Source organism: Lytechinus variegatus, chromosome 8 (assembly GCF_018143015.1).
Source record: "Lytechinus variegatus isolate NC3 chromosome 8, Lvar_3.0, whole genome shotgun sequence".
NCBI classification, from domain to species: Eukaryota; Metazoa; Echinodermata; class Echinoidea; order Temnopleuroida; family Toxopneustidae; genus Lytechinus; species Lytechinus variegatus.
In genome coordinates this window covers 26972178-27044266 of record NC_054747.1, presented here as the reverse complement: position 1 = coordinate 27044266, position 72089 = coordinate 26972178, and the positions used below count along the sequence as shown (strand labels likewise).

The 72089-nt window shown below is 36.2% G+C and overlaps 2 protein-coding genes, 1 long non-coding RNA gene and 1 other non-coding gene across 4 annotated transcripts; 1 reads left to right on the top strand and 3 right to left on the bottom strand.

The window, feature by feature from the left end:
* Window positions 1-13970: 13970 nt before the first annotated feature.
* Window positions 13971-17924, bottom strand: LOC121419602. The gene is made up of 3 exons (XM_041614059.1): window positions 17754-17924; window positions 14453-14849; window positions 13971-14387 (listed from the first exon to the last, which is right to left on the bottom strand). The coding sequence occupies exons 1-3, from the start codon at window positions 17922-17924 to the stop codon at window positions 14209-14211; spliced, it is 747 nt and encodes a 248-aa protein (XP_041469993.1). The 3' UTR covers window positions 13971-14208.
* Window positions 17925-32901: 14977 nt separating this feature from the next.
* On the bottom strand, window positions 32902-34119 carry LOC121420705. The gene is made up of 3 exons (XR_005970801.1): window positions 33909-34119; window positions 33359-33379; window positions 32902-32950 (listed from the first exon to the last, which is right to left on the bottom strand). It is a non-coding gene; the product is annotated as an uncharacterized LOC121420705 (long non-coding RNA).
* A 15604-nt stretch (window positions 34120-49723) lies between these two features.
* Window positions 49724-58528, top strand: LOC121420264 (glutenin, high molecular weight subunit DX5-like). Its single transcript, XM_041614838.1, has 5 exons — window positions 49724-49822; window positions 52306-52459; window positions 53931-54068; window positions 55484-55553; window positions 57457-58528. Exons 3-5 carry the CDS (start codon window positions 54016-54018, stop codon window positions 58411-58413), a joined length of 1080 nt encoding a protein of 359 aa, XP_041470772.1. The 5' UTR covers window positions 49724-49822; window positions 52306-52459; window positions 53931-54015; the 3' UTR covers window positions 58414-58528.
* On the bottom strand, window positions 51532-51607 carry TRNAA-AGC. Its single transcript has one exon. It is a non-coding gene; the product is annotated as a tRNA-Ala (tRNA).
* Window positions 58529-72089: the final 13561 nt, after the last annotated feature.

Genomic DNA, 72089 nt, shown 5'->3' with positions numbered 1-72089 from the left:
ATGGTCAGAGTGCTTTCAGCATCATATCGATCAGCGCTATTGATGGATGTCTTCACAGATGAATTGCCTGTGACGTTCCTTGACCCGATATACCAGTGGATGTGAGGAGCGGGGTATCCATTAAGAGCTGTACATGTTATGTTGGTCTCAGAGCCTTCGAGCATATCACCACGGACAATCATTACGACATTATCTGGTAGACCTTCAGACAAACATAAAAAGCTATTGGTCATAGTCAAACTTCAGCTGTAGAATTAAGCTTCTTTTATATTATACATAGCCCGGACAGTATATTGGGAATCAAACGAAATAATTTTAAACCATCACTAACAGCAAAAATGATTTTATTTATTGAAAAAAAAACACATGAGTAGCTATCTTTTAGTTCTTTTCAGGTTTGGTTAGGCTATTCGAGATGAATTTTCATTGATGATCTTTTATCAGTTAACAATATTGACTCTAGGTTTTAAAGATATTGAAGGAAACAACTCACCGTAAACAAATAGTCTAACTGTCAGTACTTTAACAAAGAAAACATCGTCCATATTCGAGAAACATACAATGTGCATTCCATTGTTCGTGGCATCTGGTCTAATGGTAATGGTACTTTCAGTGTCAAACAAAGTGTCGTCTAAAACGCTCCTATTACTTGATACATTTGCGTGGATCGGAGTCCTGCCAAAGTCACCAACTAACCATAATGATAGTTCAGTTGCTGGGAATGACCCAATACTTTTACAAGTGATTGAAGTCGGTGAATCTTCTTGAACGTGTAGGACTGTTGAGAGTGACTGGTTACCTCCAGTTAGAAAGAGCAGCACACTAGAAGGAAGAACTGTATGCATGGCAAACAAGAGAAGAATCGTAAAAAAATAGATAAAGAAAAATCGTGTGGACTGCGGAATGATGCTTGGAAACAGCTCGTTCGTCCTTTTGTAGATATGCATGTAAATAGATTGAAATGGAGCTTAAATCGACGTAAAGTGTTAGCATATTTTGTCCAATGCTTAAGCTATGGTGGATGAATTGAGTGTTTTGCAAGAACTGAAAATCTAGGATTCCCTGAATGACACATACCATGAACATTCAGAAGAAATGAGGATCTAAGACTCCTTTGTATTTCCGGTGTGATGCGATGCAGCTGAGAATCTTTCCGTGGTCATCTCTCGTGGGTGTGATCGTCAAGGCTTTCCGGGAGATGTAAGATCCGTATTGAATGACATCAGATTGATCCTGATGAACAACGGTCACGTCCTCTGGTACTAGCCATTGCAGTACTGCGGGAGGCCTTGCCCTATTTGCTCCACAGGTGATGCTAAACGACTCTCCGGCAGTTATACTTATATTGGCTTTGTTCAAGTATTGCCGTCCCGATTGGGCGTCAGAAATGAAAACCCGTGAGGGTGGAACTGGAGAAAAACACAGTACATTAGAAATAAACACCCTCATCCCAAATAGCTCTTTACCATTTCAGTTTTTAAATGATTAATCACTGAATGATTTTTTTGGCGAGTATGAACTCATGCAAATTTTTCAAAGGGCTAAATAAACAAATAAATAATAAAAAACAATAAAACAGTCATAATATTATTTATATTATGTATAACCTGTATTCATATTTATTAACTTCTTACAAATAACACGTCGGAAAGAGCCCGTTATATGAAATGATACAGAAAGCAGGAGGTGACGGGGGTTATGTAAAACTAAAAAATATCTACAATTAAATCACCTTTCACATGTTTGGTGAAAAAAAGCATCGTCGATAGAATTTTTGCAGTTTGATCGTAGGCCTTTTCACACGTTAATCCTGAATTCATCTTTAAAATCACTTGAACTTTCACACAGAAGATTCGTACCGTAATTTGGGTAAAATTTTACTGGAACTTCCCTCCGGAGTCGAATTGGACTTCGTGATTGTGATTACCGTTCATGATTCAAGTTTGGTTTCACACGTGCTAAAAAAAGGCATTGCCCTTAATTTTTACACCGGAATCCTTATTCAAGTTTATTTTTTTACTGCTTAAACAGCGAATAGTCTCGGGCTCTAGGTAAAATTATTTAGATATTTCATTAAGATGTATTTTCAGTGGGTAAGAATGATGGCACAATACTGGATGAGTATTAGGCATACGCATTCGTAGATATTTAATTTTATATCATCACGCTCATTGCGGTTAACTACTCCGTAGGATGTTTTTTTTTAATATCAGTAAGAACATGGTCATGATTTAGAAATTACTAACATTAAAATGATGTTATGCGTCGCAAAATAGCGTGCGTGGTTAAACAAAAATCTTAGCTACGTGGAATGAAATGTCACCAATGCTGTCAAACCTCCCTTTTGTTCTTACCTCGATTTAGTACTTTCAGTAGTTCAGTCGTTGAACGTTCTCCATGTAGGTCAAATACATTGCATGTGTATCTCCCATTGTCACCAGTGTCAAATTGATTATTGTAAGGGATGTGCTGCGGTCATCTCCCAATAACTTGTACTTTGTAGGATTTGAAATATTGGGTGTACATTCACTTGCAGTTGTGCACCACTCAGACGCAATTGGTGTTTCTTCGTGTTTCCACTTGACAGTGCGAACATCCGAAGGAGGGGAATAGGTGCACTCCATCGTAAAATCTTGTCCTATGACGGGTAGCGACTGTCTTGGTTGAAAAGATATCGTGGCTGTAGACATGGTAGAGGGGAGCCTGTAAATGGATTGTGTAGCAATATTGTCCATTATTAGTGATAGCAGAAGTATTGCTTCTTCATAGTACTATACAGGGTGGGCATCTATTATAGACTCTCAAGGGTTTAAAAGTTGCATCCTTTTAGATTTGCGTTGATTTTTTTTACTTTTACTCAAACATGTCAAAAAGGGTTCAAAATTGCACTTGTTCAAGTTTTGCTGCAGGTTGTACCATTTTGCGAAGGATAACACCCTTCGTGCACCTTAAATGCGTAACACAGTCCATGGTCTTTAGATGGATATATGCACAGGAAGCGATTTCCGAGACAGACGGGAACAACGCAATTAAGTGAAAGAAAAAAAATCTGATCCTGCTGATGGCAAGCATGAATGGGAAGACATTTTTTTTTGGTCAGCAGTCTGCTTTGACCTTAAACTCACTGAAAATAATAATACGGTAACGGAAGAAGTCATACTTTCTATATTCTTTGTTTTATTAACAGCCTACCTTTACAAAGAGAAGAAAAAACGGCTACAATCCAAATATGTATAGATTCAATTTTATTCAAATTTAATCAAATTCGACGTACCTTTGCCAAAAACAAGAAGAGCAAACAAGCACCAATTTTGATAAGCCATTTGAGATCAGAGTGATAGTATCCAATCCAATAATCCTGATAACAAAGAAACATTCAATATCAAAATTCAAGATAGTTGCAGTAGGTGAGACAAATTGTGTTTTAAGACATTCCCGATGTGTCTAAAACACATTGATGTAATAATGATGACGGTGAGATTTATTCGCTTACTTTCGCTAGCCTATGCCGTTAAGCACATTTCAAAAGGGCATGTTCGGCTTTATGTCTTACTTTGTCAGCGGTCGAAAATGAAAGTACGATATTTCATATATCAAATATATAGCTGCATTTGTTCGGACGACAGAGTGTGCTCTTTCCCATAGCCGGTTAGATGTCGAGGTTGCTTAACCGAGCATACAATGGATTGGGAAGGCGTTCAGAGAACTGCCACGACACATACCCTTCGGGATGACCTTATGCAATGACATCATCGCACCGCCATCTTACCTGACATGCCTTGTCGATCTTCAACTGGCGCAAACCATAAACCAACCCTTCTTTGAATGTTTGACACATATGCGCTTCTTATGAGATGACTTTGATAACCTGAAGAAAGGATTTCATTCATTTTACTTCAAATTTTCTATCGAAACACTTTTTTGCATTTTGGTGACCTCTGAAAGTTGGATCAGGAAAGTCACATCTACCCTTATGTTGCCTAAGCGCAACTGCATACCAGTCATTCTGTCTAATATAAAAAAATTATTTGTTTTATTCCTACGAATTAATTTCTACAACTCGCTGGCTGTGATGGCTTCCGGTACCAGCAGAGAAAAAAGAAAAGAACTGTTGAACATTATGAAGAGATCTGGATATACGAATCTGATTCATGATATTGCCTTCTTGTCTTTGGCTCTCTCAAAATAATTTAGTCTGAATTTGTGTTTTTGTGTGTCCCGTCTCCTTCATTGCAGATTTTCATTGATGGTTATAAACATATACAGTCATTCATTATTTTAGCCCACTGTATCTTTTAGCATTACTATCAAAGGCATTGGTTTGTATTTTGTTGATATTCTGTTATCCATGTGTGAAATATGACAATAAAATTTTAAAAATACAAGCTGATCGACCTAGCGACATTATATCTGTATGTCCAGCTCTGACGTACATAGGTTCTCAGGCAGCGAGGATAGTCGAAGATGTCGCCTGGTGTTGATTGACGATGAACCAAGAAGGTGTATCGGGTCTAACTACAGTGTAAAGTTAATTTATTTAAAAATAATAATAGTTAGCTAAGTAGTTTATCTACATGTAAGTAAGTCTATAGACACAACAGGTGGATTATACTTATGTCATTAAGAAAATTCAGTTAAAAATCAATTCAAAAGACGATAACTGAGCTGGCCCAGAAACATTTCTGTTGTCCATAAATAATCTACAGATATTAACAAAATCTACCAATCAGATATTACACAAAAGTTATAAACATATACTAAAATTGTTCAAAACTCTATGGACTTCCTATAATGTACAAGCATCGAAAATCATATTGAATAACAAGGCACCTGTTATGTATAAAACCATGCTATCATTCACAGACCAAGTGGTGGATAATGTAGGTAGAACTGCAAGGCACAGGAGATGTTTCCCATGGTCCAACATCTTTGGTACGAAAGTTAAAGTGCTTTCAGCATCATATCGACCTGCATCATTTTCAATAATATTCAGGGATGAATGACCTGCCATATTTCTTGATCCTATGTACCAGTAAATGCGAGAACTGGGTACCCATTGGCAGCCTTGCAGATCACGGTACCTTCTATCCCTTCTTTTAATTCAGCAGGTAAAGCCATAACGACCTCATCCGGTGGTGCTGTAGCATGTTAAGAGAAATGCAAAAAGTGACATGTTCTATTAAAGCATCAAAATCATTAGCGGCATGGGTGATCTGCTTGATGAAGCTTCATGTAGCAAAAATAAACATGTCGGCCTAATTAATTACAATATATTGCTTTCCCCAAACGCCCATTCTAGAAGATCATAAATATATCGGCCACAACGAAAATACATCAAATTGTATATCAGCGACTACTACACACACACACACACCTCCCTTGTTATATAGCTTACTAGCGTTTTAGTCACTAACTGTCCCAGAGACATCTGTAAAACACGTATACATGTAGGCTTATATATAATTGAGATGAAATATACACTTACCATACGTTGATATTGTAACAAAGTGTCGTTCGATAAAATCTTCACTCAGATATACAAAGCACCAGATAATCAACCTTTGATACTTCCTATACAGATGCAACTTGTAAGTACTAAAGGTATCAAACAGACTGCCGTCTGCAAGATTTTTAGTCTTCGACAGACTAATACTTCCAGGAGTAATATCAGGGTCATCAATTCTCCATGTCAGTTCAACTGCCGGTCGTGATCCAATACTGTGACAGCTGATCGAAGCCGAGGAACCTTCTTGAACGTAAATAACTGTTGGGATATCTGGTGGTCCTTTTCATTTCCAGATTGAAAGATTGTCGTGCTAGAGGGAAGAACTTTATAAGGAAAAATTTTAAAAGATGGAAGAGGGTATAGTGTATTTCAATTTTAATTTGCTTGTGTTTATAACATGCAACAAATTTAATATGCATTGTGTAATGATGAGAATCAAACTTGAACTTGGACATCGATCAATTCAATCAATAGAAATTGAACTACGTGGGATAGATTTTATGGAAGAACCCTTAGTAGATTGCGAAAAACACAGGCTTATCTAATAACAGTAAATCTCCCTCCAAACTGTGGATTAAAAGGTCAGGGAAATTATTTTGTTGCCCTTTGATTTAAGGCCCTACTAGATACCGGAAGAGACATATTGGACTTCTGTTTTCTTTTCCTTCAGTGGCGTTGACATACCGTTAATATTTAGGTAAACACTACACTGACGATAACTCGGGAGTGTTTGATGAGAAGTCAAGCAGCTAATATGCTTTCCTTGATCACTCGCTGAGGGCGTGATAGTAACAACCTTCCGAGACGTGTAGCTGTTGTCTTCTACCACATCAGTTTGAAGTTGTTGATTTGAAATAAGATCATCTATTACAACCCAGTTTAGAATTGCAGGAGGCCTTGCTCGCAATGCTTTACATGTTAAGATATTTGACTCTCCGGCCATTACCGTTACAGTGGAGTTATTGGAACAGTGACGGCTCGATCTATCGGCAACTATGACGATTGTAGGTAAAGCTGTGAAAGAAGAGAGAAAATTAATGAGGAGTTTACAATTACAGTTACGTCACTATTTTTTTCAACATTGTATGTTCATTTTCAATAGATAATTATAAATTATCTATTTGGATTATTTTACGTTAAATAAAAGAACTTGTGGATGCCGATTAAGCTTCCATTATACATTATTTGAATATATTGTAGGTTAAAAAGTATTTATCTCATATGCACAATAATAACACACAAGTGTAATTGGCTTCCAGTAAAGTAATGACATCGACAAATCGTATAAAAAAGAATCATGGGTTTTATTTTTTTCTTATATTAAGTCTGGTTATGGTTTTCCGCTGATGAAAGTTTTCTGCAATTGAACTTTCCTTTCTCAGTTTCCATTTTATCCTAGAGTGATCGCGCTTCACGTAGTTCTAAAATCTGCATAATTTATTATTTTCTGAATATAGCCATGATAAATTCGTACTGCGTTTTGCATTTTGAGTCTAACGATTTCATTGTCCAAATCGAGTTGATTTTCATTTGAATATTATTTTTAAACAATTACTACACCTGGCAGAATGGCGTTACGTTTATGCTCCTTGATACTGTATTGTAGGGAGAGGCAGATTGGCGAACAGAACAACTGTAATGGCCACCGTCGTCACCAAACAGTTGTTTTATCGTTAGATTAACACTGGAGTAATCTGCCACCAAGTTAAACTTCCGTTGGTCTAGAACAGTAAACCTACAAGACCGATTTTCCTGACAATCGCGTGTTGCGAGCGATTTACCATCCTTCTGCCACGTGATCTCCATATTTCTGACTTGTAGTGTGAATGTGCAGACCAGTGTAAAATCTTCGCCTATGACTGGAAGATACTTGCCTCTGTTGATGGTCACACTAAATCCTCTGGCTTCTGCGGGATGGACAATTTTGCCAATGAAGATGAATCAGTTGGCGTCATTTCTCCCGAATTAATGCAATGAAAATAATTTCAGTCAGTGTGTAAGGGGTATCATTATGAATGTACAATTTACTGCCCATTCTATCATTTTACTTTTTTTTCAATTTTTAATCCACTTATCAATTTATTTCCCTAGTAATTCATTTCATAACTGCTATAATACCTCATTCACTGATTAATTGGTATCATCGATTGAATTTCTTTCCGAAGTCAGTAAGAGAACTTTTATATATCACCAGACGCTCACCGTTTAATAATGACGGCTAATATAAATTCTCCCTAAATAAGGCTTGCTCATTTTCTTATTGTATTGAAATGTTCTCCAAAATACATGTTTGTCAATAACTCACTATGTAGAACCTATTTGAGCGCGTGTAGATGCGTTGTAATGTGGTATTGTTGAATAAATGAATTTATCACATACTGAACTTACGGTAAACTTGATGTAGATTGCAGAAATCAGTTCATCGTTAACGGAAAATGGACCAGATTTAGAAATGAATCGAAACGTAAACCTACCACAACTGAAGAGCGTTAGAACAAAAACAACTAAAGCGTGTCCACAAGCGCTTGTCATCATGCCGAATTTGGCTGTACGAAAACTTGCTTTCAGAATGACATGAAATCCAACAAAGGCAAATAGACTCTTATAAAGTCAAACCTGCAGGAGACTCCCACTTGCTATACACTTTAGGGGAAAAAATCGCTGGTACTGTGTAAGACGAGTGCTACTGGTTTTCCTTCTCAACTCCTGATCCGGTTTCGTGTGCTATTTAACACTAAATAGGTAATATCTACAGCATTTATTGTCCAAGAGGTCGCCATTCCCTTTCGCGTCACGATCGTATAGATTACAGCTATTTAAAAATCTTCGAGCTACACGTTGACAGCTGGTGCTAATGATATTTTTTTTTCAACATTACCATCTGAAATGAAGCACACACTAGAAATAACATCAGCATCAGCGGCCGCGGAAACGGAGGGGGGCTTCGGGTAATTCAGCCCCCGCGCTTTTTCTTAGACCTTGAACAAAAATGTAAAAATGATCATCTGATTATGATTCTTTGTATGGATGCTGAGTCCCCCCCCCCCCCCTCCCATCAAACCGGTCCGTGGCCCATGATCATGGTGATCATGATCATTAGCAGTTTAAACTTCAATGGATCAGATTGGTGTCAATGTTTGGATTCCAATATTGAATAGGAGATGGTTAGAATTTCAATGATCAATGTCAATCATGTTTTTAGACATAAATAAGATTATTACAAATATAAAATGATCTAAGATTATTTTACATTTGTAATAATCATATTGTCAATTAATGTTACAGGGCAGTTCACATTCGGAGTGTATACAGTCACATGCATGTGGCCACACGCGTGCGGTTATATCCGATACTAGGCGCCGCTGTGGATACCGCTACACTCATAATTTTACTCTTCAGCGGTAGTAATCGCAAATGCGTAACACAAGCAATGTGTATTGTGGTATTTCTTGCGACGTTACATGTTGCAAAACTTCAGCACAAAGGTTTTATCTCTCGATTTCTTTGACTTACAATTCTCATTTAAGTTCCCTGTCACCTGCTTGCCGATCAGGTGAGAATGAAATGAGAATATAATATGTAGGCCTAGAATCTATGTCAACATCAGTGAAATCGGGAGATAAAACCTTCATGATGAATCTTTGAGAAAGTTATATTTTCTTAATAATTAGGTCAATCCAATGACCTAGCAACCTGCCCAGTTTCACTAACACATCGTTTAAATTTAATCCTATATTCTAACAGATTCCGTTACCTGAAGCACACGGCTAAGCTGTGTCATTGCTCTCTTGCACACAGTTCGGTGGTTAGAAATTTTGACGTAAAACGTAACATTTATTTTGAATGGTTGATGCCACAGTAAGGGATTAAATCTTAATTCCAACCTGATGAAGTTGTTTGGTTGAGTCAGACAATGAACTCAGTGCTAAGATCCAAAACTCCAAAATTATTATCATTTGTTAATTGCTATTAACCCTTTTATTGAAGGGTAAATTTGATCAGATTTTCTCAGTTCTGTACATTGGTAACAATGTCATTTTCTTTCTTTGCTACACACATTGAACAAAATTTGAATGTCTCTAAAATTCATTTTCAGATAAATTAAGTATATTTAGTATTATGTTGGCTAATTCATGTGTTAAACTTTATTTCTGTGTGATTAACAAAATACACATGTAGTAATGACTGCTCACTGAATACACCGTGTTCTAATCCTTTTTTTTCAATTTTATAGGTAGATGGATCTGTAATGATTATTAAAGTTCTTCCTCCAGTTCAACCTAAGATGCTAAACTTAATTGAACCTCCTATCTATATTAATTGAAAGAAAATTCTGCTATGAATCAGTTGTTCAAAAAACATTTCATCAAAAGACTGCTTGGCTTTCAGTGTAAAAGGCAGTCTAGCTGTACATACATGTCACCCCCACACACACACACACACCCTGGCACACACCTTGATAAAGAAGATGACTCCTACCCCCTGTGCTGCCACGGGCAATTGCTGCTAGTAAACTAAATACGTCTTTAAAAAGCGTCTATGTTTACGTCGTTCATATGTTAACATATCAATTAACAATGAGTTCATCACGTTCCCGAAGGCGCCAGATTCAAGTTACTTGCCTTCCATACACAACTACGCCACGTACGACTGTACGCTTTCCTTTACGTAATGCATGCATGTACACGTATATGGCGTTTTCATTTGAACTACTTCACTCGGCCTACATAATTCTGACACATTCATTTCATTACTTAAGAACCATATTTCAGCATGACACTCAGCTTATCTGATAACATAAGTAATAGACTTCAAGATAAACAAATAATACTCACGTCATTGGGCTCGTATCACCAAATTAAAGAATTAAGCAACAACTAATAGGCAAGCGACACGCTTCCCATGATCAGTCATGATAACAGTACGCCCTCAATCGGTACATTCAAATCGGCAAATTCAAATCTAATAAAAATCGATTTACAAGATAAAACATAAGCAGTATCACAACAAATTGAGAAACTACAACAACTTCCTCCGGTACACGACATCCATTTTGTGACGAATATAAACTGAAATGAAAACAGAATAATATTTCACTTGCCCCTTTCACTTATTTTCATTTATTTTTACTTGTTTTTGTTCTTGGTCGCAAAGTTGTTGTTTTGTGTGTGTGTGTGTTTTTCTTTTTGTTTGTACGTCAGTGGACAATTGAGTAGAACCAATCATGTACATAACTTTATGAGTTGAAGCAAGAGTATGTACTTATCCATTTCGAACTGAAGGGAAGGGGGAAAAAATGAAAATATTTTATTAGATATCTTGCGATTATGAAGCTTATGTATTTTTGATGCAGTTTCATTTATTACACATCTCTGACAATACTATAAATAAAATGCTATACACCAGAAAAGATAATGACAAGCACAAAGTATAGATAATCGTAAAAATGCTTAAGGAACACTGGTCACCACGGTATGGCAGATGTAAGGATAGTACAGAAATTCAAGGCCTAACGAGAAATAAGAACAAACACAAAGCACATAATAGGCATATCAGACAAATAAATTCGTAATTAGCCGTGAGGGGGGGGGGGGGGGGTGGGGGTAAAGGGGGGACACATAAAAGGTTTTTTCCGCGGAAGAGAGGAAACTCGCTGAACTTCGAGCCATTATTCATAGCCGAAGTTTTCAGTATGGCCTAAACAAGGATCTGTAATTTTTTATAAATAATTTCAGGAATTTCTCATTGGTTTATTGTTATTATTATTGCTCTACTCTCCCCCATACATATTAACAGTTGATTTCAAGATTGAGTGATTTAGGAGGTTATTGTCATCTCCCTTTTGTCATAATTTATTTTCTTGATATATAAGACTTTATCCATTTTATTTTTTGCACTTTGATGATTGTGGTGGCATCTTAATATGTGATTGTGACAATGAAGTCCCAACGCGATTATTTTTTTTCTAATTATTTTTCTTATTATTATGATAATCGTGTTGTTTTGTGTGCGGTCCCATGACTACCACAATCATGAATGTTATATTTTTTAGTTCTTGTCACTGCGAGCTTTATTGTATCCCTGAATTTCCCTGAAGAAGACGTGTGTTTAAAATTTGGACTTCAAAATAAACTCAGTTGGAAGTATACCACGTTGCCTCATTAATATATATATATAAATATAGTATATGTATAAATATATACATATATATATATATGAATATATATATATACAGTGTATATATATATATATATATATAAATATATATATATATAATAATTAAACTAAATTAAGAATAGTCAAAGAATGCTCAAATATTTTAGCATTCCTTGACTATTCTTCATTTAGATTGATTATTATATTATTTCCGTGACGGGGGACAAAGGTTATTGTGACTTATATACTATATATATATATAATATATAAATATATATATATATAATATATATATATAAATATATATATCTATATATATGTATATATAATATATATATATATAAATATATAATATAATAATAATTTACTGACACTTTCTACTTCCCCGCCAAAAGGTCTATATTTTTTATCGGGTGTCCCAAAAGCATATTTCGTACAGTCATATTCAAAAATTTCCCTCGTCCCGACTCGGCAATATAGTTAATTTTGAGAACTTATCTCCTCTTTAATTTACGATTTTATTTTACTTAACCAAGTATGATTATATATGTCCAAATTTTTTTCACACACCTACCACACATCTAAATCGAATGAGTTGCCAAACATGTTATGCACGTATGATTTATTCACATTCATGTTTGATTTGTTTGATTTGATTTTTTCTTCGACATAACAATATAATATAACATACATATAACAAGCATATATTGATAATAAATCAGGTATAAATCATTTAGCAAAATTAATAGTAATAATAAATTAATAGTAATGATAAATTAAGAGCAAAATAAATTTATTCATGATTTTTTTAATCAAAATCACGAATCGCCAATGAATGTATCTCTTATTCCGTGACCGATTGACATGGTGGATTTGTACTTTCAAGCCTCTGCAAATATGGGTTTCACAGGCCTAGTTCATTCCACATAGACTCATGTGTTAAATTGGCACTTTATCTCAACCCAGGACAAAATACACGAGAGGCGAGTAAATGCAGTTTCCGTGGAGTTTTAATAAATTGTTTCGAAAAGCATCTTCCAAATGATGTATACCGAAATGATAAATGATGTGGCATCAAATAAAGCAAAATAATATAATGCGAGAATTAAAACATAATAATACATGTATAAACGTAAAGCCTCCTGAATGTGTCATATGCCAAAAAAATAAGGTTATTAAACCAATCTCCTCATTTTGAAAATTCAAACTAAAGTCATCCACATTCATTGACAAAGACACCTAGTTTGACATGTTGTGCCAAATGTTGGGCAAACGGTGGAAAACGTAAAAATCCATCTGCAAAGCTACGAACAAAGATTCCCGTTTGCAACACGAGCTTATGCAGGAAAACTTTTAAAACAGAAACTAGTGCTCAGAAGCCCCACCAACGGCCCCGAACTAGAATGTGAACGAGGCAACGTTAATGTTCGGTCCTAAATGGAATTCGCTGGTGGCCTCATCCAAATCGGGTGACGAACCACGCCCCGTTCACATTATAACCTGAGGAGTGGAATATACGAATTGGTCTAAATAACTGAAAATTAATTATCTCAGGAAGCCCATAATAAGTGAAGAATCATAATGTGTTGTGGCAAAAATGGAATGCCGCAAACGGGATGACTCATCGTCAGCCCGCCGCCACACACAATATGATGCAATAGTTCCAACCATGCTGTATATACAAGGTCCACGCTAAGAAGCTGGGAAAGAGGGGTGCATTAAACAACGGGGACGCATTTACCATATACCATCTAGCAGGAATATTGCTCATTCAGTTCACTGGCGAAGAGTCTAATGTTCTATGAAAGTGGGGGGGGGGGGGGGGTGGTGCTTATCAACTAAACAGTGAAGTTTGCGGTAACTTAAATCTCATGAGTCCACGTATGAGTTCTGATAATGTATTCAGGTTACAACATCTGATCATAAAAAAGGTCCAATCGTTCGCGACGTCCGACCAGCGATTGCTTGACGAGGTAAAACAGCTGTTTGTCCAGTGATATCACTCCGCGACAAAGAAATCAAGGGTCGATCCTCATGTTCGCGGATGTATTGAGCTTTAGGACTCGGGCACGCGCCGAGTTGTGAGGCCCGCCCCCTTTTAGAGCGGGTCTGACCACGTCAGCGAAAAGTGATTCGCCCCCTTCCACTCGTACGATTCCGTGGAAGGCTGACACGGCCCACGTTGAAACTCCAAATAACTGCACATGGAAGAGAGAAAAGGAAAGAAACAGCGGCACCAATTTGTGCATTCTAAAGGGGGGGTTACATAATTACCATAAACATGATAAGCGTAGCAAAGCCCCAGTCTAATAAGAGAGGGCGAGCAAGTCTGTCTGCGCCCATGGAGCTATTATTGGGTAAAGTAACCATCGCCGTCACCATGGCAACCAGCGAGAGAGAGAGAGAGAGAGAGAGTAAAGATAATATATACTGCTTGTTAGAGGGTGTCAAAACAAATTTATAAAACATTAGGTCGATATTAAATTTTGCGCGAACTGGTATTTAAAACAGAAAGGCGATAAACATACTGGCAAAAATTGCTTAAATTAAGGGGGGACAGGTTGTCGAATATACAATCTGTGTGTGTTGGAAGCCCAGCGCCCCATATTTTGAATGCAAACATCGGAAACACCCGCCATGGCTGCAGAAGTTGCAGCCCCAATACGGAAAGAATGGAAAGAAGTGAGCAACGGTAAACCGCAAAAAGTAATGGCACGTCTTAAAACTTTGCCAAAAATGTGCCTCGTTAGGGGTGACGAGTCAAATGACGGAAAAAGGGCAGAGCCGCACGAGTCCGCAGAGCGAGGTAATCATTTACAGCGCGAAGTGGGCATAAATACGAAAAAACATTCTGTGGAAGTAAAATCGAGCATCCACGTCTAGTTTGATCTGTTTTAGACTTCGCAATCATAATGCGCAATTTTGCTTGATTACCCATTCCTTGAATAATAACATCTTTTTCTGATAAAGGAACGGGTTCATGTCTAGATCGAGACGTGAACTCCCCTACTCGAAGAAAACCAAAGAAAGCGATTAAAAAGGCAGCCCGAAACAATGCCAAATCATACGTATTGACACATACGTGAGTCAATGAATTTAGGATGGATTTGAGAATAGTATAGTAATGGGACACCGGGTATCGCGGCGAGCGTTTTTTCCGTCGCAGTCGACAGCCGATTATAATCACCTAAAGTATCGAAGATCGAGATATAGCTCCAGATGGGAGCAAAAGTCCAATGAATATAGGGTATCGTGGGATCACTTATATAGCGTTCAGTGTGCACAGGTACCACCGCTTTCCGTCTGAGCGTAATATCCTAAATTAAGTCAACGTACGTCAGGCCATTACCGCCGTCTTAGACATCAGTCATCAGTCAACCCAATGTTTGCATCGTAAAAGCCAGGCCTGAAATATAAGTACTTTTTGTTGCCCCCGCATACCCATTCCAAGAGAGATAAGCAATAAATTGAGCAACCTGCTCAAACACAGGAGCTATACTTATATCATAATGATATTGCAGCCGAAACTGCTTAAACACAGACCAAGCGTTCCTATAAGTATGAGTGCTGTGCGCCCGCGAAAAAGCAACAGATGCTCTCTCTCTATACGAAGCTGCTCCAAAGATGGGCGGGAAGCTTGCTGCCAGCCAGATCTCGCCTGAGCTAACCTGCGAAACCTGTCCATCTAAAACGAGAGAGGGCATCAGCCTTTTCATTGCGAGAGCCTGGCACGTCACGTGCTTTTAACATAATATTATGCTCCAAACAGAGAACTACAAGCAAACGAACCAGTTTCATTACACTAGGACATTTCGAAGTTAATGAATTAACAACGTGAACAACTGTTTGATTATCTGACCAAAATAAGACCTTAGAATTAGCTAGCAGAGCCCCCCCACATACGTATACCGACTACTATTGGGAAAAGCTCTAGAAAAGCAATGGAATAATTTTTCTCCAGTATTTCAGCTGGCCATCTCCCTTGAGCCCACTTATCCTGGAAGGATATACCAAAGCCAATGCTACCCGCAGCATCAGTAAAGAACTGAAAATGAGCATTAGTTACCCAAGTTGAGTGTGAAAACATAACCGTGCCATTGAAATCGAACAGAAACGTAAGCCAGGCCTGCATGTCCTCTTTCGCGCCGCGTGAAAGCCTTATCCGGAGGTTGGGGGTGCGGACCCCTTTAGTAAGATCGATAAGTCTCCTGAGGAAAGCTCTTCCGGGAGCCACGGCTTTACACACGAAATTAAGGCTGCCAATTAGCGACTGCAACTGCCGCAACGAGAGCTTATCTTTCTTAACAAAGTCAATGAGCATTGCCTGTAACACGTCTACTTCTCCTTGGGTACCCGAACTTTCTGCTCAGCCGCGTCAATTTCAAGCCCTAAAAATGTGATAGTGGGAACGGGCCCTTCAGTCTTCCCCTCCGCTATCGGGACGCCAAAAACCTCGCACATTGCCTTAAAATAAAACATCAAGGAACGACATTCCTGCTGTGTTGCGCCAACGAAAAAGAAATCATCCAAATAATGCAAAATTTGCTCTGAATTTGCAATTTCACGGCAACATGACTCAAGAAAAGTGCTAAAACGCTCAAAATGGGCACATGAAATTGAGCAGCCCATTGCAAGCATTTATCGAAGTAATACGCGCCATCAATGCAAAACCCTAGAAGGTCAAAATCGAGGATTTACTGGTAGTAAACGAAAAGCGGATTTGATATCGGTTTTTCCCATGAGAGCATTAGTTCCCAAGCGAGCAACGAGATCAACCGCTTTGTCGAATGAAGTATAATTCACGGAACATAACTCGGAATCAATGTGGTCATTAACCGAAGCCCCGCGAGGAGAGGATAGATGCTGAATTAGCCGGAATTCTCCCGGATTTCGCTTGGGGACGAGCCCTACCGGGGAGCAGCGAAAGTTATCGAAAGGCGGGTCTTGGAAAGGACCTGACATTCTCCCTAAACTAACTTCCTTACCAACTTTCTCCAGCAGCATGCCCATATGCTCCCTAGCCGATTTCAAATTACGCGAGAACACAGAGCGACGCTCGCCTGTGAAACCCAAGGAAAAGCCAGACCTAAACCCAGAAATCAGAAACGCTGCGTTCTGTTTATTATGGTGCCTTTGAAGAAATGGGAGCATGCTGCAAAGTTTAATTGGAGTTGGAGCTAGGTTTCTGTTTGGCAACTGCAGCGGCAGAATTGCAGCGTGTGAACCATGTGCTGCTGAGGAGCATTTTCCGCACCGGTGAGCATAACGGCAGGCAATGCGTTGACATGACCCAGCGTTGAAGGCGAAACAGACTGGTGAGGAGCGGGAGGGGGCAGGCGCGGCGCCAGGGGCCCGATTTGCCCCTTGTCTATTGGCATATCCAGAGAATGGAAATTACCCCGCCGGAACGACCGGTCGTATGGCCGAAAGGGCTGGTTACCCCCAAAAGAAGAAAACATTGCTCGACCGGGAGTCGAAGCTACTGTCAGCCATAGCTCGGTGTCTATGACAGCCCAGGAACGATGTGGATGACGGGCCTGACGTAACCGAAATTGAATGTCATAGGCCCGCCAATTGAAACCCCCAAAACGCACAATAGAACGAACGATATCTATATACTTGAGGAGCTCGCGCGCACGCATACAGTGTCGCTCCAAGTATATAGACGCGTAAATAAGGAACGCAGATGTCCACTGCTCTATGCTCGCGATCACCGGAGCCTTACTTTGGGGGCGAAGCATTAAAGCTGAGCCGGAGGCACAAAGGCTGAAGGCCTGCAACTGGGAACCTTCCTCACTTAAGCTTTCCCTTTTTAGCAATCCACCTAACTCTACAAACTCACCCTTCCAAATCTTCTCCTTAACACTAGAAGGCACCTCCCCGCCCAATTCATCACACACGCAGCTAAGCATATCTGGCTGCGTAGGAAAAGGAGGGTTGAGGGCTGGTGTAAAATTATCATGACTATTAAGCCCCTCAGCTACAGGGGCAGGAGGGATAGAAGGGGGAGCTTGAGATTGAATTTGGGGAATGACCGGATCTTGTGGAGAAGTCACAAGAGGCCAGGAGCCCCCCATTGTCCCGAACTCACACCGTTGCTTGTCGACGCCGAACTTCCAGCAGCTGGGCTCTGCGTCGAACTAAAAACTTGGTCGACGTCTGTCGCGAGGTCGACAGGAGAAGGCTGGCTGCCGGCATCTCGGACCGAACGACGAGTAGACTTCCTCTGACTTAACTTTTTGCCGGGCTTAGCCTTAGGCATGATTAGAATATGCGGGATGGCGATGAAATTGAAAAATCCTAAGAGCAAACTGTGATGTGGCACAAAACAGGTGAATTGAGATAAAAGATGCTTTCCACTCGACTCCACGAAGAAGAATGCTAACTTGTTAGAAATTGGATTTGGCCCCTCCCGAAATTACCACGTCAGCTAACGCGACGTAGCATCTTTAGCCACGCCTCCTTGTGATGTCCGAACTACCAAAATTCGCAATGCAACATTTTTTGGGCCACGCCTCCTCGTGAAGTCCGAACAATACCATATTTGGCATCGCAACATATCTCCACCAGGCCAAAGGAATTCGCCTGACCAGGCCCCTTCCTTGTAAACACCTGTTACGTACCGCTGGCGAGATATGTTGTTGTCCAGCTAGTCTGACCTGAGATAACCTCTCATTAAACTCGCTTTGCGCGTTAAGAGGTATTAAAAAATTCATGAAAAATAAGGATGAAATTCGGGGGTCGAATGTTTACTACCAGTGGAAAGGATATATATTTGGCAATCCATATCTGACCAGAAAAGGTCCCTCGACCAGCTCATTTTAAAAATAGATTGGCGTGTTTGAAGACACCTTCGGGCGGAGCAGATTCATCACCTCAAATAGCAAAATAGCCCTAATCCTTCCGCCAGTCAAAATATAGTCCAAAATTGGTGATATTTCTTCCCAATTTGGAAAAGGAAGTTCAGTAATTACCAAAAATAGAATCAGTGTTAGATGGACAATCATGTGCATACACTTTGTCAATCAGCCCATATCAAAATAAAAAAAATAGCAATGGGTTGGCTCGAATGAATATCTATGGCCTGCCACTTGTGATTAGGCCCGTGTAACCTATGGTAAATACATAGTTTACATAGCTTCTTTACAAATAAAATAAATATTATTTGTTGTTCAGGGTTTTTCCGGCGTTGGCACACTATGGTATTGTAAGATTTAGAAAGTGTATTTTTTCTTTGAAATGATTAACATGACGTCAGAGACGTTGAGATTCAGAATTATTTATCTGGGTCGATAGAGGGCGTTGGAAATTTGCCTTGCCAAGATCGACAAAGATTTAAAGTTCAGCCCGTCGTGACTTTACAGTAGAATTCAAGATAATCGGTACAAGTCCAATGTTGTAAGTAAAAGGACCTTTATATTTCCGTAATGTAATGTTTAACTGAATATATGAACCAAAATTAACTCGAGACGATAATTAATTCGTTGTTAATTTAGCTCATAACTTTGGAGAAAGTGTTTGGAGTTTACGTATAGAATACACGTGTGATAAACGTGTATTGGCATTGTACATTGATACTTACTTGGACATGTACATGAAGAGTGTTGCGTAATAGCATGTCGGCACGGTACTGTGTGGTAATCTCGCACACGGTGCATAGTAGGTTATTCATGTTCCGAGTTGTAAACGGAATGGAATGTCGGATAAACAATTGTTTTTTTTTTTTTTTAGCTGCATTTGGTTCTAAGTTGTTAAAATAGATACAGTATGGGTATGAGATTGAAAATAAGGCATTAAAGCCAGTTTTTCGGTGCATTTGAAAGCCCTGATAATTACTAACAACACATAGGTGAAATGAAGTTATTGGTTTGAATAAAGTTATTGCTAGTAATTAATGCTTCAGAGTATAAAAATGGATTAGAGCCAAGGATATATTGATTTAAGTTTCGTAGTTGATATAAAGAACAAATGAGACAAAGTCAAGATTTTGTTTAACCACACATATAGCAAAGCTTATTCAAGGTTCTTTGAACACATTGACAACACATAAAAGGTTAATTTGTTATAGAAAACCAAATGTTTATTCATGCAAGATTAAACCGTCACAATTAATTGTGCAATACTTAGACTATTTATTTGTCTCATGCAAGTCCAAAATTGTAAAATGTAATTGCATATATACAGATGCTTATTATTGTTTGTTTATATTTTTATGCTACAGATTGAACATGCTCGATGGAATGTTTTTGCATTGTGATAGTGTGTGAGCTTACATGTGTGTGTTATATTTTTTTTTTACCGGTTATGATATTTGTGTATTTGTAGGGACCCGTCTATAAGGGACGAGAGCAAAAATATCACAGCATTCCCCCTGCAGGCTTCCCCTAAAGCACGCTCGAATTAAGAAGCCCATGCCCCCTGCAGGCGGTCATCACTTGCTCTTAAAAATAATCCGCCATGCCCCCTGCGTGCTGCCGCGTCTAATCTCTATAAATTAATCCACCATTCCCCCTGCAACCTAACACCGGATGTTCTAAATATAATCCGCCATGCCCCCTGCGTGCTGCCCTGCAAAATCTTTCCAATTTAATCCACCATTCCACCTGCAGCCTACCACCAGTTGCTCTTGAAAATAATCCACCATGCCCCCTGCGTGCTGCCGTGATAAATGTTAATCATTTGGGTGCGACGGGCTACGACGGGCTTCTACAGAAGCCGAGATTTGTTTGGTTTGATTCGATGGAGTTTTTTTTTTTACTTTTTTGAAATCTTTATGTACTAAAAGCTGTGCCACGTACTATTTCCTTTATAAACTTTTTTCAGTAACAAAAATCCCGAAAATAGGAAATCATTTCGACTTTACCCGATTTTTTATGTTGGAGTCAGACGGGGAAAATAAGTTTTATGACGAGTACGTACGGGCGCGCACTAGGCCAGGGGCCCGTTTCAGAAACGTTTAAACGCAAGCCAAAAAATCAATCACAAGTCCCAAATGCATGCTATTGATTGGTTGAAAATCGAGTTGCGCATGCTTTTTACAGTTGCGACTCTTAGCTTTCTGCAATAGGCACCCGATCACGTAATTTGATCCATATCGTTTTCTGAGAGTATATAGGCTAACATCTTTTCTGCAAGATCGTCACGTAATAAGCTATGCGGTTATTCACCACTTTCGTCTTATTATTTGTTTCATCAAGGAGATATATCTCTAGAATGATATCTATTTGTAATTGTATTTTCATAAAAACAAAAATCTTGTAGTGACGAGAGTAATGTCTTAGTACTTTGAGCTGATCTCGGTGCACTTTTGACCCCATCATCCCTCTTCTTCTCATTATTTTGAAGAAAAAAAAGAGAGAAAAGAAAGCAGTTTAGCACACCATTCATATGCTCTTTTCAAAAGGGAAACGTCCATGTAGTGCATGATATATCGGCATTACCCGAACAAAAGAATGTCTGGGCGGCCACTCAAACAAATTCCTTCCGAAAAGAGCAGGATACAGATGGTCAACGCCCCGAACAAAAGGAAGATTAGTGTTTATCGGCAGGACGACCTGTTGAATGCTTTTCGAACTTAGCAATACAAAAAGCTTTTATGAATACTCTTTTTTATTTCGACCAACAACCAGTATCTCGAAAAAACAAACAAATCTTGTTTCATTTAGCGACAACACAGGTGCTTATGACAGTGAGTCATATTGCGTAAACGCTTCCCCTGGGTGATAACAAGTATAAGGATGAAAAAAGAATCATTTAGGGCAATTCTAGAATTAAAAAAATGCTCAGATGTCACGGAGAACGAGAGAGAATGAGAGACAGAGATATAAAGGGGGAATAGACCAGTGCGCTTTTGCTAAAATTCCATGAATATCTACTTAAACGAATAAAAACATGACTTTATTTGTTTGGTTATATCACTTTAAAAAAACAAACACGTTTTGTTTGTCACAACTCTGTCCTCAGACCCTTGTCGGACTGATGACTTTTTATTATTACTCTTGTTTAACTCAGCCCCCCCCCCCCCGATGGAAATGTTTTGACCTACACTCTAATGTTGCTTGTTTGTCTCCTCTCTCCGATGTTTTGTTTGTAAAGCGGTAGAAAAAATAAGAAAAATAACAATCATCCTGGCCAGTTTTTTCCCCGTTACGACCCCCCCAAAAAAACAAAAAAAATCGCAATTGGGCGCTTACCATGGTTAGTGTCCAAACGAAAATATTTTGGAAAATAATTGTGTTATACAGGGACAGCCATGTTTTGTTTTTTTGTGCAGGGGTTGAGCTGTGGGACGGGGTGAATCGTAAAAATCCCAATATTTCTAATTCATGTCATTTTACAGAATAAATTCATAACATGTTAGGTTTTAGAAGCTTGTCATCTCATTCTCCTTTTCTTTCCCAGATGAAAACTTGTGCATTGAAAAGTTGACAAAAACATAATCACTTCAAATAAAACCAATAGTGAACTAAACGTTTCCTCTCCCGAAATGGAAGAAATAAAATAACATAGGAGGAGAAATTACGTTAAGGCATCCCCTGAAAAAAAACATGTTTGTCTGGCGTGTCCCCGACAGAACCCTCTCAATCCTACAATCTTTTACTCATTTGTGACCTACCACCCCCCCCCCCAAAAAAAAATATGTTGATACCGATCTAAATTTTATTGATGTTCCTACCTTTTAGCCAATTTCTTTCCTTTTTTAACCGACGAATAGCGTGGTAGAAAAGAATCATATGAAGAGCTCACTCGCAACTGCGAAGGGTTAGGTCCATTTTACATCAAATTTGATTTTTGGGCCTCAATGTATAGATTTTTAGTAGTTCTATATTAAGATGATACCAAAGAAAAGTTGAAATTCCTATTCAAAAGTGATCCAAAATGGCAAAGAAAAATCACTTTTTTCAAAAGGAGCTAGGTCCATTGTTCATAAATTTATTGTTCTGTCTCAAAACCTCTAAATTTTTAGTCGCTCTGATGAAAACAAAGAAAATTTGAAACTGACATGCAAACATGAATAAAAGTGGCAAGGAAAAATCACTTCTTTAAAACCTAAATCGATTGGATTCATATAATTTAGTTGCAAATGGGGTTAGGTCCACGATAATGATTTAAAAAAAATATATAGAAAAAATGAAGACTGGTAGATTTCTTTTATACCAAATTTATGTTCGCATGATAGGGTAGTACATCATGACATTTAGTTTCTCATAAGAATATTGCAGTAAGTGAGAATAAAAAAACATGTTTTTTTCTCGAATGGTCAAAAGTGGACCTAACCCCTTTTGCAACTAAACTAGTTATATAGAAAAAAAAAACGCCCCGCATTTTTTGTTTCCATTACTGCAAACAAACATTGGGGCGCTTACCCTGGTTAGCATCAAAACCAAATATCTGATTTTTTAAATAAACAAAAAACAGGGACCGCTGAGCTTTTTTTTATAATAGAGGGGTTGGGTTGAATGTGAGATCGAGGGAGTAGACCGGCTAACAAAAATCACAAATTTATACAGACTTCGACTTTTTCTTGTACGTGTTTGCTGAAGGGGTGAGGACTGAAACTTCCTACCAACTCCGCCGTCTCTGTACTTTTAGATTGAACGATTAAAACGATAGAGACAAAAATGCATTCTAACTATTTTGATTGTTTTTAATGATTTATTTATTATTTTAATTTGTCGAATGAAGATGCCGCTCACAAGAGTTCATATGGTGCCAAGCATACGGGAATGGTATAGCCTGAGTGGTAATTTATTCCAGAACCAATTAGAGCTTGGAGTGGACGAGAATATTATTACCTGTCTGTAGTATGTTCATGATATTATTTATTGATTATTATACAGTGTAGAAATGGAGAAATATACTCTTTTTATTAATTCAGTGTTTTCTGACACTCTCGATCTTGAAAAAAGACATCCCTTATGCGCATGGCATCCAGTCGTCAATTAAAGTCCCCCACTCCCCCCCCCCCCCCCGAACAATGAGCTGACTTGTACACAACATTAACATATAACAAAACAAAATAAAGCGAAAATACCTTAGCACTTATGAGCAATTATATACAACATCACATGATTGCCAGATGCGAGAATATAATGGGAAAAATTGAGTCACTTCATCTCCCCCCCCCCCCCCCCTCTCTGTCTCCTTTAAGGAGGCCCGAAATACCATGCGTCTTTTTGTGGAAGAAATGCGTCCGGATTGGGGATTAGCTTTGAATGCATTTTACTTTGACACCATGCCGACTGCGCACTGAACGGGTAATTACCTATTAGTGGGCGTCCAAGCTGGCTGCGTCCGGCATAGGGGATTATCTTGAAAATGCGCCATGATCTGACCCCATGCCGCCTGCATGCTGAATGGGGTTGTAGAGAGGCCCATGCTGGCTGCATCCGGCATAGGGGATTAAATTGAATTTCGCATGGCTTTGACCCCATGCTGCCTGCGTGCTGAACGGGGCAATTAATTAGTAACAACCGTTCATGCTGGCTGCATCCGGCATGGGGATTAATTCTGATTACCCCATGCCTCTAGCGTTCACCCCATGCCCCCTGCAGGCTTCACGCTATAATATTTTTGCTCTGTTCCCTAAGCATTTTTCTTCTTAGGGGTCCTGACCATTAAGTAACATGTAACCAGATAAGTTTTTGTATTATTTTGTTGGTATCAAGTTATTTCTGTAAATATTTTTTTTGAATGGCCAATAAATTGAATTGAATTAAAAATACTTCATAGTATATTTCTTTCAGAACTTAATGATATGTCTCTCTCATTAGTTAATCAAATGTATTTGTAATTAAAAGAAGATCTGTTGTATAATTGTATAAAAAAGTATATCTATATTTAATGATTTAAGATTCAAGTTCGTTAGAAATCACGTAGGCAACACGTGGCCATAATCAATAAGTTTTCATTATTCCTTGGTCGTTTTCATGACATTCTCTTCAGTGACAATTTACATTATTCTGAGCCACAACACTCCACTACAATCTTAACAATCGACATCAAAACAGTGCAGTAGGAGGGCTGAAAGACGCTCGAGGAAGTCTCGACAGTCAATCGATCGGCAAAGTTTCATCAGAGCGTAATTCTTTAGAAAAATGATGTCTTGTGCCAAGAAAGATTACATCAAGGAAAACGTTGATGATTGCAATGGTGATCAGAGGCAACTTTTTCGACTTGTAGATAATCTTCTTGGCAGATCGAAATCCATTCCATTGCCCTCGGATGTAACAGATATCGAAAAGCGTTTCAATGTCTTTTTCCAAGAAAACGTTCGCAATATAAGAGAACCGATGATTGGATTGGCTTCCTCTACTAGGATGTTTGAAACACCTCCTGAGCATCAGTGGACAGGATTTCAGCTATCTTCAAGTGCTGAAATAGTAATAATCATTAAATCATCACAAAACAAATCTTGTGCTCTCGATCCAGTACCTACATGGATGTGAAGAAAGCGCCAAATGTGTTTACAGAGATGATATTGACTTTAATCAATGCTCCTTGTCATCTGCTACAGTGCCAGAATGCTTCAGGGTTGCTCTTTTTTCTCCAATTCTGAAGAAGAGCACCCTTGATCCTGACTGTCTGATTAACTATAGACCCATCTCTCAGCTATCATCTGTCTCAAAGTTACTGGAGAAAGTTGTAGCCTCCGCCTATGTACCTACTTAAAAGACAGGTGTCTATATGAAGACTTGCAGTCAGCCTGCAAGCCTGGCCACAGTGTTGAAACTGCCTTAATAAAGTGACAAATGATATCTTAACAGCTGTAGACAAAAAGCAGATGGTGCTTCTTGTCCTGCTTGATCTTTCAGCAGCGTTTGACACTGTCGATCACGAGTTACTTCTGAGAAGGATGTCTGACCGCTTTGGAATAACTGGTGATGTTATTAAATGGTTTCAGTCACATCTGCAGGCGAGATCACAGCAGGTAGCAGTTGGGGATACCACATCCGAGAAATACATCATAGATTGTGGTGTGCCGCAGGGATCTGTGCTAGGACCGGTGCTGTTTACTATGTACACAGCCCCTCTTGGAGACATTGCGCGGCATCACGACATGAAGTACCATCTCTACGCAGACGACACTCAACTTTATGTGGCTTTCAATCAAGGTATTGACCAAAATAATACATACCTTCGCATTCAGAACTGTGTAAAGGATATGCAGACATGGATGGAGAGAAATTTCCTGAAACTGAACAATGAGAAAACAAATCTTCTTCTCATTGGTTCACGTCACCAGCACTCCATTTTCGACCTGCAAGAACTTACAATAAACGGAGATGTTCTGCCTGTTTCTAATACTGTTCGAGATTTTGGGCGTATTTTTTTACAAGTCTTTGAACATGATGCACATATTCCGTCTACCTGCAAAGGTGCTTTCTATCACTTGCGAAACATAGCTAAGATTCGCAGAATCCTCTCTGAACCAGATGCTGTTATATATAAGAAGAATTGTAAGAGCAAGTACATTCATTTAAAATGATAAGGAACATTCCAGAATGTCTTTGTAAAAACTTTTGTTATGCAGGCCTCGCCTATTTAAAGGCCAAGGAGTTTTATTGTTGAATAGGGAAAAGCAGACAATAGATTGCCACACATTAGCCAGCCTGCAGTGAAAAGAACAGTATGATTAACTATGTTATTGGCATGTTCATCGCACTGAGGTCATTTAAGAATGTTTTAGAAATGTAGAATGCTCCAAAAAGTAGAATGTTCCATAATGTAGAGAATACTAGAAATCTATAGAATAGTTGTAATTTGTATATAAAGCTGGCAGATTCTTCAAGGACATCATCATATCATACCAGATCACTCCATCAGATCAGATCATATCAGAGCTGAGAGTTTCACGCCAGACTTTATGTCAGAGCAGAGTTTATTTCCACCTGGAATAATCATCTGTGGAATTATTTGCACGCCATCAATGAACTGTTTGCAGTTATTAGAGAGAGAAATTCTCAGTTCTCATCGAGATAACCGGTTTTAATGAACACTCTTCAACCCACGGATTGCTGAAATTAACTGTTAATCATCATCAACATCGTCTTCACAGACATTTCAACTCGTTACAGTGACTCTTGTTATTCGTCGTTCTTCAACATCAGTTTCATCATCGCCATCATTAATAAGGAATCTTCCCAGCCAACTTGGATTATTACTTGGATACAGTATCATCACTTCAGTTTTTGACCTCTAGCACTTCAAGAGGTTTATGTAAGACCATTATCATTTTGTCATTTGTTTGTATATGGTTAATTATTTCCTGTAATAAAAAAAGGGAAATAAAATCTAAAATTAAATCTTCCTTGTTATTTGTTGCAGTATCGTAACACTGCAAATGTGCTTTCTATCACTTGCGAAACATAGCGAAGAGTCATCCATGCCCTTGTCACGTCGTGAGTGGACTGCTGTAATGCCCTGTTTGCTGGTCTACCACATTCTTATGCCTCAAGACTACAAAGAATACTCAACAACGCTGCCCGAGTTTTTAAAGGAGTGGGCAAATAGGAACATATTACTCGAACCCTAAAATAACTCCAATGGCTTCCTCTGTCGAGAAGAATTGAATACAAGATCCTGACATCAGTGTTCAACGCTCTTCACGATGTAGCACCAACTTACATCAAGGATCTTCTTGGCGTGAAGCAGTGCTACTATTCTTTACGATCTTCCACATCTACCACCCCTGTGATTCCGCGTAGCAGGACCAAGCATTATGGAGATCGGGCTTTTAGCTATGTGGCCCCAGTTATGTGGAATAGACTGCCAAGTACTATAAGGAATATGAACACTCTTAAGACATTCCAATCAAGAGTCAAACATTACCTTTTTACAATCATATTAGTGAAGGCCACGTCTTTTCCTCATATGAATGTTATGTTTGATGATTTTAATTGTGATTATTTCCAATTTTTTTGTTTATTTTAATACGTAGCACCTTGAGTAATGATCCATTAGAAAGTGCGCATTAGAAATACTTATTATTATCATTATTACTATTATTATTATTATTATAAACGCCAACCCTATACCCTCTGATATATTAAGACCGGAGTAGTTGTCGCAGGAGCAAATGTCGTGTCATCTTTGGTCAGTATAGTAAAAATAGATACACAGCACGCTTTAGGAATGTATAATATAATTTGCATATTTTTTATTCAAACGCACAATAGGTTTCAAATTTTGGCGAGAGTACAGTGATAAATTTACATTCATAATGATCACAGGAAAGGCGGCTGTCAAGTACACGAGTGTGAAAATTACAGTGAAGAAGGTAGCTATATAAATGCCTATTTCAAAATAGTAATTTGTAGTTGTCAAAGTTTTGTTATGACAATTGTTATTATTCGTATTGCTGTTGTTATCATTACTATACATATTATCTTTGAAATTAAGAATGTATACATGATCCTGCGGGGACATCAGGAACATTTATTTAGTAGCGCGAAATTGGGGCGTCGCGGAAAACGTTTGTACAGTTGCAAATAAAGCGTGAGTTCAAAAATAAATTGCAACATGGTGGAATGGAAAAAGGTTGAGCTGCACTTTAAACGCAAATCATCGTCAGATTTTTGTTTGGTCAAAGGACACACGCTTAATGTTGGGACTTATGTTTCATTTGGAATTGAATATAGCAACGCCTCAGTAGTGTTTATAAAGTAATGAAATGCTTATGTAAGTTCGTGCCTTCTTCCTCAAGTTGCCAATGTGAAGTGGATGATTCAATTTAATTATTTTTTAGGATCTCATTCTACCACTTATCCTGTTTTTTCTCCACACAATGTCTTTCTCTCGAGTCCGTACATTGATGGCGTTTGAACTGGTATTTTATGATATGTCCACCGTCTTATCACGAAACAGCAACTTTACATATTAATCCAATACCCTGTTACTTTAAAAGCACTGGTCAGTTCCATTCGCCCTTTACTTTTTTATGTTTTCATCAGTCTACAATATATAAAAAAGAAATCCTTTACAGTACCGAAATTTTATAGATTTTAATCTATGTGTATTTGTCATTATCGATATAACTGGTACGAATGTTGCAACATGGAAGTGGTCAGTCATTAAGAAAATATTATAGATCGATCCAAATTTGTCTACACTTGCCATAAATTACACATTTGAACACATAATACTCGAAATCTGCTTGATGGTAAAGAGAGTGCGCCTTACATGTATGAATTTGTGATTTCAAATAGGAATGAAATATCATTTAAAACGATTATATCATTATCATTATTATGATCATGACAGTCACAAAGATAATCAGATGCCAAGTGTCCAACAAAAGGCACCCGAGCATCAGAATGAATCACGTGTTCATGCGAAATAATTGCCCCACGGATATAATAAGCACGGAAGAGATGACTGGCTCGTACCAAACGATAGTTTTCTGGTTGGTCGTGTGTATACACAGAAACGTGATTGGTTGAAATCCCTTTCCTAGTCCCATTCCTGCTTTTAACTGAAGTGGCAAGGCTTGGAGCCAAGTGGAAAGAATTTGGTCTGGGAAGCAATATATCACACAGGAGGGTTGTTTTACTACTGGGAAATATTAATGTAAAGTAGATCCTTTTCTGTGACCAGGTCTTCTGGATCTCCTTTGGACGATGCAGTAGGGCTAGCTTTCTCTTTCTGACGGGTTTCCATGACATCATAGTCAAGTGATGCATAGACAGTACCTTCTTGAGATTGAACAGGGGCTGGTTTTGGATAGCGCACGCTATTATGAAAATATCAAGGTAAATCAAACCATCCTCATCTAATCCCTTAGTAACCGGTAAAACCATAGAGGTTTCTTGAATGACGTCCATCTTCCTTGCGCTTTTGTCATTTGATTTATTTGCGGTAGTTGCAGCAGATTTTTCGGTTCCCATTTGATTGTCATGATCAGTTTCGGACAAGCTCGAAATATGGGCAATGTCACTATCTCGATTTCGATCAGTGCGGAGTAAGCTGTCCTCATTGGGTTTCGCTTGGCCTGGGGTATTTCCGTTTTTCCTGAGGGCTGTCATTGCTTCACGGTCGAGAGAAGCGTAAGTTATGCCACCTTTAAATCTACCTTGAGTTGTAATGGGTGGTCGGTACGGTCATGTGAGAGATCGATGTAAACTAACCCATCTTTGTTCCTCTTCTGGGAGGTGGATGCTATGTCGGGAGTTTCTGGCTTAACCTCTTCCTCATCTCCTTCTGCCACATTTTCTACACTTTGGTCTTCTTTGTCCCCTTCAGGTTGAACTGTGGTAATGTATGTGTGAGTTATTCGGGGTTTGGGAATCGCAGGTAAAGCTCGGACAGATAAATCATGTTCTGGTTGACTGATGTTGCTAGACACTTGATTCCCATCCACCTGTTAAGTGTTTTTAATCGAAAACAATATATGAAAAAGGGATTTAAATGATTTTTATAACTTTGGCATAAATCTATTGTGACATTCTAGTAAGATTTCATCTATATAATTATAAATGTCTCTTACGAAATTAAGTATAAATAACATCATCTTGTATTTACGATAGAGGAAGAAGGTACAATAGGAAGAAGAAGGTGAACGATGATAGCAAATAAAACGATAAAAAACATGAATATGTTATGCAGGGCCAGCTGGTACAGCACTTTCCTAAAGTGAAGTGGCGACCCAGAGTAAATGATTATTAATGATATCATTATTATTGCGAAAATAAAAAGAACATTTTACAAGAAGTCTTTAAGTATGCTAGTATAAATTATCTAACGACGAAGAGGCAGTAGTAGAAGAAGAAGAAGAAGTAGTAGTAGTAGTAGTAGTAGCAGTAGTAGTAGTAAGTGTAGTAATAGTAGTAGAAGTTGTCGCGGAACAGTTTCAATGGTGGTTGAGGGGTAGTTGGTCATGCTACAAAACACAAAGAGAAGGTCATTCTTCGTTTTATACGCTTTAATTGAAACAAAAAAATGGGAATGAGGCAGAGTCATTCCTGTCCCAGGGCTCGTGCATGTCGTGAGTCGTTAGTAGAAAAGTTATTTCGGTAGATTTACAATAAACTTTAACATGTCAATATGTCTTACCAGTGTCTGTGAATCTCTTGGCCGACTAACTATTTCTGTTCTTGGATTATCTGTGAAAAAGAAGTGTTATTATTCAAACATTATAGAAGAATCACGCAATACAGACCCTATATAGTATTAGTCATACTTATTTATTTCATGTATTATTTATTCCTCAATTAATTTTGTATTTGCATGTTGAGAATGGAAGGGGTAGTCTAAAGTATGTCCCGGCAAATATTTCATTTGTACAATGTCACTCTGATGATCTGAGCTGTTTGAAAACTGCAGTTCCTTATTAAAGCTGTATTTAAAAATTATTGTGAAAACATTACCTGCATACACTTTATTTATGACTTTTTTCTAAATTTGTGTAATCATTACAATTTGCCTACGTCACAATGAGCAGCAGCAGCTCGAGAGAGGGAAACTAGAAAAAGGCAGAGATAACATAAAAACGTAAATATAACAGAGAGCGTGGAGTATAATGGGCAAGAATAAGAGATCAGAATTTAAGGACGGATTGAGATGAAAATTTCCACTGACATCTTCAAACTTTTTTTCAGGGTCAAAATAAAGAAGTAAAATGAAAAGAAATAAAGGAAATGTGGAAAATGCTACTAAAACAAATATTATGTAGAGACAAAGGACAATTAATTTGCATAAACGACAAAAACATGCTCTTCGTCGCCCAAAACTCACCAGTCTTCTTGATAAAGAAACAACGTCTTACAGAGAACAGCAGCCCCAGTGAAACTAGAAGGATGACAATAGAAGCTGCTACAACACACAAGATGATGCCCAAGAAAAATGAAAGTTTAGATTCTGCCGTCTCTGCAATAAGGACGTCAGAAAGGAAGAAGATAATTAATGGTAATAATGACAATAATTGAGTAAATTTTCTATTGCTTAACATTCATGTATATACATCGTAAGAATCCAAGCGCTTACCGATTTTAAATTTACCCAGTCATCACATTCAATCGGTCATTCCTGCACAAAATGTATGCACATCATCCACTCCCTAGGGACCTCTCCTGCAACTTGCCATTGAGGCGCACATGGCATTGGACAAGGTCTGGTTAGTTTTACATCCCACCGTGTAGCCACTTATCACCTGAGTCGAGAGTGCCAAAGTGTGAAATAACACCATGCCAAAGGACGCGAGGCCGCGGTGGATTCGAAAACACGACACTTTGATTACAATGTGTAATACATGAAAGCTTTATTTAACAGCAAAATTTAAGTTACAGATTAAAGTAAAACCCTGCTAAGAATAAGGAAACTGGTACTGAAAGTCTCGAATAAGTCTCTTCTGTTTTTACGCCACTAACTGCATCACGCTTGAAGAGAAAGTAATGATCATTGGTTAAAAGGAAGTGGATAACTTTTAGTTTTTCCATTTTATTTTTTATGTGATTCGCCTGTTATTATGAAAAGAATGTCGGTCAAATGTCAAAAGGAAAGGGTTAGGGCAAAATATTTATAGACAATCATCACCAATGACAAAAAAAGGGAAATCTGAAGGAAGTTCTATTGAAAGTGGTTTAAGTAAACGAGTGAAATTACAGTTTCTTTATCGTATCATCTGATAAAGGGAAAATGTCGCGAACGCAATGTACATCTTGTCAAAGGCGATTTGCATTATAGGATTTCCTTAATACATAACTTTCACAAAAATAATGGGTATATCGTAAATTCTGGTCTTGAAATTCATAATATTAAGTGGGGAAAAGCGAGGTCACGTCCTTGTTCATTTGTCATCTCCTCCTCCTCTAGAATAACCCGATGCTACGCCTGAATATTGATTATTAAAAAGCCCACATTATTTTCTTTTTTAATACTAGATTTTCCTTGGTTCGTGTGAATGGGTGGACATTGATTTACAGACACAAATACAAGGAATATCGTTTCTTGCAAACCCTATCATGCTAGCATTATGTAGGAAAAGGGGAATTATTACGACGGATAATAAGTACAATTTCACGAAAATATGCTAAGGGTGCAAGAAAATACATGGAGCACTAACCTATGATAGGATAAGAAGATGCACTGCACAAGCCCCTGCCTAAGGTCACCACCGTTACGTCATCATCCTGGTCTATGTTGACCTTAGTGCCAGGGTCAATGCACTTTGTATCATTCAGAGTGGAGCATTCGGACATATTCCACAGGATGACAAAGCAAAGATCTTCCAAGGGTGGTCTGTCTTCGAAATGGTCAAAATCCCCTCCGATGTTTTCCGAGTGATATATACTCCTATATTGATTTAAGAAATAAACATAAGACAACGTGATCGGGAATCGTCAAACTGTACACAGTCATCTGTAACAGGTTGTATAAGAATTGTCCCAGATAAATAAACAATGAGATATGAGACTATTGTGAGCTCGCCTAATTACACTGTTTGATCTTTGCCATAATATGAGAGAAAAGTAATAATACTATACTTAATGAGGACTGTAATGCATTTAATGGGTTGTCTACGATATATTAACTAACCATGTAATACATGGTTAGTTAATATAAATTTTATTCTTACTTTATTTGGGGGGAGGTTAAATATAATTTCACTTCGGGGAGGTTAATAAAATTTAAAATAAAATGTATGTTTATATATATATATATATATATAATATATATGTATGCATCAAACTCTGTACTTACCATAGTGTCTTGGTGTTAATGCTGTCATAAGTGCCAAAGCATGGAACGGAGATATGAACCGATAAAGCAGAAAAAGAACATATCAAAGATAAATGTAAGTTTATATAATATTTTAAAAATCCATGATATTCATATTTTTAACCATACAATAAATATTAGCATATAACATTCTAAAGGACTGTATCCCAAGTAGAATAGGGAAAAAGCACCTTGCCCCAGCAAAAAATCCCTTAAGCATATCCTTAATGAATTACATGAAATTTGTTGTAGTCTGAGGAATGATTTCTGGGCTTTTATGATGTAAACGTTTACAAATCAATATATATTCTGCAACTGGGATTACCCCCTTTATAAGCTTCTAGTAGCTTCTTGGTCGTTCCCATGTTTCTCTTTAAATTTCATTAATTCAAATGTATATACCTGTTCAGTAAATTAATGATTCAGTTATTAAGCGTTTTTTAGTTGACGTATATATTTTGCATTGTTTTTTATCATGAGAAATAATTAAATAAATAAATGAATGGTTAATGAAAAAAATGAATAATCTTACGTGCTGTCGAAGACACGATCTTCCTTTGACTACTGTTTCCCGCTCTGTTAGCAGACCACAAAATAATTTCGTAACGGGTGTATGGCTTTAGATTCCTTATAGTATAAGTTGTACTATTTATGTCTGCTTTGTGGTAACACACTTTCTGACCCGGATCTTCTTTTTCGTATGTACAGTACTGAAGGGTGTAGGTTTGTTGGAAACCGCCATAGAACCCTGGTTGCCAGGCGACAATGATGGTTGAAAATGTCGTCTGCTTTTGCTGTACTATCAAATTAGATGGCGCCTGTGGAGTAGCTGAAATGAAATATGAACAAGTGGAGATTCTGTATTATGTCTCATCATTAAAATTTGGATTCTCCAAAAAGGAATGCAAACAAATTATTTCTTTAAATGGACAAAAAGTTGAATAAAGCCATTTAACACACCCAGTTAAGTCTAGATTACCGGGATTCAATCAATTAAAGGACGAGTCGGATTCTGGATTTTGAAATTCGAAAGTTTCAAACCAAAACTAAACAAAAATTTCAAACCGGTGACAACCAATGTCGAGTGTTGAGGTTTCAAATCTAAGACAATTTCAATTCAGTCTTATTTAATTTAACTTATCGATTAAATCTTGGAGAGGTCAATGACAACAATCTTTTAAATTGACCTTCAACATGTCCAATTTTAGAAGCTTTGATAGTTCGATATTTTTTAATGAAGTAGGTTTTAATTATAGCTTATTATATTTAGGCAAAAATGTGGAGTTATATTTACAAGCAAATGTGTAGTTGATAGCCGAGCTGCCACGACCAAGATTCGTTGACACTTTGCACATATATTTCCCTTGATCAGACGTAGTAACATTTTGAATGGTTAGCTTGCTTGAGGATGTTGTATTCCCCTCATGATGATCAGTACGTTGCTGTTGATGTCCATTGCTGGCGTCCAAACTTTTCCCGTTACGAAACCAGGTGAATTGGGAGGCAGGCGGGCTGGCATCCGATCGGCAAGTGAAAGTAACATCGGTAACCAATTGCCGAAAAGTAAGTTCATGAATAACAGGTGGATCTGAAATTCAGAGGGGTGGTAGAAGAATGGAGAAGATTCGAAGCGAGGAAGGACTGAGAATAACACGCCAAAAATATTTTTAGTGCATGAAGCTATTCTCGATAAATTTTATTCATCACGATGGGATATGACCTCATCAAACAACATTTCAACGATGAATCTTAGATTGCACTGATTTACATGAATCTTTCGCAAAATAATTAATTCCATACTTACAAAGAATCTCAAGAGTCTTCTGCGCTTTCTGATACAGTCTAGGTGGAACAGTGAATGCCATCATCTGTATAATTTCACATGTCAAGTTCCTTCCATTGTCCGATTTCGCTGGTGTAAACTCGAGTGTACTCGTGATGTCAGCTCTTCCATGGTCACTATGTGTTTGATTTGGCCAAGATTGGTTGGTGATGTTCCTGGACCCTATATACCAGCGGATCAAAGGCAGTGGATAACCATTGCCTGTTGAACATGTCACACTAGTAACATCGCCTTCAATCAGTTTATTAGGGAGATGTATCTCGGGAGAGTCGGAGGTCTCTGTAGCAGTATTATTCAAGAAAAGGAAAATACCGAAAAATTGTTAAATTGGGCATATTTCTGGTGTGTGGTAAATTAATTATTATATTTTTTGCAACAAACCAGAAGTTCCACGGTGAAATATTCCACCAGATACCCCAGAAATATTCAAAATTTACCGTGTAAATATTCAAAATATTCATGATATATATGTCTTTCAAGTAGTTGCATTCCGTGATAATAATAGGCCTACCACAATGGCCAATAAAGAACCTGATAAATTATATTCTTAAATATATTATTTCTGCTATATTGAACATCGCTGAATACGTTTTCCAGTGTGACAATATATTTGAAGTTTATATTAATAAACCATTATATAGTTACATTTATGTAGCACTTAATACTTTGTGCTTCTAAGCGCTTTATGTGTTATTTAATCATTTTACCCCGGCCATCATATCTTTGTTTATAAGGTTTATCCTGTGAAGTATGACCAAAGCACAATTAGATGCCTCTATTTCCATGATTACATACCATAAACAAGCAACTTCGCTTCTGTTTCAAGCTGGGTCCTGCCAACCCTAGCCATACAGCGTAGAGCCCGATTATGGTGGCGCCTTACTGGTTGAATTTGCATTACACTTGTCGTATCAAATAAACTACCATCCACTGGGTTATACGTAAAGTGAGATGTGACGTCATTGCTGATTTCGTTGGCGTTCAGTGTCCATGAAATATTGGCAGCTGGGCGAGACCCATTACTGGTGCATGTGATGTTTGTGAGGTTGTCTTTGAAGATGATGATATCATAAACGCCGATTCCATCGTCTCTGATCGGTCTTGATGGTATGGAGATGTCTACGGAAGTTGGTGGGGCTATAGCCGAATTTAAAGCAAAATTGTTCTGGTCATAGTGTAGTCTACTTTACACAGTTAAATCTGAGCTCAGGATTAATGCTCTTTCCCTTGCAAAGCATGGTATCAATATCTCTGAAATAAGGATCTAGTAAGTAGGAATATCAGAAAATATCAGAAAGAAATTCCAGAAGCCCAAACATCTTTCAAAGATTACATGCCAAGGCAAAATTATGCGTCATCTCTATTTTTGAGACCAACATCAGTTCATGAAATCACAAGGCTGGTGTCCTCAGTGAAGGCCTCTAAATCAAGTGGTTCAGATGACATTTCTCCTAAAGTTATCAAAGGTTGCATTCATGTCATTGCTGAACCATTGTGTCATGTTTTCAATAAGTCAATATCTCAAGGTATTGTTCCCATTAAGTTAAAAATTGCTAAAATCGTTCCTGTCTACAAAAAGAGTGATCGTAAATGCATTGAAAATAATAGACCAATTGCTTTGTTGCCGATCTTCTCAAAGATCTTTGAAAAAATCATGTACAAAAGATTAAACGATTATGTGCTGTATCATGATATCATGACACCACATCAATTTGGCTTCAGGAAAAGTTGCTCTACTAGTATGGGTGTATTAAACTTGGTTAACACAATTATCACTGCTATGAATTATGGAAAATTTTGCCTTGGTGCATTCCTTGATTTAAGTAAAGCCTTTGAAACCATTGATCACAGTATACTCCTAGTTAAGCTTGAATATTATGGCATTCGTGGGATGGCTTTAAATTGGTTTTAAAGCTATGGAGAAAACTGGTCCCAATTTGTGGTTATCAACGGTGTCAGCTCAGAATATAGAAATTTTAAATTTAATTTGGAGTACTGCAAGGATCGATTCTTGGTCCGTTGCTTTTCTTAATCTATATTAATGATATTGGTAATTCTTCCAAATTACTTACATATTCTTTATACGCTGATGACACCTGTGTATTACTTTCTCATAAGAATTTGCAGTCTTATTCGGGAGGAAAATACTGAAATTTGTCATGTTTTTGCCTGGTTTTGTTGTAATAAGCTGTTACTGAATACAAGTAAAACAAAATGTGTTTTATTTAGAACAAAGGGGAAGAGGAACATTGATAATATAGATCCAATAATCGTTGGTGGTCGACAAATTGAATTCAGCTCAAGTGTGCGATTTCTTGGTGTCACAGTTGATGAATGCTTGTCATGGAATTTTCACCTTAATAATGTATGTTCTAAAGTATCTCGTAATGTTGGTGTGATATCAAAAGTAAGATATTTCTTACTTCAACGAACATTGGTTTCTTTATATAATGCTCTAATTGTGCCACATTTAATGTATTGCAATATTGCTTGGGGACATACATACAGGACTCATGTACATAAACTACAAGTTCTTCAAAAGAAAGCTATAAGATATGTCACAAATTCAAATCATCTGGCTCCAAGTTCCCCACTTTTTTGGCAGTTAAATATGTTACCACTTAATGAAATGGTCTCGCTGAATTGTGTTATTTTCATGTATAAATACCAATCCCTGCATATTGTTCTTTCTTACAAGAAGCTTTTGTGGTTAATTCAAAAGATTCATAATTAAACACAAGTCAGAGACATCTTATTCACCAACCCGTTGCTAGAATAAATGCTACGTTGAAATCATTCAGAACAAATTGTGTTAAAGAATGGAATATGTGACCTGCTGATATAAGAAATAGCAGTATCCTGTCTCGGTTTAAGAAATTATGTCATAAATATAATTTGATAAATTTAAGACTAGTTGTTAGTTGCACCTGGGGTGACATGTTTAGAGTGTGAATGTGTGTGTTTGTCTGTGTGAGTGTGCGAATGCTTGCGTGTGGGTTATGTTCCTGTTGTGACCTTGTAATTTATTATTATTATTTTTCTCATAGTTGATCTATGTTTAAATAAAATATCATATGCAGGGGCCCCTGACTACAAGCTGTGCTTCTTTGGGGTCCCAAACCTGTCATTTTCATCATTTCTTTGTAATGTAACCAATTTATTTTGTTTGTACTTTTGTACTTTTTTGTACTTTGTCCCTTTTTTGACTGGTTTGAAGAAATTCAATTCAATATTACAAATAAATTGCTTTTGGAGGAAAAAGTTACAAAGTATTAAGAATGAGTGTGAAGTTGTTCTGAAACAAAGGATTTTGTGTTTGGTTTTCTTTATTTCTTACAGGTACGCATCCTAGAACGAATTGCAGCAACAGTTCAATGGCATATTTTGGTGCAAATGGTGGTCATTGGATTCGGGGTACGGAATTGACTGATAAGAAATTAATCTACCTGAATAATATATTTTTATATTTGCGAGGAAACAGAAACATTAATATCAATCAATCGATTTCATAAATTCAGAATGGGCAAAATGTTAATACTGAAATGATTTTTCTATACCCTACGTCATTTACGTATTGCCATCACGTGCAGCACTGTTTGCATGGTTTACGATTAAAGATGCCTTCAAGGTAGCGTTTCATGAAAGGGCTTGTCTGATGTTTTAATCGACAAAGTATGTTTTATTTGACATTCAGACATCTGTGCTTGTTATCCAAAGTCAAGGAAAAATTGTCAGATCTGACGACTTGTCGAACGCTAATGCTCAGAAAATTTTCAGGGGTAGGCCATGAAAAGTATTTTTCGTAATCCATAATAAAAACTTACCTTGAACGTTGAGAAGAACTGAAGTTTCAATAGGTTCTTGAAGTTGTGGGTGCGACACTTTGCAAATGAGCCTCACTCCATGAGCATCCCTAGACGGACTCAGGCTCTCCTTCCTGAAAGAGGTGTAGAAATTCCCTTTTTTCACATTGGTCTGTCTGGTAAAGGAAACTTGTACGGACTCCGGGATGATCCACTGTAGTGCAGCAGGAGGTCTGGCACCCTTCGCTATGCAGGTCACATCCGTGGTTTCATTCGCTGTCAAATTTCTCACCAGATCTCCCTCAATAGACACCTCGTTTGGCCGCACTACGAGTTAATCATTTGAATCGTCATCAATATTACGGAGTGAAACAGAAAATATATCCACAGCAAACGCCCCATTCTATGTAACTGATAAAACTGGATGTGAGATTGAATGAACACGCTGGTGGGGTTTGGGGAAGGGGCTAGGCCCCAAGGTAAGGGCGATCGTCTAACATGAAGAAAAAAAAGGATATCGGTCCTCTCCCCAGAAGAGATGTCTTTTTTTTCTTGCCAAGTATTGTTTTTTATTATTTTAAACCCTCCCATAACGGTTAGTCCTGCACCACTCCCTGGATTAACATAGGAGTCAACAACTGGATTTTACTTCAAATAATCTGTTGTCTTGAATGTAAGTCGAATTTATCAAATATGTGGGTTTTTTTTATTTTGTTTTCACGTCAGTTTACTTCAAATACTCAATGACTAACTATTCAAATGCATCACAATAACAGGCCTACTAATACATAGCATATCAATTATGCTCACAAGGCCATTAATGAATATTAATTAAAAAAGGTAATTCTCTTAAAAAGTGCGCCAATTTATGGGGGAAAATCGTAAAAAAAGGAAGTCTGCAGAATGGTTTGAAAGATTCATATTTTGAAAGTACCATGTTTGAGAAAGTGGCAAAGAAAAAGGGCAAGTCGCTATTGCGTCAATTTGAAGTACTGACCGATTAACTTTAGCACACTATTTCAAGGTTACGGAGGTTAATCGTTAGCACTGCCCACTCATGTTACTCAATCATATCACTTTTGAAACGATTGAAGTAGAAATGCACACAATTCAGTTTAAGTGAGGTATCAACAATATTAAATATTTTTGTCTTTCTTGCAAGGTAGAAAAAATATTAAATATTGTTTGTCAGGAGCAGAATTTTAACAAATAACATATAACAAAAGTACCGTCAAAAACCACTGCACGTCTTTCGTTCAGTTTAATGTTCATAATTTGAATGAGGCAACCTTAAAAAAAATTTTCATCTGTAATCTGAGATCCTAAGTAATGCATGACCAATTATGGAGATCCAAAGATAGTTTACCATGAAATCCTCTCGATTGCATTTACCCTTGCCAATCTTCTTTACGGAAATTAAATCAAGTTACAAATTGCAATATTTATTTTGTTAGCATAAGAACATCCATATTTAGGTATTTGTATAACATTTTAAAATAATTAAAGATGAATGTGGAACGCATTGTTTAATTTTGCCACATATATAGACATATATTAGACAAACAGGGTTGAAACTTTCATGCTATAATCCAACAAAATTTATTGAGGTCCACACATTTTCGACGAGTACATACCGTCTTTATGAAGTGAATGACAAAAGTACTTATAAAAAGACCTATTCCCTACCTTGTTCAAGAACTGCCACCCATAAAGAAGATAACCGCTTTCCACGATTTGTTGTCACCGAGCATTTGTACTTTCCACTGTCATGTACAGCCAGATTTTGTATAGCCAAACTCACAGAACCATCTCCATCAAACGTTGTGTTGAATTTTGTAGGGTTGGTAACATTATTCTGGCATATCCCATTCTCACAGTCTAGTGATGCCAGAATGGAATTATTTCCATCTTTCCAGAATATTCTGGGATTAGGGGCCTTGGGTGAGTAGGCGCATATAAGGGTGATATTTCCTCCAACTACAGGGATAGTATTCACATCTGCCACCATGAAAACGTTTATTTGCCCATAGCAACCTAAAAACGAAAATCACAAATGTAAAAAAAATCGAACAATATGTTAATTATTCAAATTTTGGGCTATTTAATGTATAGTCTCAAATCTAGTAAAGGTTGCATTTTATGTATTTATTAATTCTAATGTTTTAATGATTTCAATTATGGGGGTAGGAGTCTAATGTGTTCCAAGTTTTATTCAGGTTTTTACTGCTATTCTCTATATCCATAGTTGTGCCCCAGATTCCAGATTATTATGTTAATTTGTCCTCTGACTCCAAATTGCTCGCTGTACGGCCCTTAAAACAATTATTTTTTTTAATTCTGGTGCCAAGAAAAATTTTACAAGCAAACAAAAAATGAAAATAAATAGGGTTTATTTTCATTGATTTTCTACTTTTTAGTAAAAATCATTTTATTAGGCGGGTCCTTCATCCCCCCCCCCCCCCCGCTTCCCACGGCCCTGGCTTTCCAAAATCTAAGAAGTCATTTTGATTATTTGTTGGGTATTCACTGTGGAATCAATTGCCATTATAATATTCGCATTATTACTACTGGTTTAAAATTGCCTTCTAGTAGTTTCCATGCATTTAATAGACATGAGGAAAAAGAAATGCGTAATCTGGGAAGAAAAAATCCAAAGTTTTAAATCACGCTGCTTTTGACACAGAAGGACGTCATGAACGTGGGGCCGGTGAAAAACATTTTGAAGCTCGATAATTTGAGCTTTTCTCAAGCAAAATACTCAGCTGATAAGCGATGAAAATACACAAACCATCCATTCCTGTGTTTTTATAGTTTAAAAAGATAACGATTAATAAATGGTTTGTGAATTTCACGTATGTGTCCGGTCGAGAGTGCAATGTTTAAAAGACGTTTAATATTTCAATCGTAGTCGACTTACCTTTACGGGTGAGAATAGAAATGAAATAGATGACTGGTAGAAGATGAAATATCATCCGTCTAGATGTCATTTCTTGATGTGAATGTTCAAAGATGGTTGCTTGAAAATCAACTTAAAATGTATCAAGGAAGTAATAAAAATATTCCGGTATAGGACACTGCTGTGTACTGCATGTCAAAATAATGACATATGTTGCAATCCTATCTGAAAGAAAACAATTTAATGCGATCGAAACTATGTTCACTCTTAAGCATGACATTAATTTTGGAAGTATTCATAAATCATTGAACGCCAAAGGGAGGAAATATTCATTGACCATAGATAGGACTGGAACTATGTATCCCATAATAACACGGATGGGATTTTGGAAGGCGATAAAGGAATGTAAATAAAGCGTGTAAAAATAATAAATATTTTATATACTATTCTACACACTTTTATGCTATATAATTTGAATGGATTATATAGAAAAATGATGTTTCGTGAAAATGGAAGAAAATGAATGTTTATTTGAATTGAAAAAAAAGGCCAATAGTAACTGTGAGGTCCTGGAGACGAGACTGGGATTGGTAATTGGGAAATAAGTGGACCGACTTAGGACTGACCCTCTTGGGATTGGCAACATGAGCTTTGGCTTTAAAGGGAAGTTCACCCTGACAAAAAGTTTATCGTTAAAAATAGCAGAAAAAATAATTAAAAATATTGCCGAAGGTTTGAGAAAAAAATCATCAAATAATTAAAAGTTATTAGAATGTAAATTATTTGATTTGTGACGTCATATGCGAGCAGCATTCCTAGATAGTGAATGGTTAAAATCAATGAAATGTCATTTTCTCAGAAAACTGATAATGGTTTTCACTGTACCTTTTGTATATCAATAGACAAATCATTTCACACCCGATCATGAATAGAAAACAAAATTAAGTCATCAGGAACCATACAAAATTTGAGATTCATGCATGTTACATTACATAACAAATGGGGCAGCTGCTCGTTTATGACGTCACAAATCCAAAACTTTGAACTCTAATAAATTTCTTACTCTTTAATTTTCACCAATATTTTTTATTATTTTTTCTGCTATTTTACAACAAAGTTTTTTTCAAGGTGAACTTCCCCTTTAAGTTACGGGGCACAGTTTTTGGAAAATAATAGCTGTGAGCGAGGCGAGTGGGCCGAAAATTCATGAATTTGATTTTGTACTAACGTCGTATGTAAAAACTCAAATCCGTTACACATGCATATTGATCTGTCTGTGTATATTTTTTTTTTGGGGGGGGTCGGGGCATGATAGTGGCAAATTGATTGTGGGAATCAGATCAAAAAATGTACATATACGCATCTTTGATTTTCTTCAATTTTCTGAAAGAAAACTATACTCCTCAAGTATTGAATTGGTGAATTAAATAGAATTGAATTTTGTTGAACCTGATTGGCATCTGCTAATATTTTGTTAAATGCAAAAAAGCACATAAGCACTGAGTAGGCAAGAAACTTCAAGATAAAATATTCATATGTATCTTTCTGATGTTCAATCATTATTGTAATGTGTGAAAAGTGTTCTTTTTAAGGAAACAAAAGACAGTTACCAAGAGAGGGTGCTAGACAAAGAATTTACAAATACAATTAAAAGGGGAGAGGATATTCAAGTGCCCCCCAAGCCCCTATCTACACGCCAGTGATGAGCAGTTTACATTTAGGTATCATTTCTCTTGAAATGGTTATGATAGTATTTAATTGTGATCTTAGTGGTTTCATGCACAAAACCTTGAGCACTTGAGGACTAGATATACAATCAATGCAAAGAAAGATTAATATTGTTTTATTTGAAGTGGGGCGCGGATCCAGGGGCAGAGGTAGGGGGCGTACCTCAGATACAGATCTGCACACAAATCCACATCCATGCGTGTCCACTTTTGAAAGTGACGAAGAAAAGGTCCCTGAAAATCCTTTCGATTCGGCTTGTTTAAAGAGGGAAAGGTCTCCAATTTTGATGTTAAGGCCCATCCCCTTTTGTATTATTTTAAGGGATTTCTGCTAAGAGAAAGTGAAAGATTTCGAAGTGCACTTCAATTTTTCTTTCGAAAAATATAATACGTGCTTCCCCCATTCTGAAATCATAATTTCGCGCCTTTCGAAGTGTCTTGCATTGTTTATCTCACTGCCCTTACATTTAAATTTTGTCACATCACACCAAAAAAGGGGCCTACAAAGTTCTTTTGTGTAAGCTTCTAAAATAAATAAATTCATTTCCTTCCATCAGTTAAAAAGCGAAGAAATGACCCAGTAAACACAGTTCACAGTTCATTTTCACTATGATTTTATTTACTTTGTATTAATCTAATGCAATGCAATGTATACAATAGTATCAAAACATAACACTATTCATTTGCCACTTATGTCTAATGGTTTCACAATCACAATTATGAATCATACACCACATAATTTAATTTGTATTGCCTCTGTGTAAGTATCTGAACAAATTTTGAAACGCATTTCCTCTTAAACATAATGGCAAACTCATTACACAATTAGTGTAAATATTCTCGTGTGTTTATGTATATGTAGAACATAAATGTGTAATGAGATATCATATTTCCAGAAGACTAAAGCCGGGAATATGGAAACATTTTCTTTTCTGCAAAACTTTAATATTTATACAGCAACGTGACATTTATTTACAATTGAAGGCAACTCAATCGACATTTTTAAAATAGCTATTAATATCTTAGTAGCAATAAAAAATTAATACATTGTCAGATCAATACTTCATTCGCTACCCCCCCCCCCCCCCATCCCGTCTACCCAGTGCTGGTCTGAACCACTATTACCTTTTACTATGTTTCAGAACATTGCAGTATGGTAATGAGTCTCTATAGTCTATGCTTTCAGTCCTGTTTAAGTATTAAGACTGCTATAAATGTTATTTTGATGGTTTTCATCTGATACACAATGATGTTCTTTAGATTGCAGGCCGTGTGGGTGTTTTTTTTATATTTGCATAACCCATACCACAATGATGTTTGAAGAAAGGAAGGGTGCAACATCTGAACTATGGAAGGCAAGAAGGACCATAATTATACAGCCATCGGCAGTGTTCGGATTCGAATAATAATCCTTTTTTTTAAGAAAGTCATGAAGTATTCTTGTCTCGAGAGCACATGGTCATTCATTAACGCCTTAGTAATAATGATAATGTGGAGCTTAATAGTGCTTATTGCAATACAGGTTCTAAGCGCTTTACAAATTAAATACACGTTTAACGTGCAAAACAATTTTTAACACCACGATATCTGAATCTAGATTGTGAGAGTTCTCGAGAATTTCGATATTCGGAGAGATCTTTCAAACGGAGATATAAATTTTACCTTCTTACTCCTAGGTAGTTTTAAACTTGCCTCTCCCTCCGTTTTTTCGTCTTTAACTTTTCTTTGCTCTGTCTTGGGGTTTTGATGTCAAGTATCTTTTTTTTCATATGTAATTTATGCATTCATTTTTTTTTCTTTCATTGGGGATTGACCTATGACCTTGATAGATCAATATGGCCTTTGTCAATCCCCTCCACATTTTGATCTTCTAAGTCTTTTTTATGTAATATATTGTAACTATTTATACTTTTATTGTTATTATCTGTGTATGTATTTGATTGTAATGATATTGTATGTTTCTTACTCAATATGTGGAAAATAAAGCTGAATTGAATTATATTGATCTCGGATAGCTCACATTTTGAGGATTCACATTGTAATGGTTAGTGGCACCGGAGGAGCCTACTCCAGGTTCCCGTAACACAAAGGTTAATGATTGATCATAAGTGGATTTTCACGACAGGCTGTACATTGTAGTCAATGCAATCAATCATAAAAACATGTTCTACGACGATTGCAAAGCTTTGTGTTTACAGGCACTAGATTTCTATCACGTTATTTCTTCTAAATCCTTTCTTCTTTCTTTTAAAAAGAAGATATGTCACCAGTGACAACGCATCTTGATAAAGGTTGTGAAAAGGAGTTGAAGAAAAAATGTTTGGTGTAAAATGGGATGTGAAAATCATATATTAGGTATATACATACATATATTTACAATTTTAAGAAATCGTGATTACGGACAGAACACAGTAAACTTCCTTTGAAGAACACCCCATACCCTATGTCAATACCATTATTTTAATTGCTTATTACCATTCAAGTGTAACCAACCTAATTGATTACGTTTATATTGCCCTTTTATGTACATTTATTTTTAGTGGGTCTTATTACTGCGTTCAAAATAATACAATGCATAATATCATATGTGCATGTTGACATGTACAATATACAAAAATAGTCCATAATATTTACAGTATAGTCATAATACATAATGAATGAAATAAATAGCATGCATGTAGTAAGCATCACAAATAAAAAGTGAAATGCTGAAAGGCCTATTTCTAATCGGATACTTCATACCACTTGTACTACTTTAATCAATACGAGAACTGACTGGTTCTGCCTCCCCTCTTTTCAAACGTTGCGAACACTAACACTTGCCTTTCAATTTCATTTTCTCTCGATTAAATGAATAAATTCGTCATCCAGTAGTCTTGAACATCTCAGCACTTGAATAATTTCCATGCATAATAAACATTTTTCCAGTTTGAATGAAGATTGTCATACTAATTGTAATATTTTTTGTTATGTAGGCCTCTATGTTATCGGATACTCTGAATATCTACCGTTTTAATCATTACGAATACAGACTGGTTCTGCCACCTCTTAACCCAAACGTTGTGGATACTTGTCTTTATTTTCTTTTCCTCTCAATTGAATGAATAAATTCGTCATCCAGGAAGTTATAAGAATCTCGGCACTTGAATCTATCCCTTTTCAATATCCAATCTTAAAAGACCCATTTTAAAGCTGGCTGCTAGCTAGGAGGTCGAAGGCGAAAAGGCTCATTGACCTGGCTGGCAATCGAACCATTCAATAACCTCCTGTTCATGAGGTGGACGCTCACCGCTAAGCCACCAAGTAAGCATGGGATACTGACATAAACATAACTGAATAAATAACATTAGGCCTACACTATGTATTATGATGCAAGGTCTTGATAAAGGATTCGTTTAATTGAATATATTATATACGTATTCACTACGGGATTCAAATTCAATGCAATTCATGTTTTAAAACAGATGAGGTTATAGATGAATCTAAGAATTTACAAAGTTGATGATGCTTTCATAGAATATGCATTTGTTTCATAAGAACATGTTTTAAATTCAAACTCTAGTCTAAAGCTGTTTATGGATATATTACGGGTATTTCTAACAGTACAAATCAATTTGTCAACTCATTTGACACTCAAATCATTCACAACTGAGAATAAGTATTACTGACAAGATCTTTTTATCATCAAAACTGAGGATGATTTAACACAGGGGTAAGGTCATGTCCTTCGAAATGTGGGCCATTGTGTCTGCACGTAATGACAGTGGTGTTAAAGCTACAAAATTTGGTATTAGAGGGCCACATCAAACATTTAGTGTTTCAAATCACAATGTCAGTCCATCATCAATTAGTTTTAATATGGTTGTAATTTAACAAATTATTTCATGTTATATTCAAACAAGACCAACTGCGTGGGCTTAGAAAATATAGATCTTAAATGTGATATGAAATAAATCAGCTTTCGTCAGGTAATGTCACTTAATGTGGCTTTTATAGACTATGATAGGGCATGGGCAACGGAACCGTGTGTGAGTTTACATCACCCACCCCAGCACCCCTCTCTTTGCACTTGAGCACGACAGGACTACATTTATTTATCAATACCCACAGAATTCATTTCAGCAGAAAAAGGTTTCAGGCATTTGCCAGGCCTTTTGATATTCTCATAAATTCCTTCCTCTCCCACAACACATCCCTGACGCTTCAGCTTATTTGAAGACACGTAGTTTGCCTTGTAAGATTTCTCAGGCGGACACAGATAGGGTTGTTCATCTTCTGCGTGGTGTTCATTCTGCCCAGTCTGTCAGTCTTTGCTCTGATCGTGTTTATACGAAATGAAGAACTTTGATTGGGCGTAGGTTCTGGTCGTCTTTTTTTCAACACACCTCCTGCAGTCAAGATGGTTAATTATCCCAAGGTGTTAGTAAATGCAATACTAACACACCAGCAGGATAAACTAAAACTAATCTATGTTGTGCTATATATTCCAAAGAAGGTAATGCGTTTATCGGCCTGGGTTAGTTCTGTTTATGTGGCTGTAGCAAATAAGCATCTGTAGAATGATCTTCAAGTACAAGACAGCCCGTGTCATAAGGGTAACAACAAATGCATCATTGTAAAATTCGTTCTAAAAACATCTTGTACTGGATAATAGCAAATTTGTTTATGTTGTTCATTTTAGAATAATCCGCTTGATGAAAAGGACATTCAATCGACATTTTTCACTTCGCGATGCACGACGGATTCAAGAACACAGCCATTGTATTGAAAATGCCCGTAAAATGACACTGAACAGCTGGGTCTTTGTCGAAAGTTGGTTAATCAAATTACCGGAACAGCATTCTCGTCCGAAGTTTCGGAGCTGACGTAAAATTGTCAATATGTTTTTGTCCAAAGTCCAGGATGAAATTACTGTTTTGATTCGCCAATTTCCAACAAAGACATAATTGGTCGTATTTGTTTTAGAGAGGGATAAGGAGAGAGAAAGAGAGGACGTAAGCTCATTAATCAGAAAACGAAGTTTATGAAAGATTTAAAAAATGAACCAAGCAAATTAGGTTTGATTTGTTTATGTCAGCATTTAAAAAGGTAATTTCTACAGGCTAGAATTGCTCCGTAGAAGTGCAAATAAAAATTGCAAACGAATAAACAGTTTCATCAACTATAAATTGACAGTATTGAAAAGTTATTTTGCGAGTGCGTGATTAGAAAGCTACTATGTCATTGACCATGGGGTATCTTGTTATTTGAATTGAAATCTTAATCGCTAGCGAAGTTGCCAAGGAGTTATTGCTTTTCATTTTATTTATTCAACTTTTAAGTGTGAACACAATAATCTATATGCTTGCAATGAGTACAATCTAATTAGGTATTGATACATTAGATGTGTGCCCCTTAAAACAGAGAGCTTATCACTAGGGGTTCCAACTATATATATATATATATATGTACTTATTTCTTACTTAAGGCGAATTTCTGTGCAAAATAATCAACTGATGGGGGAATTTGGTGTAAAGGGGAATTTTACGATTCGCCTTAACGTTTCATACGCTCAATTTTCCATTTTACCAAGGTATAATGGACTTTTCGCTATTACAACGATAGAGGGCATGTGTTTGTCAACCGTACTACAAAGTTTTGATCGTTTCGACGTATATCGATCTTGCGCTCTGTAATGTTGAAACAACTGACGCGTATATCCTACATACCCGAAAAGGGGGGAAAACTGTTCGTTACGGCGAATTTGTATATATCTTGTTTTTTTCTTCAGTAATAGGTATATATATTCATTATCTACCCAATATACATTTGTTCTATCAAATACCTATGTCATCCCTAAGTTTCATAACAAAAGATTGTCCCTATTGAAAACGAACAAGATTTTGTGAAAAGCCCACCCCTATTTTCCGAAGTTTCCGAGATATACACTTTTGTATATCCTGTGACGAACTGCGCAAGCGCACTAAACACAGTTATGCATATGCGCGCGCCCCAGAAAGCTCTTTTCCCTGCGGCGTCGCGCCCGGGCCCGGGTCCCAGACTGGGCCGGCCCTGGGGTATATACAGTCGGTCGTCCGCGTCGCGTCGGTCAAGCGCCTAAACCAGTGCAGCCGACCGAACATGACGCCGTGAGGAAAGTTTCCTGAAACTTTTTGATAGATTTCTAGCAACTTAACGGTAAGTGACCACTGTGCATATAACACAAAACTATTGATCTGGACTCACGTTATCAGTCATGATTTGTATTTCTGATTTTGTCTGCCGTATTTTTCCTCTTTTCTTTTAAAGTTGAGCACACACTGAAATTTTCTTTGGGCAAGTTTGGCTAGCCTAACGTTAAGCCTTCATTGCCGTGTTGAGTGCTGCCGAGACTTCTCTTCATGACATTAGTCCTAGGACTAGATCTGGCCTTAAAATCATTGATTTGAACACTTGATATGTACTTACTTAGATGGAAATATGTAGGGAAAATATAAATTTTAATTTCTGCATGACCCATGCTTATTAGCATGTAGGCCCTAATACAAATTATTTTTAAAATTTGGATATCAAAATGTGTCAACAATGTTTATTAACATTAAAAAGTTAACGTGGGACATTTTCCAAGTCAGCTACTTAAATGCCAAATTATGAAAATAAAAAAAGAATTCTATTTCACAGCCATGCAGTCTGAAATGCTGTCATTGTGTTTAGTGACCTAAAAAAACCTCACTTTGAGCACTGAAAACCTTTAGATTTGTTACTTCAGTGCACATACAGGTAAAATATGACAATAGCTAATTAGGCATCGTATGCAAATTAATGTACTTTCCACTATAAAGATTTTCCTAAACTTTTAGTACATTGTTAACCCTAAAAAGACTGGGGGGGGCTGATTCAGCCCCCCCCCCCTCCACATTTTTCGCGATAAATCCGCTGCGCGAAATTTTTTGACCGCGTCGCTCGCTGACTTTTTACTTTTAAGTCTCGCGCAACTTTTGAGACCAAAATTGTGACCCCCGGGTACGCGGTTTTAAAATTACGCAACATTTCGTATGTGCATGCAGACCCAAAATTACTCAAAAACGTGAATTTGTGTACAAATCCAATGCAAATAGTGTTCTTAGCCAAAATTCATAAATGTTTCATTATTTTTCCTTTTACTGCTTAAAATCAATTAATTTTATCTTGTTAATGGTCAAAATAAAGTCCCCGACAATTTCCATTGAAAAAACAATAAAAAACAAAAAGTCGAAAAACAAAGAAATACATAAGAAATTTAGAAAACAATAGAATACATAAGAAAATAAATTTGATTTTGAAATTTTTTTAAAATCAATTTGATCAGATGCCTATCTAGAGTATGTGAAACAAAAATTAGCATTTCAGGGGCATTATTTTATTAATTAGAGCAAACTTATGATTTTACGCATAAATTAGCATAATTAATGAGACATGAGATTTTTTGCCGAATTTGATGTTATAGTTTTGTAGATAATGCCATGGGTAATGCGTGTGCCAATTTTCGTCGCGATCGCGCGATCAACGGCCGAGATCATAAGGGGGGGCTGAATCAGCCCCCCCCCCAGTCTTTTTAGGCGTCGAAATAGCCCAGTCTATTTAGGGTTAAAGAGCATTACTCCCAAGTGCACTGCAGAGGAATAAATTCTTTTGCACTTTGTTTGGGGTTACCCCCTAAAATTTGCAATTTTAACTGGACTAATTAATACAGGAACCAATAAAGCATTTGGTAAAATTTCATATGGTAAGTTACAGGAGCCCTTTTGAGCTTTAAAGGGAATCTTCACCATATACAGATTATTTGAAATGTGAAAAGAAAAGTCAATTGCCAAGGTTTCTGTATGTAATAAATTATTAAATACAGATAAAATTGAGCAAAGAAAATGGGGCTCCATCGGGATTCGAACCCGAGACCTCTGGATTGCTAGACCAGCGCTCTTACCACCTGAGCTATAGCAAGCCCTTTTGGTGTTCGTCCTCAGAAACCCCTTAACTTTCAATGCCCGAATGGTCAGAAGCTATAGAAACCTGGCATGAACTCGAGGTTGAAAACAACCTGGTAGTAAATGCGAGAGATCACGGTGAAGTGATGCAGCTTTTTAATTAAATAAATTATTTCATGAATAGAATATGTTTGGATACAGATAAAATTGAGCAAAGAAAAGTATTACATAGGAAGATATTGTAAAAATGCTTTATCAACTGTGCAACTGTGCTTGGAATAGGTGGCACACAATAGAACAATAGAGCAATAGCACAATGAATCAGTAGTCTGTAAATGCAGACCCTAAAAAGTTGTATTGTGAAGAGAGCACTTTTGCAATATCTTACTTCTTCGTGATTTCTGTTCTTGTTTTTTAGGGGTGATGGGGTTTACTGATGAACCCTGTTTCACACATCAGGTCATTTTTTCTGGGGTAGAGGTTCACTTTAAGGCAATAGGGGTTTTAAAAAAGCAGTCCTTAATGCTCTGCTTTTTGCTTACACTATAATTGATTTTTCCTTTCTTTTCAGAATATTCTTTTGCACTGATAACACTCTACTAAACCTAATGTACAAAATATTCCAATACTTTAGGTCTTTTCTATTAGAAGACAAATATCTTTATTCAATTTTTTTTAAACCAGAAGTATAATTGTGTGCTCTTTTGTTATTTGAAGGTCGAGGTGTTGTTGCTGCAAAGGACATAACACAAGGTCAATTTCTAGCAGAATATCAAGGAGAACTAATTAGTGAAACTGAACTAGAAAACAGGGAAGAGCAGGCAGAAAGTGTATTTCGGTACACTTTCTCTTGGAGAGGAAAAAATCTTTGGTAAATATTGTATTATTCTAGCTGTATACTTTCGTGATTGAAAATAATAAATGGGAACAGGTCAACAATTTCACATGTGTTTCCCACCAATTTTCAATTTGAACATTTCGTCATTAATCAATATCTATCTTAGTTCAAAAAGTGTGAAAACCATTGAAGTGATTAAAAATTCACTGTGAATGTTATTAGCCGTTACCCAGATATCCATCTTAAACAAAAGTGTGGTAATACTGCTTTCATTTTACAATATGTTTCGTGATCCATCTTCCAGCCATTGATTCACTCCATCCTTTTCCCCACTATAACTTAATGGTATTCGAAACAAAGTTATGCGCCTGTCAATTGTTTCCCCGGCTCCTTGTGGTACCCGGGCCTTAGCCGGGACTACACCCCCTCTGAGCTGACAAATCCCCGCCGACTTCCCCACTGGGCAAGGCATCTTCGGCGGCGAGTCACCGACGAAGTCCTGGCCCCCATACCACCGAAGAACTTTTCAATCGTGGACGAGGTCCAGGTCCCCATACCGCTTGGGAAATTTTCAATCATGGACGAGGTCCCGGCCCCCATACCACGGGGAATTGGTCAAATCCTGGATTAGGTCCCGGCCCCCATACCAGGGGAGAACTTTTTAGAAATATTGGGAGAAACTACCGTTCTTGACGAGTTCTGGCCGGCTTCGGAGCTTTCATGGAGGTGTCACATAATTTGTTTTCTGTGTGTTGTATGAATATAAAAATCGCCATTTTTGCAATGATTCATTTGACTATACAGTGTTTCCCAGGAAAAAAAAACAAGATGTAGCGAGGGATTACAAAAATTTTATCACAATTGTGAATACTGAAGCTTCGATCCTCTTCTTTCATCCTATACTAAAATATGACATAAGCTTCACGCATGAGTGAATGACAACAATATGAAGCAGGGCTTCCAAAAATTTCACTTCACGATACCTCAAATTCCAAATGATATTTTAGAAGAGATTTCTTTTCATTGGAATATGAAATTAATACTCGTTTATGGGTAATGTTCTTGCCTTATGACACCTCAATGAATAAGAATGACCCGAATACCGGGGGGCCAGGGAAACAACTGACAGGCGCATTACATCAACATCATCCCCTTGCTGGATGATTGAATCGGGGGAGGGGGGGATGTGACGGGTTTCTCTCTTTTACAATATGTTGTTTTTTCAAGACGATAACTGGTAGTCCTAAAAAAGTATCTAAGTTAAGTTGTACCTATGATCTCTTGTTATCTGATGAGGATAGCATATCTAAAGAACTGACAGACTAATTTTGTGTAAACATAGTATGAGTATATGTTGTGATGCAAGAGAAACTGATTTTTCAGGACTTTAAATAGACCAAAAGTCAAGGATGAGAGGTCACATCTTACACCGATAAAAAAGTAAATAGTAATTGGTTTCACTTCTCAATTGCATTTCTGACGCACTTTTTTCAATCTTTCTTAGTGTGGATGCCACAGATGAACCAACTACCAGAAGTCTCGGGAGGCTGTTCAACCATGGTTACAGTGAATCTGAAAGGAACTGCAGAATGAAATTAATTGCATTCAGTAATAAACCCCACCTGTGCCTATTTAGTACATGGTTAGTACCCTGCATGAAAAGTTGAGAGTGCATAGGGATAGATTTTGCTTGGTGAATAAGTCATTTAATTACATTTTCTAATAGAAAAAGACTAAATACCAATATCAGTAAAATAAAGACTTTACAGAATCATTAATGCTATAAATTGCAGATAAATTTATTTTTGTTTTGTATATGGGGAGTAATGGCTACTATATTTCCCCGTTGTTATCAATTCATATTGACTGCATACCTGCACCAAGGAGGAGGGGCAGGAAGGAAAAGTGGGGTTAATATTAGATGCGCCGAACATGTCACCGGCCCTTTTCGCTCTTTTAAGTTAGAATATTTCATCAGAATACATAAATAAGTGACACCACTAAATTATATTTTAGTTTTTATTTAAATCAGGTTCAGTTTCCAAATGTTGGCAACTTCTTTATTCTGAAAATGATTTTTGGCTTTTCCATTTGTTACCTTAATAATATCATTAAGCATATATTTTAAAAACTATCTTTAGGAATTAGGCAAGATTTATTAGGTACATAGCTTGTCATACACATAGTAAACCAGATCAGTTTCAGGACTGAAACCAAACTCTTATCTGTCATCATATCAATTAAATGATTCTTGTGTTGGGTAGATAAGTACAGTTTAATAAATTCTTGCCATTATCCCAACATGGATAAACACTGATTGACAGTGCGTGTCTGAGATGCTATGAAAAAAAATCACAGGTATATACGACCACGACCTCGTGATAACTAGACAGGTGTCTTACCACTAGACCACAGAGCCAATGACTGAGGCAGCAGGTTCGATTCGTATAATAGCCGTTGCATGGTTTAATACGAATCAAACCGCTATAGGGATTTAAACCAATGCAAACTTGGCTCAAGTATGTACATGTATAAGCATGCAGAGCTGAACTGATTAGATTGTGGGGGAAATAGGTCAAACGTCAAAGGTCAATAAAGGTTAAAAATCCTGTATAAAGTGAAGGGAAAATCTTTGTTACTGCGATAACTTGAGAACTACTAGAGGGATTTCAACCAAAAGCGGCTGAAGTGTGAATGAATGTGCAAAGATAAACTTTTTAGATTGTTGTGTGTCATGGGTCAACAAGAGTAAAAAAGTCCTGTAAAAATATGAAAATCTTATTACTGCAATAATTTGAGAAACACTAAAGAGATTTCAACTGCACAGTGTAAAGTATATTGGATTATTTTTACCTGTACATGTAGATATTTATTTAATTAATCAGAGGCATATTTGCGACACGGTCATATTCATCTAGTGTCAAACATACGAGATTCATGTTCAATTCAAGAAAAATTTTATTAAAAAAAAAAAAGGTATACTTAAAATAAGGTTCGTGAAAAAAGCAAGTAAGCAGCCAAGTAAAGTTGTATGTTTATTTGGTATTCTCTTAACAGGAATATTCTATCTGGTACTGAGCTCCTATATGATTATGGAATCAAGAAGGGAGAAGAGCCATGGAAGCAGGTACCTAGCTTTACTCTATAAATTTGTCATTGGCCTATAGTGTTCTTCATTTGTGTAGCACGATCTGAACTCAATTCAGTCATCTCTTCTGCACCAAAGTTATACTTGCAATTTCTACATGTTGTTACACAACTCTTTCAAGAACAAAATGAATGTCAAGAAAAAAAATGAATGTCAGTAGCATGTTAAAGTTGACTTAAGCCATTTGACTCTTTTCATATCCTATCATTTCATCTTATTTCAAACACATGTAAACAATATGGAATTAAAATGTATTTTTGTTTCAATTTTCTAGAGAATATGTAAAATGTTTCATTAAATTAGTGACATTTCCAGCTACCTGTATTTGGTATACCTAGATGATTGTAAACATGAGTATGGGCCAGAACTGCCTTTATTGTGAGAAAATTCAGGCATTATGTTTTATTATACCATTGTTGCCAAATAAAATCTTTTGAATTTTGCCAGAGGGTCCAAAAAATTATGCCAGATCATGCAAAATATTCTGAGAAGAAAAATAAAATGGAGGTTGTTCATTACATTTAGCCCAATGACAATCAAAAAACAAAAAAAAATCCAATAAAAGCTGGAAGAAATTATGAAACAATGGCTATTTTATCATCATTGAAATCATTTGACCATTGCAAAATTATGCCTAGGTTCAATAAAAACATGCTAAATTTTCTCATATTGTCAGTAAATAAATGGTAGATGCTAGGAAGATCAAAATTATGCCAGAAAGCATAAGGTCGTGTGTCACATATTGGGGTATAGTAAAAGGGCGGAGGCGTTACATTTTTCAGGAAAAAATGCCATATTTTTTGACATAGCATGAAAACCGTGTACAGTTGTGAGCTGTGCAATGTTTCATATTGTAGATAATCTATTAGGCTACATGTCTGTGAAGTTCCATCTTTGTCCTGCTAATAGTTTTAGTACAAAAATAATTTGAATCGAGTAGGGTAGGGGGCGGAGGAGACTACGGTGGAGGAGCCTACGGTGGAGGCATGTGTTAAAGCATAGGGATTTTGCATTTTTGTTCCTTTCTTATTCTTTCTTGCATTATATTTATGCATACAATCAGTCTTATATGTTGGTTGATATATCATTCTTTTCAGAATTTAAAGGGCTTGAAATAAACAAGAAGCAGATTGTTCAAAATTCAGTTAATTAATTTTTATTAATTAATCAATTAAAACATACTTCATGCATGCACCCTCATACACAATGCATGCATGTACATGTACCAAATATTGCAACAAAATATCCCTTAAAAATGTATCTTAATACTGGTTTGCGGTAATCTCAAATGAAAGAACACATTTCTTCCTTAGTATTAAACAATTCTTATATCAAAAAATTAATTAATTAATGGATTAATCTATTAATTAATTTGTAAATGTTTTTTCACCAGATTTGTTTTCATTTTTTGGACACCTTGTAGCGCGGTTGGACAAAATAATTTTGTGTTACAAGTTTATAATTTTTTAAGGCATAGGGTCTTATTAACACAATCCAAGCTGATTCATTTCAATTGGTGCAAGGAATAAGAAATTACTGACCATAGAAATGGTGGCACTTTTTAAACCATTTTTTCTTGCAACACTGTGTATAGCTTTTATTTCACACCCTGTACGGGTAAAAAAGAATTTTAATCATCTTCCTTACAATATAAGCTTTCAATATATATATACTTTTATACAGGTCTGATTTACTATAAAACAACTAGAGACATTTGATTGTGACAATGCGTATTTCTCCAACTTTTTTAACATGTAACGCATTTTGCCCCCAACTCATGACACACGACCATAATTATGTCATATTTGGAAATTATGAACATTTCACTCATGCAATACATGTATTAATTTGTATTTTATGTCATGCATTCTGTCCCTTACAGGAGCCCCAGCATGGCAAATCCTCGCAGCAGCCACAGCCTTGCACATCCTCAAAGGAGTGCCAGCCTTGCCACTCCTCAAAACAGCCCCAGCCTTGCCAATCCTTACCGGAGCCCTGGTTTTGCCCATCCCCAAAGAATACCCTGCCTTGCCAACCACAACAGCCACAGGCTGGCCCATCCTTACAGGAACCCCAGCCTGTCCAATCCACACAGCAGCCACAGCCTGGTCAATCCTCACAAGAGCCACAGCCTGGTCAATCCTCACAAGAGCCAGAGCCTGGTCAATCCTCACAGCAGCCACAGCCTGGTCAATCCTCACAGCAGCCCCAGCCTGGTCAATCCTCACAGCAGCCTCAGCCTGGTCAATCCTCACAACGGCCCCAGCCTGGTCGATCCTCACAACAGCCACAGCGTGGTCAATCCTCACAACAGCCCCAGCCTGGTCAATCCTCAGAACAGCCACAGCATGGCTCGTCCTCACAGCAGCCCCAGCGTGGTCAATCCTCAAAACAGATAAACGCCTGGTCAATCCTCACAACAGCCACAGCCTTGCCAATCCTTACTGGAGCCCCGGTTTTGCCCATTCCAAAAGAATACCCTGCCTTGCCAACCACAACAGCCCCAGCCTGGTCAATCCTTACAGGAACCCCAGCCTGTCCAATCCACACAGCAGCCACAGCCTGGTCAATCCTCACAGCAGCCAGAGCCTGGTCAATCCTCACAAGAGCCAGAGCCTGGTCAATCCTCACAGCAGCCCCAGCCTGGTCAATCCTCACAACAGCCACAGCGTGGTCAATCCTCACAACAGCCCCAGCCTGGTCAATCCTCAGAACAGCCACAGCATGGCTCGTCCTCACAGCAGCCCCAGCGTGGTCAATCCTCAAAACAGCCAACACCTGGTCAATCCTCACACTCCACCATTTTTCATCTGATTTCAATTCCGCTTGCTTTATGTGATAGCACTAGGTGATGGCTACAATACTTCTTCACAGAATTTTGACCTTTGACCTTGATTTTTGACCTATATTGTTAATTGGCTACAAAATGCTACTCCTTCGCCATTTTTCATCCGATTTCGATTCCGTTTGATTTATGTGATAGCACTAGGTGAGGACTACAAAACTTGTTCACAGAATTTTGACTTTTGACCCCTTTGACCTATATTGTACATTGGCTACAAAATGCTACTTCTTCGCCCTTTTTTACCCGATTTCGATTCCGTTTGCCTTATGTGATACCACTGATCGTGATATAATGGGAATTTTACATTATCGGCGGGGACATATATTACGCATCGCGTAATTTACTAATCCACTTGTTGGAAATTATTTTACCATAAATTATGAAAATATAATGAAATTCAATCCACACATGAAGTTAATACACACATTCATGCTATTTCTAATGTCTCATGATGTTTAGAGCGCTGATTGGTTGAGAGGATGTAACTTACTTGGGGGAATTCACCCCAGATATTGATGTAATGTCAGTGGATGAAGAAAAATACAATGATCAGACTGAAAATTTGAGCAAAATTGGATGAGTTATGAGTTTTCAACATTTTGATTTACACCTTTCATGGGCTCCTTAAATTGGCAACCTTTTAGGCACAAAATAGCTGCTTGCATGGATAACACTCCATTCACTTTGTACACAGAATTTCAAAATTTCTTCTTTTTGAAGAAAAGTACTAAAAATTTTCCTTTTCATTTTAGTATAATATGGACTTATCAATTCAACATGCATTTTGGGAAGAATCCTATTGATTATTCCTTGTCCATTTTTCTTGAAAAAGAACAGAATGTGAAATTATGTGTACAAAGTGAATGGATAGTTCTCCATCTTGACAGCCATTTTGTGCCTGTAGGTTGCCAATTCAAGGGGTGTAAATCAAAACTTGGAAATTTCATAACTTTTGAATGGATCATCCAATTTTGCGCAAATTTTCAGTTTGATCATTATATATTTTTTTTCATCCACTGACATCATATTAATGTCTGTGGTTAATCCCTTTTTATAATGAAAAGACATGTTATACATGGCACTTAAAAGGAGAGTCTACCCCAAAATAATAATTTTTTGACAGGAGCACAAAAAAAAATAGGCGAGCAGAATAAAATTAGCTCAAGGGAAATCGGACAACTAATAACAAAGTTATGAAATTTAAAGATGTGAAAAAACGGGCAAATTAGTGAAAATTTTCAGACATATTGCCAATTTGATGATGTCATGGGTGCACTACTAACTATTCATAAAATTTATATTTATGGTTCAAAATTCATCACTTCTACAGAAAGATACAAAGTTTGTATTAATTTAAATATGCAAATAGAGGAGCTACATACCTATCAAGGAGATATCCAATAGCCAATGTTTTGAGGAAATCATATTTTTGGGAATCAAGTAACATTTCATAACATTGATATCAATATGATAAATGGCAAATTGTGCACCTATGACATCATCAGTTGCCAATTTGTCTAAAAATCTTAACATTCATAACTCTCTTATTAGTTGTCCAATTTCACTCAAACTTTTTTGTTCTACTCACCAATTTTCTCTGTTTCTGTTGAAAAATTATTCTTTTTGGGTAGACTCTTCTTTTGAGCTGTTTTGCAAAAACACAAATTTTGCCAATCCAAAATTTATGTTATATTGTTTTGTCAAAATCTGATTTCAGAACGATGCAAAACTTTTTTTTCTTCGTTTATGAATTGTTCAACATGCTCAAACAAAATCTGGATTTGGCAGATCACCAGTTTTGCAATCCTACATGCCCCTTTGTCTATGTTCAACAATTTGATAATTTTTTTTTATGAAGAAAAATATTTAATGATAAATGCATTTTAATGTCCATATATTAGCTTTTAAGTTATTATGATAACATTGCAGAGAGTTCATTTAAATGTTGTATAATCAAATTTCCTATTTAAAAAATGGATTTTCTTACAGAATTTGGTATTATGTGCAAAAGGATATGCTACTCTTCAACAACTTTGAGCATTTATGAAAACAATATTTAATGATTAATGCATCTAATGTCCATATATTAAGTTTATTTATATATTTTAGTTTATCATGATAACATTGCAGAGAGTTAATCTAAATGTTATATAATCAAGTTTCATATTTTACAAATTGATCTTCTTGTAGTTTATGCAGTGTTTTAAGAATTTGATTTTGTGTGCAAAAGGATGTACTACTCTTCAACAATTTTGAGCATTTGTGTAGAAGAATATTTAATGACTAATGCGTTTTAAATTTCCATGTATTAGCTTTCAGGTTTTTATAACATTGCAGAGTTAATTTAAATATTATATAATCAAGTTTCATATCTCACAAATTGATCTTCTTGTAGTTTATGCAGTGTTTTATAGAATTTGGTATTGTGTGCAAAAGGGTGTACTTCTTTTCAACAATTTTGAGCATTTATGAAGAAAAATATTTAATGATCAATGCATTTAAATGTCCATATATTAGCTTTCAGGTTTTTATGATAACATTGCAGAGTTAATTTAAATGTTATATAATCAAGTTTCATATTTCACAAATGGATCTTCTTGTAGTTTATGCAGTGTTTTATAGAAGTTGGTATTGTCTGCAAAAGGATGCACTTCTTTTCAACAATTTTGAGCATATATGAAGAAAAATATTTAATGATCAATGCATTTAAATGTCCATATATTAGTTTTCGGGTTTGTATGATAACATTGTAGAGAGATAATTTAAATGTTATGTAATCATCCTTGTATGTATTACTAAAACATCCGAACCAATGATTAATTTGTTAACTAGATCAGAAATGTAATGAAGCATTTTATTAAAGAAAGAATAAAATGGTATAAAAGGTTCTTATGCAATCTTACAGTTGCAGAAGTCTTAAAGTAATATCTTGATCTGGTATTACAACGAAGATTCATATGCTTCTTTTTCTCAACAAAAAGTGAAAATTATTGTTTATACATGTACATGTATAATAAATGATGCCTAGAATAGAATTGTCCACATGACATATTCACATGACATGAGATGTCAACTTAAATTTGTAATTCACATTTCAATACAGAATCTCAAATAAATTCAGATTACAATATGACATTTATAATCAAAACAGTAATATGTAATGTAATATCGAAAATTTATATAATTGAATAATGCGATGTGTTCTATGATCTATGAAAATAAGGAGAAAACGATGTAATTAAGTGTTGACATTGTTTCTGTCCAAATAAAAAGATTCTGGCATGGCAGCTATTCATATAGTGGACCCATTTTCCTCTTTTATGTATATCTGTGGTTGGGTACTCTGAAGGGGGTCTATATTTATCCATGTGTGTGAGAGAGAAGAAAAAGTGATATGATTTCAAAGAGAATAGGTAGGGGGCTAAGCATAACATGGTATAGGAATACTGATGAAATATATCATGTGTGACTATGTTGCCGTAGTAATGTGTGAATGGAAAGAAAATTATCATGCTTATAATGATTATGCTAATGCTGATGATAATTGTAGTGGTGTTGATGATGGTGATGAACATGATGATGATGATGGTGCTTATCAATGCTGATGATGGTGGTGGTGTTGATGATGATAATGAAGATGGCAATATTGATGAGTGAATGATGAAGGAAAATGTTTATGGTGGTGTTGATAATGAGAGAAGATCAAGAAAATGAGACTGAACGAAAGACTGAGGTTGGTTCAAGGTCTAGAAGAAAGCTAGGAAAAGGTTCATCAGAAGTTTGGGGTCAGAAATGGATTTTGAAACCAAAGAACTGGAGGAACCCTACTCTTGAGGTATGATGATGATTGTGATGACCACGATGATGATAGTGGTGGTGATGGTGATAATAATGATGATGAATACGTTAATGATAATGGGGACGATGATGATGATGGTGAAGATTATGATTATGATAGTTTCTTTTTATTTCATTTCATTAATTATACTTTGATGTGTCATATATTCATACTATATATAACGTAAGGGAGAATTGCATACTGATGGCTAATATGGCTATTTTTACTATATATAGCTTAAGGGAGAATCATATTATCAACGGGTAGTATTCATACTGACGTAAGGGCGAATTATATTTTGATGTGTCATATATTCATATTATATATGGCGTAAGGGAGAATCATATCAATAGGTAGTATAGGTCATATAATTTTATTCCCTTTTCCAAAATCGTGGTGGTGGACAATTTCAACAATGATAAGGAGACATGATCCCCCCCCCCCCCGATTTGCACCCATGCTAGTATTGACACTACTAGTATATTAAAATTATGATGTTTAGAATAATATTAGGGATAGTCCACCCTAGATATTCTACTATTAAAGTAAAGGAGAATAATTTGTATTACATTTTATAACATGAATGGTAAAAATTGTTTAAGGAATAAAGATATTACACTCATTTGTATTTTCTTTCAACTCACATTGTACTCTGCAAATCGGCAACACTGCGATCAGCTCTCCATTTATATTGTGTATGAAATGTCACATTTCTTCAATTTTCTCAAAAGGTTCAGAATTTCTAAACTCTTGGAAAATATATGTCATGTAAAAAGTTGAGAAAAGTGCGGGAAAAGTGAGAAACTAACGATATTTCATGTACAGTTTGAATGGAGAGCTGATCACACATGACGTCATCCGCGTTGCCGAATAGCAGATCGAAGAGTGATTCACAAGAAAATGTAAATTGGTGTAATTTCCTTATCCTGTAACCAATTTTGATAAAAAAAATTAATGCGATGTTCGATTATTGTTAATATATGTAATGTAAGGGAGAATCATATTATCAATGGGAAGTATTCATACTGACGTAAAGGCGAATTATATTTTGATGTGTCTTATATTAATAATATATATGACGTTAGGGAGAATTGTATATTGATGGCTAAAAGGACTATTGACACTATATATGGCGTTAGGGAGAATCATATTATCAGTAGGTAGTATCCATACTGACGTAAAGGCGAATTATATTTTGATGTGTCATACATTCATGAAATATATGACGTTAGGGAGAATTGTATATTGATGGCTAATAGGAATATTGACACTATATTATGCGTAAGGGGGAATCATATTATCAATAGGTAGTATACATACTGACGTAAAGGCGAATTTTATTTTGACGTGCCATATATATTCATAATATATATGACGTTAGGGAGAATTGTATATTGATGGCTAATAGGACTATTGACACCAAATTATGCGTAAAGGGGAATCATATTATCAATAGGTAGTATATACATACTGACGTAAAGGCGAATTATATTTTGATGTGTCATATATTCATGAAATATATGACGCTAGGGAGAATTGTAAGACTATTGTATATTGATGGCTAATAGGAATATTGACACTATATTATGCGTAAGGGGAATCATATTATCAATAGGTAGTATACATACTGACGTAAAGGCGAATTTTATTTTGACGTGCCATATATATTCATAATATATATGACGTTAGGGAGAATTGTATATTGATGGCTGATAGGACTATTGACACTATATTATGCGTAAGGGAGAATCATATTATCAATGGGTAGTATTAATACTGAAGTAAAGGCGAATTATATTTTGATGTGTCATACATTCATGAAATATATGACGTTAGGGAGAATTGTATATTGATGGCTAATAGGAATATTGACACTATATTATGCATAAGGGGGAATCATATTATCAATAGGTAGTATACATACTGACGTAAAGGCGAATTTTATTTTGACGTGCCATATATATTCATAATATATATGACGTTAGGGAGAATTGTATATTGATGGCTAATAGGACTATTGACACCAAATTATGCGTAAAGGGGAATCATATTATCAATAGGTAGTATATACATACTTACGTAAAGGCGAATTATATTTTGATGTGTCATATATTCATGAAATATATGACGCTAGGGAGAATTGTATATTGATGGCTAATAGGAATATTGACACTATATTATGCGTAAGGGGGAATCATACTATCAATAGGTAGTATACATACTGACGTAAAGGCGAATTTTATTTTGACGTGCCATATATATTCATAATATATATGACGTTAGGGAGAATTGTATATTGATGGCTGATAGGTAGTATACATACTGACGTAAAGGCGAATTTTATTTTGACGTGCCATATATATTCATAATATATATGACGTTAGGGAGAATTGTATATTGATGGCTAAAAGGACTATTGACACTATATATGGCGTTAGGGAGAATCATATTATCAATAGGTAGTATACATACTGACGTAAAGGCGAATATTATTTTGACGTGCCATATATATTCATAATATATATGACGTTAGGGAGAATTGTATATTGATGGCTGATAGGACTATTGACACTATATTATGCGTAAGGGAGAATCATATTATCAATGGGTAGTATTCATACTGACGTAAAGGCGAATTATATTTTGATGTGTCATATATTCATGAAATATATGACGCTAGGGAGAATTGAATATTGATGGCTAATAGGAATATTGACACTATATTATGCGTAAGGGGGAATCATATTATCAATAGGTAGTATACATACTGACGTAAAGGCGAATATTATTTTGACGTGCCATATATATTCATAATATATATGACGTTAGGGAGAATTGTATATTGATGGCTGATAGGACTATTGACACTATATTATGCGTAAGGGAGAATCATATTATCAATGGGTAGTATTCATACTGACGTAAAGGCGAATTATATTTTGATGTGTCATATATTCATGAAATATATGACGCTAGGGAGAATTGAATATTGATGGCTAATAGGAATATTGACACTATATTACGCGTAAGGGGGAATCATATTATCAATAGGTAGTATACATACTGACGTAAAGGCGAATTTTATTTTGACGTGCCATATATATTCATAATATATATGACGTTAGGGAGAATTGTATATTGATGGCTAAAAGGACTATTGACACTATATATGGCGTTAGGGAGAATCATATTATCAGTAGGTAGTATCCATACTGACGTAAAGGCGAATTATATTTTGATGTGTCATATATTCATGAAATATATGACGCTAGGGAGAATTGTAAGACTATTGTATATTGATGGCTAATAGGAATATTGACACTATATTATGCGTAAGGGGGAATCATATTATCAATAGGTAGTATACATACTGACGTAAAGGCGAATTTTATTTTGACGTGCCATATATATTCATAATATATATGACGTTAGGGAGAATTGTATATTGATGGCTGATAGGACTATTGACACTATATTATGCGTAAGGGAGAATCATATTATCAATGGGTAGTATTAATACTGACGTAAAGGCGAATTATATTTTGATGTGTCATATATTCATGAAATATATGACGCTAGGGAGAATTGTATATTGATGGCTAATAGGAATATTGACACTATATTATGCGTAAGGGGGAATCATATTATCAATAGGTAGTATACATACTGACGTAAAGGCGAATTTTATTTTGACGTGCCATATATATTCATAATATATATGACGTTAGGGAGAATTGTATATTGATGGCTAATAGGACTATTGACACCAAATTATGCGTAAAGGGGAATCATATTATCAATAGGTAGTATATACATACTGACGTAAAGGCGAAATATATTTTGATGTGTCTTATATTAATGATATATATGACGCTAGGGAGAATTGTATATTGATGGCTAAAAGGACTATTGACACTATATTATGCGTAAGGGAGAATCATATTATCAATGGGTAGTATTCATACTGACGTAAAGGCGAATTATATTTTGATGTGTCATATATTCATGAAATATATGACGCTAGGGAGAATTGTAAGACTATTGTATATTGATGGCTAATAGGAATATTGACACTATATTATGCGTAAGGGGGAATCATATTATCAATAGGTAGTATACATACTGACGTAAAGGCGAATTTTATTTTGACGTGCCATATATATTCATAATATATATGACGTTAGGGAGAATTGTATATTGATGGCTAATAGGACTATTGACACCAAATTATGCGTAAAGGGGAATCATATTATCAATAGGTAGTATATACATACTGACGTAAAGGCGAATTATATTTTGATGTGTCATATATTCATGATATATATGACGTTAGGGAGAATTGTATATTGATGGCTAATAGGACTATTGACACTATATTATGCGTAAGGGAGAATCATATTATCAATGGGTAGTATTCATACTGACGTAAAGGCGAATTATATTTTGATGTGTCATATATTCATGAAATATATGACGCTAGGGAGAATTGTAAGACTATTGTATATTGATGGCTAATAGGAATATTGACACTATATTATGCGTAAGGGGGAATCATATTATCAATAGGTAGTATACATACTGACGTAAAGGCGAATTTTATTTTGACGTGCCATATATATTCATAATATATATGACGTTAGGGAGAATTGTATATTGATGGCTAATAGGACTATTGACACCAAATTATGCGTAAAGGGGAATCATATTATCAATAGGTAGTATATACATACTGACGTAAAGGCGAATTATATTTTGATGTGTCATATATTAATAACATTATATATGACGTTAGGGAGAATTGTATATTGATGGCTAATAGGACTAATAATATTCTTTAAAGGGATAGTTCACCCTAGATATTTTACTATTACAGTAAAAGGGGAATAATTTGTACTACATTTTAAAAAATGAATGGTAAAAATTGGTTAAGGAATAAGGAATTACACTCATTTGTATTTTCTTTCAACTCACATTTCGCTCTGAAAATCGGCAACACTGCTATCAGCTCCCCATTCATATTGTGTATGAAATGTCACATTTCTTCAATTTTCTCAAAAGGTTCAAATATTTTTAGACTCTTGGAAAACGTATCTAAAAAGCCATTTTCCTAAACAAATGTCTAAAGCTCTAGAGGAAATGAAAATTTTGAAAAGAGTGAGAAACTATGATATTTCATGTACAGTTTGAACGGAGAGCTGCATGATCGCACATGACGTCATCCGTGTTGCCGAATAGCAGATCGAAGAGAGATTTACAAGAAAATGTAAATTTGTGTAATTTCTTTATTCCGTTACCAATTTTGATAACTCTTTTTTTTTTACATACGATGTTCGATACAATGTTCTCATTTCAATATAATAGTAAAATGTCTGGGGTGGACTATTCCTTTAATGCTATATATATATGGCGTAAGGGGGAATTATACTTTATACATTAGGGGGAATCCCCTTATGGTAGATCCTGGGGTAAAATTACGTTAAGGCGAATTTACAAAGGGGCCTAAAAATGTATATCTTTAAAAACACACATTAAAGTGGAAACGGTGTATTTATCTTCTACTTTAATCCTAAACTTAATCAAATTCATGGAAATATTAAAATATACCCTCTCCATTATTTATTTACAATAAAAACTCATAAATTCCCTCTTACGTAGTTTTTTATGCTTTTTTATGCATTCGCCTTTTAGTTGAATCTAATTATATATATATATATATATATATATATATATATATAATATATATATATATATATGTTTAAGCTAAGACAAGTAACAAAGAATGAAACAATTGCATTCAACAGGAATGCATTGGTTTGTGTAACATAAACAAACGTGTAACATTATTAGAAAACAAAACAATTAAACAAGCCATATAAGAAGAAGGCGTATACCATAAAAGCTGAGGCTTGTGGCGGGGATACGCCTATAGACAAAAATGCAATTCGATAAACAATACAAAGAAAATGGCAGAGAAAAGAAGAGAAGGGAGATGAACGATAGAGTGACACGTGAGTGGGGAGGCATGAGGTCATGAATTACTAAATAAAATCGAATGCTCAACAAATGTATCATGGGGGGGGGGGGGGTGTTACACCCATAAATGTAATGATCGCCCACAAATGTAATAACGCCCACAAATGTAATAACACTATACCCACAAATGTAATAATTTCACCCACAAATGTAATAATGTTTGGTCGCCCACAAATGTAATAATGACTTTACCCACAAATGTCATAATTTTGAAGGGATTTTTGGTAAATCAGGGGCCGAGTGCACGAAAGGGTCTTTGCAAGGACCGTCTTTCGTGTCGCCCATCTTTTATGATGCGCCATGTGAAACGCATTTTCAATAAATTACCTGCAAACATATTTCATTCGTCCGTTAAAATTAACAAAAAAATTGTTTATAAAATGATGTGATATATCCTAAATTGTATAAAATTTGATTTAAAAGCAAGCTAACGAATCTTATTCTTCGTCATAAATTTCAGAAACACCCCGCTTATAGCGTATCATAAAAGATGGGCGACACGAAAGACGGTCCTCCGAAAGACCCTTTCGTGCAATCGGCCCCCGTTCTAAGCTATAATCGTATAGTAATGCTTTCATTTAGCACAAAAGTGCAAAGTCTCATTTCCTGACCCGGTTAATTAACAAATTATAATATAAGTCCAAAGTCTTTATTCCAAACCCGGTTTTTCAAAAATTATAATATAAATCCAAAGTCTTTATTCCAGACCCGGTTGTTTCAAAAATAATAATATGAGCCCAAAGTCTTTATTCCAGACCCGGTTGTTTCAAAAATAATAATATGAGCCCAAAGTCTTTATTCCAGTCCCGGTTGTTTCAAAAATTATAATATAAGTCCAAAGTCTTTATTCCAGACCCGGTTGTTTCAAAAATAATCATATGAGCCTAAAGTCTTTATTCCAGACCCGATTGTTCCAAAATGATAATATAAGTCCAAAGTCTTTTCTCCAGACCCGGTTGTTTCAAAAATTATAATATAAATCCAAAGTCTTTTTCCAGACCCTGTTGTTTAAAAAATTATAATATAAATCAAAAGTCTCTATTCCAGACCCGGTTGTTTAAAAAATTATAATATAAATCCAAAGTCTTTATTCCAGACCCGGTTGTTTAAAAAATAATCATATGAGCCTGAGGTCTTTATTCCAGACCCGATTGTTCCAAAATGATAATATGAGTCCAAAGTCTTTTCTCCAGACCCGGTTGTTTCAAAAATTATAATATAAATCCAAAGTCTTTTTCCAGACCCTGTTGTTTAAAAAATTATAATATAAATCAAAAGTCTCTATTCCAGACCCGGTTGTTTAAAAAATTATAATATAAATCCAAAGTCTTTATTCCAGACCCGGTTGTTTCAAAAATAATAATATAAGCCCAAAGTCTTTATTCCAGACCCGGTTGTTTCAAAAATTATAATATAAGTCCAAAGTCTTTATTCCAGACCCGGTTGTTTAAAAAATTACAATATAAATCCAAAGCCTTTATTCCAGACCCGGTTGTTTCAAAAAAAAAAAAAAATTCAAAAAACGCCACAACTGGGCGTTGTGGCGTGCGCCTGTAATCCAAGCTGTGGGGAAGTTACAAATTGATGCAGAGGTTCGAGGTTCGAGCCCTGGTCACGTCTTTCGGATGGTGACGTTAAAGGTCGGTCCCAGACGTAAATAATCATATGTGATTGATACACGTCTGACAAAACTGAAATACACACACACACATTATAATATAAGTCCGAAGTCTTTATTCCAGACCCGGTTGTTTAAAAAAAAATCATATGAGCCTAAAGTCTTTATTCCAGACATGACAGTTCCAAAATGATAATATAAGTGCAAAGTCTTTTTCCAGACCGGGTTATTTCAAAATATAATTTTAGTCCCAAATGAGATACAATAATGATATTCCAGTGGAATAAAAATGAAAATCGAGCTTAGTCTTTTCTCCAGACGCTAATAGTAAATTGAAAATCAAGCATAGTCTTTGCTCCAGACCCGGTAACTAAAAGCTGAAACTTTATAGTAATGTGTTTATATAGCACAAAAATGCGAAATCTTTTTTCCAGACCCGGTTAATTAAAAAATTATAATATAAGTCCAAAGTCTTTTTTCCAGATCCATTTATTTCAAAAATTATAATAATTATGAAAAAATCAAAGACCCACGATCCTATTTATGTTGAATAACATGAAAAAGGAGCGTAGTCTTTCTGTCAGACCCGGTTATAAAAGTCATTAAAAACACATCAACAAAACAAAGACCCTGCAACCATTAAAGGTCAAGTCCTCCTCAAAAAAATGTTGATTTGAATCAATAGAGAAAAATCAGACAAGCACAATGCTGAAAATTTCATCAAAATTGGATGTAAAATAAGAAAGTTATGACATTTCAAAGTTTTGCTTATTTTTAACAAAATTGTTTTATGAACGAGCAGCTATACCCAAATGATAGAGTCGATGATGTCACTCACTCACTATTTCTTTTGGTTTTTCATTGTTTGAATTATACATAATTTCATTTTTTACGAATTTGACGATTAGGACCTCCTTGCCTAAAACACAAAATGTTAGAATAATAAATGTCCACGTGTTGCAGGGAGGAATGAAACTTCATTTCACATGACAATGACGAGAAAATAAAAATATTTCATATTTCATTTAAGAAAATACTAAAGAAATAGTGAGTGAGGGATGGATGTCATCAGTTCCTCATTTCCATACCGACCGAGATGTGCATATAACTGTTTAGTGAAATGAAGCGAAACATTAAAATGCCATAACTTTCTTTTTTTACATCCGATTTTGATGAAATTTTAAGTGTTATGCTTGTTGAATTTTTCTCTTTTTATTCAAATCAAGTTTATGTTGGGGTGGACTTGTCCTTTAAAAAAAATCTTGTATATTCCTTCCTTTTTTCTATGAAAAAAAACCTACATAACAAAGCAATAAAATACATATGAAAAAAAACTGAGAAATAAGATATCAGTAAACAATAAGGGGATTACTTCCCGAAAAAGATAAAGTTGTTGATCGGCGATCTATGATATATTATATAAAAGAAAAACATTCTAACAAGAGGGGATAACCATTCCATTCCATGTTTTTATTTGGCAATAAGTCATGATTGACTATTTTTGCCACCCACTGTATGAGAAGTAGGGTAACAATTTTATTTAGTATTTTTTTATTACTTCTTTTTGTCTCACCTGCATAGCAGAGTGAGACTATAGGCCCCGCTTTTAGACAGCAGCGGCGTCAACATCAAATCTTTACCTAAGGTTAAGTTTTTGAAATGACATCATAACTTAGAGAGTATATAAACCTAGTTCATTAAACTTGAATATAAGATTGATGAAGTATCATCAAACATCCTGCATGAATTGTACGTCACATGACCAAGGTCAAAGGTCATTTCGGGTCATTGAACTTTGGCCGATTTGGGGGTATCTGATGAATTACAATCAAAACTTAAAAAGGTTTCGGATCTGATTCATGAAACTTGGACATAATAGTAATCAAGTATCACTGAACATCCTGGGCAAGTTTCAGGTCACATGGTCAAGGTCAAAGGTCATTTAGGGTCAATGAACTTTCGCCGAATTTGGGGTATTTGCTGAATTACCATCATAACTTTGAAAGTATGTGGGTCTAGTTCATAAAACTTGGACATAAGAGTAATCAAGTATCACTAAACATCCTGTGTGCATTTAAGTCACATGACCAGGGTCAAAGGTCAATGAACTTTGGCCATAATGGGGGTATCTGTTGAATTACCATCATAACTTTGCAAGTTTATTGATCTGACTTTTGAAAC

Excerpts from the sequence above, each read along its gene's own strand:
- LOC121419602 (XM_041614059.1), bottom strand. The coding sequence starts at position 17,924 with ATGCCTAAGGCTAAGCCCGGCAAAAAGTTAAGTCAGAGGAAGTCTACT. Across the intron at positions 14,850-17,753 it reads CGGCGTCGACAAGCAACGGT|GTGATTATAATCGGCTGTCG; the intron begins GTGAGTTCGGGA and ends TCGATACTTTAG. Across the intron at positions 14,388-14,452 it reads TTACCTCGCTCTGCGGACTC|TTTTAAGACGTGCCATTACT; the intron begins GTGCGGCTCTGC and ends TTTTTGGCAAAG.
- LOC121420264 (XM_041614838.1), top strand. The coding sequence starts at position 54,016 with ATGAAATTAATTGCATTCAGTAATAAACCCCACCTGTGCCTATTTAGT. Across the intron at positions 54,069-55,483 it reads CTGTGCCTATTTAGTACATG|GAATATTCTATCTGGTACTG; the intron begins GTTAGTACCCTG and ends TTCTCTTAACAG. Across the intron at positions 55,554-57,456 it reads GAGAAGAGCCATGGAAGCAG|GAGCCCCAGCATGGCAAATC; the intron begins GTACCTAGCTTT and ends TGTCCCTTACAG.